This window comes from Haemaphysalis longicornis, unplaced genomic scaffold, assembly GCF_048455015.1.
Source record: "Haemaphysalis longicornis isolate Haplotype H1 unplaced genomic scaffold, Haemaphysalis longicornis Haplotype H1 scaffold_5, whole genome shotgun sequence".
Taxonomy (NCBI): domain Eukaryota; kingdom Metazoa; phylum Arthropoda; class Arachnida; order Ixodida; family Ixodidae; genus Haemaphysalis; species Haemaphysalis longicornis.
The window spans coordinates 194805412-194877500 of record NW_027526385.1 but is presented as its reverse complement, the minus strand read 5'-3'; the positions used below and the strand labels follow the sequence as shown (position 1 = coordinate 194877500).

At 48.2% G+C, this 72089-nt stretch overlaps 1 pseudogene; it reads right to left on the bottom strand.

Moving 5' to 3' along the window:
• Positions 1-24105: 24105 nt before the first annotated feature.
• Positions 24106-54255, bottom strand: LOC144140062 (uncharacterized; annotated as a pseudogene).
• Positions 54256-72089: the final 17834 nt, after the last annotated feature.

Below are 72089 nucleotides of genomic sequence, written 5' to 3'. Positions count from 1 at the left end.
CAAGCGCGAGGAGCATTGCATTGGATTGGATTGCATTTGATTTGGATTGACTTCGCTTGGCTTGGATTGGACTAGATTAAATTGGATTGTGTGGGATTGGATTGCAGTACGGATTGTATGGGATTGGATTGGAGTACGGGTGCGTAGAGAATTGGGTCTGCACATTCACCGGTCTGCGCATTCATAAGGTGTTGCGGTGCTGAGCACGACGTCGCGGGTTCGATTCCCGGCCGCGGCGGCCGCTTTTCTGATGGAGGCGAAAAGCAAAAACGCCCGTGTGTACGAGATTTAGGAGCACGTTAAAGATCCCCAGGTGGTCAAAATTAATACGGAGCCCTCCACTACGCCGCGCCTCATCGCCTGCGTTGCGTCGGCGCGTTAAACCCTACAATAAAAAAAAAATCTGCGCATTCCAAAGGAGTGACGCCATAGCCGCGGCAGACGCACTGGCGCCGGCGCGTGCCCAGCTGTGCGCCTCGGTTGCGCAGTACCCAATTCTGACGCTCCGCAGGAGCCGCTTGATAGCCGTTTCGCGTGGCTTCTGGAGAGCCGTGCTGCGCATGCGCGAGGGGCTGTGACTGGACTGTACTGAACTGGACCGGACTGGATTGGATTGGACTGGAAATCGTTTTAGCAGCAGTAAGCATGATAATCAGCCAATCCTAGACAACCAGGAAAGCTAAGAATAACCAGCTGAACCTTAGCTCACGCTACGTATATCCTGGCATAGCCGAGCTAAGCCACTGCTAATTTTTTTCTTTCACTCGTCGGTCCAGGTCATCGTTCCCTGGGTGAAGTTGACAACCGGCTCAGCCCGGAGACGGCCGCCAAAGGGCTGCGTGCGCCCTAAAAGAGGCGGGCTCCATTCAAAGGCCTCACAATGGTAAACCGGGTGGGTGTCGGTGCGGACACGTAAGGCGTACGCGTGCTCAGGTACGCGTTCGTTCAACGTTCGTCCAATGAACACTGCGCCGCACCTGAGGGGGATCTCGCAGCCTACGCTGTCGTGGCAGGGAACGAAGCAGGCAATCAATGCGAAACAATGCGAATTTCAAGGCACCTTTCGAATCCTCTACGTCCAGTCAGAACCTCCGGCTGTGCCTGGGAAAGGATCGAATGCACCATGCGGCCAAGCACAAGCCCAAAGGATGCTTAAACAATAGGCATTCCCAAACATTGAAAGGGTAGCATTCTCACACCATTGCGGATCCCTACATGTTGTGGTGACGCTGGAGGGCTACCAGCAGACGCGTACGTTTCCCGCAAAGCGGGACACTTTCCACACAGGGGATGGGAGACCGTAACAACATTCCCGAATTAGTTTGAATGAAGAATTGCTCATTCCCTCGCTCGCTCGCTCACTCACTCACTCACTCACTCACTCACTCACTCACTCACTCACTCACTCACTCACTCACTCGCTCGCTCGCTCACTCACTCACTCACTCACTCACTCACTCACTCACTCACTCACTCACTCACTCACTCACTCACTCACTCACTCACTCACTCACTCACTCACTAGGCAACACTCCGGCAGCCTCACATTTTAGAAAACAATAGACCCCTTTATTTTTGCATCTAAGGGGGCATTATGCTGGAGGAGGATAAACTTTATTGGGAGCATCGTAATGTGGTGTGGGGCCCTCATTCCAGGACTCCATTGGAGACCCCTGCCGCTACGGCCCTTTCCACCAGCCTAAGCTGGGAATCGAGACCGGAGCTGGACAGCTCCTTCTCCCACTGCTCACGGGAAGGGTGCGCGATTCTTGGAATTTTGGGGTTTGCCGAACACTCCCATACCATATGGTACAGGGTGCCCGGGGAAGCGCAAAATTTGCACAGCTGGAAGTACTGAGTGGGATGGAGCAAGTGAAGTTTTGACGGATGAGGAAACGTATTTGTTTGGAGGAGCCGGAGGCAGTGCTCCTGCTCTTTGGTTAGGGATCCATGACCGGGGGGATAGATCATTCTTTGGCACTTATAGTACCGCGTTATGTCCTGATACGTAACCAAAGGACACGCAGTCTCTAACCTAGTCCGGCGAAAAAAGCTGAGGACAATCAGCCTGACGGAGCAAGTCTTACACTATTACATAAACTCACAGTTTCACGGAGCGGCAGCTCCCCACGTGAGCAAGTGGACAGCATGCATAAGAAACTCTTACACTATACCATACACTCATGTACACTCCAGTAGGACAAACGAAATAGCAATGACATGCAGCAATGTGCGGGAGCAAGATTTTGAAAAATAGCACAAAAATTGTAACCATTGTTTACAAAAGGGGTTCCAAACAGAAGGGATTGTAAAAGCTATGAGAAGCGCATGAAAGGATTTCCGGATAAATTGGTTTACATTGCATAAAAATCATCATTGCGCCTTCATTTTAAGTAACAAACGCGTAGACGGCCTGTGCTGTTTTATCTCATCCTGACTTCTTGATTTACCGCTTTTCTCGATGAAATCAGGTTCACCATCTAGATAAAACAGCAAAGATAAGGAAGCGGGTGTAAAGCATGGGAATAACGCATACTTCTTATCGTTGTTCTGGATAATGTAAAGTTGCCAGCTTGTGTCCAATTCAAAGGAATCACTTGGAAATTTAGGATTTTCTGTTTGCTAACATGAATTGCAAGTTCACCTTTCATTTGAACAACCAGAGCGCTCGAGTTATACTAGACACTAGAAAAGAAATGTAGTGCGCGTTATGCGCCTTTTTATAAATATTCAGCGTTCTTGCACTCTGGATATCAGGATTTGGGTTTGAGCGTTCTTCCTAGGTAATTAGTATAGCCAAACTTGGAAGGACGAGACATGTATTTTAGTGAACGGACATGGGGCCGTCCGTTTCCCTTCCGCGGCGTAGGCATCTTAGTGTATGTGTAATACGCTAACCAAAACCACTCAATTACGGATAACAGCAGTCCGGTTTTTTTCTGACCGTTCGACGTCCAGCTGCGCATGTACGACACCCATCATCCCCACCCTTCCGGTTCAGGCATAAACCGGGGACCGTTGATGCGTGCGTCTTTCGATGTGAAACAGACCGGGCAAAATGTCACTCGAAAAAGCGCTTCAAGCTGCGCAGGAAACAAAAACAGCAATAGCAGCACACCAGGAGGCCTTCGAGAAGGAAACACGGAACAGTGGGGCTCTTCGAATTAGTCTCGTACTCACCGCGGACAATGTGCGTGTAGCTGGAGAATTCCACGAAGACCTGGGAATGCCTGGGAAAAATTAATACCGGACTGCTTCTCGGGGAGTACGCGTTGACTGCCGCACTGTAAATAATTCCTTCCTGCGTTTATTTATCTACAAACTGTAGACGTGGAAACCAATAAATACTCATCCTTGTTGTATATCAGGTCTCGTGATCATATCTTGTCTTAGTGCATTTGATGCATAGGCCTATGTTTGGCATTTCAGAACTCTGATGCTGACATGAGCGGAAATAAAGACGAAGACTACCGAAAGAAAGAACAAAAACAAGCCGCTGTATTCTCAGTTTGTTTCTTCATCGTTGTATTTGTTTGCGCTGTTTTCCCAATGAAAGCACGCCGACAGGCACAGTTTGACGTTTTGAGAAAGCAATAGTTTTTTTGCGACGTGGACACAAGCTCTGAACTTTCAGTGCTATACAGACTGGGAAATAAACGTGTTCATGCTGCGCAAGCCGCTTCTTACAGGACTAAAGTATTTCGAAGCATCCTTATTTGCAGAAAGAATTGGCGGAAGTGATCGAATAGAAAATGTAACTGTAAAAACTGAGTGTTAGGTGTTAAATTAGTAGTTGCTCAAGAAATGGACGCAGTGATTTTAGCGAACCAATAGATGGTGCTTGATGCCTGCAAGGAGTGTCGGGTTTGTATCTAGCTGGAAACAAAGTGCCTCTTTCGCAAGCCCACAAAAACCCGAACGTCTAACATAGCACTGTTTAATTGGAACCTCATGTCCATAACCAGTGTAAACAGCATATTCAAGGACTACTGATTAATCGAATCATGCACAAACCGGCTTTTGGCACAAACTTGGTAGCATCAACAGACTACGGGCTCCAAGGGTCATTATAAGGGTTTTCAGAAATTGTTCTCTACCGGATTTCGTCCTGACACTCTACCACAGCAATGCTGCGTGACTGTGTCAGGTGAAGCACCATACTAGATGAACTTGCGAAAGCCTCACCTGTAGATATCATAGAGTACGGATCCGAAATTTTCTGGAAACTCGACCAACAGAAACTACAAGTACTGCACCCGTACCTTTTTTTGGCCTTGGAGTCCCACAGGGATCCATCTTGAGCGCATTACCATTTAATAAAGGAGTACTGACACGAGATTTTTGTGTTCCATTTTTTTTTGCGGCTATAGGGGCCTAAAAGCCCACTAATCATAGAATGACACATTAGACTGTCGTACGCAGCATAAATAACTCCTTACTGCTCCGTTTATTAGGGTCAATTTTGATTTCAGTGAAGCAGACACCTGCAGCCGCTATGACAGGAAGGCGTATTTGACGCCACTGTTCTCCTCGCACAACAGCGGATGCCAGTATGGCCGCGCGCGCGATCTATTTTCATACATGCCGCACTTGCCCTGGTTGGCCGTCTTGTTTTTTTTTAAATACTTCAAATTTGTAGCCGCACAGCCAATATTTTGACATTTCTTTCAACTAAGTGAAATTATTAATTATCATGAAATCATCTTGTTTCTTTTATGAAGCTCGTACAACCCCCGTACGGTGGCTTGAATTGAATAACATATATATGGAAACGAGTAAATGGAGGGAGAAAGTAAATACCTGTGCCTTTATAGTTTTTTGCATCTCTGATCGCCCTGTCCTAAAGGGACACTAAAGGCTGAATGCAATTTTAACTTTGCGATCATACATTTCTTAAATATTTCGGCTTTGTTCGACGAGCAACGGTGCGTTATTTGCTGAAAAAGAAGCAAACAAGGCTGGAATTTCTCTCACCCGCTTCCCTTTCCTTTTTTCGTGACGTAGCCCTTGCGTCACAAACTAGGAGCGAAGCACCGACAGCCCATTGCGGCCCACAGCGTATACGCTGGCAACGGGTGGCTTTTGCGCCTCCAAGCGATGGCGGACAACGGCTCGTACCTCTCGCCGAGGATTCGACGTTTATGATTTCTCACCGAAGGAATGAGAAACGCTTTTAAATGCTCGAGCGGCCGGCGTACCCGCCTACTCCGGATTGCCAGACCCCATCCAGACGGCGGCCAGCGAAGCCTTTTTTGGAGCAACAAGCGTCGTTTCGAATATCAAGTGCGGCGTCCCGAGTTCCCGGCTGGCGTTGTCAGGAAGGCGCTTTCATTTCAGCTTAGCGATCACATCCATCTCATAATAAAACGTTTGAGCTGACCGTCTTCGACTGTCCGCTCCGGTACGGGCGGCGCGCTCAGAGAAACCGGAGCCAATGCCGTTCGTACCCTGTGCCCTGTAATCCCTGGAGGACTGTGTGGCATCATAGGAAAATGGGTCTGTTGGAAGCGAATTCGCTGAAAAATGAGTATCTATGCACGCACTGCAAAATACTGGAGATTGAGTATAAACAAAACCATTTTAGTTTCGAATTTATTCCTGAGCGCTTGGAAAACCAAAGCAGAGAGTTGTGTCGCATATCTGATACTGCGTGTCGTCTACTCCATCAAATAATGGTGCGTTGCCAGCTGTTCTGGGAGTCACAATCAACGTGTATCTGAAACGAAACAAAAATGCGAAATGCGCATAATTCAGCTTTGCAATACCGATAAAACATTCACAGTTAGCCCTGCACGCATGCAATAACCAAATGTATGGCAGATGAGTTTTGAATTACGGACCGAGAATACGTTCGTGAGTATTGATGGTGGCGCTGTCACAACAAAGGCAAGAAGCAAGCGCAGTTGTTTCTAATTGGTGATTATACACTTTTTCAGTTGATTAAGACAACGACGCTTGGTAGCACCACCGTTTTATCTTGGGATAGCACCACCGTGGTGGGTAGCACCAGTAGCACCGGTGGGTAGCAGCGGTGGGTAGCACCGGTGGATAGCATCAGTGGTGGGTAGCAAAGGGTGGTGGGTAGCACCACCGTTTGATCTTAGCGCGCGAACATGGCACCGTCCAGTAACGGTAGCCTTTTGTGGCTGCTGGAATGGCACCCTAGCGGTGCTTCATGTTTTTTTTTGTTTTAAAACTGCGACTGATATCGTTGGCACATAAACAGGTAAAGCATTCGACGGTTAGTCTTAAATCGTGCAATTTGTGTGGGCATTGTTTGGATTAAAGAACGGAAGAACATAAAGAACTCTTTGATTGCGTTCTCCACCCCTAATGAAGGAAATGAAATGACACATATTTTAATCTGAACGTAAACAATCGCTGTCTTACTAAACGCGCCACTTCTTGTGAATTCAGTGGAAAGTTTTTACACAGAAAATCCTTGAACAAACTAAAACTTGTTGAGTCCCAACGCCACCTTTCCCCACGCTTGAAAGCAGAAGGAGTTTCTCCAGAGCCTTCACGGCTCTCTCTCAGCCAGCACAACGACACAAATATTTTTTTTTCAAATGAGAACAAGGTCCTGCATGGTGTCTCAGCTTTCTTGCACATCGCGGTAACCTACTCTTACTTGATGATTCCGTTAGCTTCTATTTTTAGTTTCTGCTGCTTCCAGTACGGTTCTTTGTTCGTGAAGTGTAAACCAAGATCATCCGCCACAAGAGAGAAACATAACTTGTTTTTGGAAGCGGGGATGGCAGAAAGCCGATGTCCTGCGCTTACTCACTCTAGACTTGTCTTCTCAGCGTATCAGCACTGTAGGAGGTAACGTACGGTAATGCCACTACAATTAAGCAGGGGTTTGTGGGATTTTCATGCGCCGTGTTGTAAGAAATTAATGTCCGGGGATCGGTAAATGAGTGCTCGCGGAGCGGACAGGCGAGTCCTTTCCGCACTGCCAAAGCCCACGTTCACGGGGAATCACTGCAACATGATAGTTTTGGTGGGAGAAGTGCGGAATATGAGAATTCGGCGAGCAGGAAATGAGGTGTTCCGGCGCGAAATTTTATACGGCCGTTTCAAACTCGGAGAATATATGAGATGGAAAGGGTTGGTATGTTACGGCCAGCGCATTCGCCGCTTCCTCGGTCTTATGGGCGCGGAGTTTGCGGATGATACATGCCGCTGCTTCGGTTAGTCTGTCTGCTTTAATAATGGCGGCAGCGAAAACTTGTCCGTTCCTCAATTTTGGGGCGCTTAGGTAAATGGAGTGGGGAGATGGGGGAATCGGTGTAAGTTCCCAAAGGCGCGGGCTTTTCGTCGGGCTGCGTGGTGGGTAGGATACGTGTGACAGTGAAGGACATGATGAGGTGGTATTCACGGAGGGATAGGAGTATGGACGATTGAATTGGGTGGGTGTGGGGTACTGGAGCAGTGAGGTTGAATTGGCGCTGGAGGATGCAACCTTTGGGGGTTGAGGATAGACGAGCGAGTTGCCTAAGAACGTGGGCTTCGAGGAATTTGGGAATCGGAGTAAGGGGCCAGTTCAGAGGAGCGGATCGCGAAGGTGTTGGGTGGAAGGGTAAGTGCTGCTCCGTATACCCTGCACGTCAGAGTCGAGTTCCGCTTTTGCGAGCGATAGGTAAGGTAGGGAGGCATGAGGCGCGATGTCAAGAGAGGTGTAATGAGTTGTAGTCATGCTTGAACTGTGTGATGCCGCAGCGCAGACAGAACTATTAAATACAGTCATGTGCTGCTCGACATGGGAATTAAAAAACAGCATAGTTGGCTGCATAGATCCGTCATTATAGAGATAGTGGGGAGGCAGAAACATAGTATTGTCTAAGTGTGTGCCCGGCCGGATAGTGCAACACAGATAGTACACAAGATTCGTAATTACCCTATTTGCACGATTCTAACACGCTCCTAATAAAATGGCCAGGTGGTTCACCTAGGCAAAAAAGGCAATTTGAGGATTCTGCCGCGCACATGTAAAAGAAATGACACCACGAACCTAGGGGAAGACATTTCATTTCGCGCACCAACCTGTGTCTGAAAAAGTCCCTTGGGTTTCAAAATTTTTGTTATTCAACTCCTGCTTGCGTCAAAAAGCAGGGATCTTTAAAAAGTGTTTGGGATTTTAAGTGCCTTGGCCTGCCTCATTCTAGAGGCGACAGTCATATGATTATCCTGCTGCTAATTTGCGAATTCCAACTGGTAGTCTACGTTTTCCAAAACACCTTGTATAAATTTAGGCTCGGCTGCGTTTCCGTCAGTAGCGGACTCATTTCTCTGGGACGCCATTTGTTAACGCTGCTTGGTGAAATTGCAGACTTAAAAACATGTGCAACCGCTGGCCAAGGTGTGCGTCAAAATTTTCTCACGTGAAACTATTGGATTGTTTTGAACTGCATCGAAATGTATTTTGGGAGGAGTCCGGTTTTATGGCTATGCTGCAGACCGCCTTGACGGTTATATCGGTTTCGGGCCCGATAGTAGCGCGCACACGAATTTCAAAGCTACATTTTGCGAAGAAAGTTACGCGGTAGAGTCATGCATGTACGGTATTTGCCTCATATCGTTTTTAATAAAATTACTGCCGATTCCTCCACCGTATTTTCCAATCTATCGACAGCCCGCTTAAAATATTGGCCACCCACAGGACTGCTCCGTGTGTCCATCGAGGTAGTGGTTGCTAAGAAAAGCTGATGGACGACGGACTGCGCGTGCAATTTTAACAGAAAATTACATCAGAAATTTGCTGTCGCTTCTGAGTGCTCCGAATTGAGAAATATTTGTGCTTCTATCGTTACGCTTTGTGTTCATGGCCATTGACAGTCATTAGTACCCTTGAAGAGCCGGAAATTCGGGTGCCCGATCTTATGGAGCCTCACAGTTCTAGCCATAGAAACCCGCGTTAGTGGCACACATAAAACACATAAAGTTGTGCGCCTAACAACAAGTCCCCCCAGATGAGTATTGGTTTAGGCGAGTTGGTACATAGCAAAGTATCGAAGCGCAGCACAAGACGAGGGACAGAAACGCAGAAGACGACACACAAAGTGTGTCGTATTCTCTGTTTCTGTCTCTTGTCTTGTGCTGCGCTTCGATAATTACCCACAGGTGGCTTCCTGCCAATGTAATAAGGCACCCTGATTCCAGACTGGGACGACAGGTTGTCTTGTGACACTTGCAGACCTGAGTGTACTCACTGTTCCAAAGACTCACCATGCTCCACGCTCCCCTCAAACAGGGCGCGCGTTGGTGACGGCGGCAACACACCAGAGCCGCTTTATGAGTATGTTGCAGTACTCCCCACGGCCTCTGCAATGTGTACTGCCGTACCTGGGTAGTCGTTCCGCAGCCCGTTGTTCCCTGCATCAACAATATCGAGTGAACAGCCACATAGCGCACGTCTTACGCGATCTAGGCTGTGCTTCTTGCTCACAGAATTTTATCCCACAAGATATAAATTGCCCGGTTTGGGGACCGAAGAACTTCTCCTTGTGTCATTGTTTGAGGAGCTATAAATAAACGACATCCATATGGTTTGTCATGTTTCTGCATTTCACTGGAAGAGTGTGGGGACCGAAATGTGAATATAAGCCGTTTTTTCTTCGAAAAATAAATAACTTGAATCTGCAGCGCTGCCCTGTCTGTGTCTTGCCTTTACTGTCTTGTTTTTTTTTGGCTGAAAATTATCGATTAAATAGCCGCCAGAGCAGCCCAAAACAAAGTGTCACCTCTTCCTTGCCAACACAGCCACCATGACTTCACGTAATCAACTGTCACGAAGGCCAAAGGGGGAAAAACATGGTTCTAAATAATGCAGCGGGGCAGTCGAAGGGCCAGTGTTAAAGACTACTACGTTTCCGCTTTCCAGATCGTCCGCATTTGTGGAGGTTTCGCGGAAACGTCCTTTTCTTCAAATCCAGTATTTGTTGCGATAAAGGCAGAAATAGAAGAAATCTAAAAACGCGAAATAGCGTAAGACTAGTCTACTCTGAAACTTTGCAAGTGCACGTAACAAGCTTCACTAGTGTAATCGGACAAAGGATAAAGATGAAACACTGAGTAACACGCACCTTAAGGATTACATAGTCAAGTAAGAGACTAAGACAAATAGTGCACTTGATTAGAAGGAAGTCAATGGGTGTTTAAAGTAGCGTATGAAGCAGCAAAAAGACTGCGAAGAAGAAAGATGTGAATGCTAGCAAACAGTGATTTCGACCCACAAAGAGAAATAAAACTGCCGGTTCGCGGGTTCGGCCCAACACAAACCGTTCAATTGCAATACCCAAATGGCGAAAAAGTCATCTCTTCAGCTGGCTAAAAAGCACAGTTATCAGTGGTGGAAGCAAAAACGGCAAGGTCCCGCCAATGGTTACTTCCACAGACAAGAAATACTTCTTTATAGATAAGGTTGCGTGGAGAAAGATGTTAAAAAAAATCTAACGCCCTCTTCCTAGGAGAAAGATGGTTAAAAGGTGAATGAAGATTTCTTAGACAAAATGAGACAACGACAAATTCCTAAATCTCCCTTCCGAAAGTTCAATATCTGAACTGCTAAAGTGTAAAGGCGAACCCCACTTCAACTGAACCAAAGTACAAAACCAACGTCCAAGCGCACACCACCAACGTCCAAAGCTAAAGTCAAACCCTGCCTAGAGAAGATATTTCTTCTTCATCATCATCATCATCCCTACCACCTCCATCGTCATCATGATCATCAACATCAATTTTCCTGCACCGTGTCTGAACTTGTCTTTTCTGGAATGCGTCTTAGTCAGACCAAGCACGCTATCGGTGAGATGCAGAAAGCTTCGCTTTAAAAGACGCCCTGCCTCCCTCGTGTCCATCGTTATCCCCGTCATGGCTTGTTTCATTAAAGACACTGTTACGAATCGGCCAGCGCCGCCGTGCTTTCCCGCATCACTCCTCGGCTGTGCGGCGAAGCCACTGCGTGCGCCTTTCAGCCGTCAGGCTACACCATGTTCATTCAAGATTCGACAAGCCAGGCCAGACGCCTCACTTTCAATGCGCTTCAAACTCCGGCGGTTGCCAGCGGCACGTCGAGACCCGCCCAAGGACACAGAGGCCCCGCGATCGCAACGGAGTCCTCCTCTCTTCCCTCTCTCGGACTCAACGTGCGCCGAGGCTACCGACTGTCACGAACTCTGGAAAGAGCGTTGTGTGTGTCTGTGACGTTCGTGGCGTGTTGCCGCTTGTTGGCGTTTTGACCGTTACGGCTTTTGGGTATAAATAGAAGCTGCCCAAGCGCTGTAATCCATTCCTGTTTGAGCAGCGAATCCATGCTGTCACTCTGCTCGAGTCCTGTATGGTAACCTCGCCCGTCGGGGTATTGTTCTTTGGCTTCGGCTCCCCTCTCGCTATGAAGTAAACAGTTACGTTAGCCTACGGCTTCTGAACTTCTGCACGGCTGCAACAGCGGCTGGCCGCTCGCATCATACACGCTACCACTCGTACGTCGGAGGCCACGGAGCTCGGATAGGGTGCCCCCCCTCGGTGGCAACAACACCAACGGGATGGGTCTCGGTGGCCTGTCCATTTCTCAATAGTAGTCTGTTTCTCGACATTTGCATAACCACATAGGTACCATTCAGACACGATAAGTACAAAGTATTGAGAAATCCACAAGCCGACTCTAACTGCGTACTGTGTTTAACGTGACCTGATAATTGGAAAAGTTTGAATGGTGGCGGCAGGTCTTTCCCGACCGGTTATACGGTTCGCTCGATTCTGGCCCACAGCTCGCCACACATGTTAGACGAAAGTGCGTGGAGGAACTTCATCCAACCAGGAAAACTTCACCCCATGGTTCCTAAGCGCTATACTCCACTCCTTTAAATTCGTCTTAACCATTGAATAGAGATTCACTGCTTCTAAAACATTTTAGGGGCTATATATGAAGAATTAAACGAAAATAACACTGCCCTGGTGCCTCTCAATAAATACCTGCAGGAGGTTCTGCACATCTCTGGAACGCTACATCTTCTCGGCACCGTTAAAATCCGCTTCACTTACAATTCACTGCTGTGGAGACATGTCTTGAGGAACTATAGGAGCTTTATTAAGATACTACAGCCCTAGCGCATCTAATAATAGCATTTTGGATCGTCGTGATTATGAAACGCGTAAGGAGTTACAAAATCGCTGACCGGTTCCCTGGGGATGTCCACATAAACATTCGTAACAATTAAAAATTTTACTTGGCGGCCTCCTCTCCGTAACAGAACGTGCTTATAGTGTGTTGGCCGTTTGGGTGCATGTGGCCTTCTCAGAACCTCTCCCTTGGTAATAATATTACCAGAAGGAATTGCGAAATGGTCCGGCAAAAAGGGCAACAGGTGCGTAGGGGATATTTTCTTGCTACGGATAGTCCGACCGCCTACCGGCATCGCGCTGTCTAGATTTGAGCAGTTCGTAATCTTTTCGCCCGCGACGATACAGACGCCAAATGTTTCGGGAAAAGAATAATAGGGTCACCTTACATTTCGTAACAACACTGTAATGAACTCTGAACCACTATTGGACCGATCTTGTAATTGTCTTTCAAGACAAAAATTCCGGTTTTCTCCAGCGCCACGAGCGATACGTAATCCAAGAGCAGCCTGAAGCGATCCTGGAGCAGCACGGCCTAGGTCTCGCGTACTCCACGGCCAACAAGTCTGCCAGCGTTCACTGTAACTTGCGCTTCTGGACATCCAGCCTAGGCATTTTTTGTTTGAGTAAATTCTTTGCCGTGGACTCACATTTTCTGTTTCATCGCTTTCTGCTTTTTTTTTCTTTTTTGCTGTCTCTATTTTCTTTTAAGGAAGAGGGGGCAGTGCTCTGTCGGAATTGTGCCTGCGTCACTGCCTGTGGCTATTTCGCCAACCAAAAGAGGACGCAATTGCAAGGAGTCTCAGCACAGCTTAGGATGTAGAAGCAGCACTCTGAGAAAAGACTCTCCCTCCCTCCGGCCCTCCGTCACTCCCTCTCCTTTTTTTTAATTCTCCTCCTCCTCCTCCTCCTCCTTCCTTGTGTCGTTCGTATCTTCACCTTGGTGAATCAGCATCGGCTTGCCGTTGCACCTGTTTGCAATGGCGTCTGGAGTTCTGTCTTGGGCGATGTACTCACGCCTAATTAGAGGCTTAGAGTTCATACATTGTTTACCGATCTTCTAGCCCGACAGTACGTTCTTGGCATTCCTCAAGGGCGTAACGTGCCTTTTTAAATTTTGTGGCTGGCAGTTAATTGTATCTAATAGTGCGGTAGCTACAGCATCTGCCGCAACGTAGTGCTTAATGGCTCCTGCAATAGGACGGGTATAAAAATATGTGAAAACCAAATGCCCATATCCCCGATGCAGTGCTTTCAACGTAAAGTGGTGCCTGGAAAATATGAACCGCAGCTGTAAGGCTTTTCTGACTGGTTCTGGGGTTTACTTGCTTCGATCCTGGCAAGCTGATATCGCGCCACCAATTCTTCAGCCAATCAGGAAAAAAAAACTTCCCGCCTTACGTCCTGGTTTAGTTATGTTCCGGTAATACTAAAAAGCTGCAGTCAGCACGACTACCATAGAGGTTTCGTTGACATGGAGGGCATGAACGTTTGATTCGCGCATTTCATTCTTGAGGATGTTCATTTCTTGTCCTTCCAAACGGAAATAAAAAGAGTGGAGGACTTTAGGTAATTCTCTGATTATTTCTACGCCACTTTCTTTTGTAATACATGACAAAAAAGTAAAGGCTGAAACGAGGTGTAAGTGGTGAGAACTCCCTCACGTCGCTTCTTTTTATTTGAATTGTCCTGCCTTCGACACATAATATACGTCACATTATCATAAAGACATGGTTTCAGGGTCCCGTTGTTATTTTTGGTGAAATACAGGGAGTTAGAGTCGGCTGTTTTTCTTGATTTGTAATTCGTTTGGGCACTTTTCTCAGTAGCTTTTTATTTTGTTTATCTCCTGTAAGGCTGGTGGAAAGAATAAAATGGTTGATTTTCTTAGTGAATATATAATTTTTTTGAGTTTCCTGCGTTATAGTACATTTGGTATTTCAGATTTCTTGGACGAAATTTTTTGTTCCCTTGCAACTCTTCTCATCAGTTGTATTACCTGCATCAATACTGCATATTTGGTTACACAAGACATTCTCCTTTTCAAATTTCGGATGTTCAAAATGCCAAGCTGCACCTGGGCTATGGGCCCAGTGCAGGGCATAATGGAGGACTCTGGGTTAATTTCTACACCTAGGGTTCTTAAACGTGCGTTAAATATCGACACACAGGTGTTCTCGCTTTTCCCCTCCATCAGAAACTACCACACAGGAAGGTAGCAATATCGCATCCCGCGGATTAACAGCACTCATTCATTCATTTCATTTTATTTCCTTAAAGACCCCCTAACGGGGATATTGCATAAGGGGTGGTGTGAACACAGGAAATGGAAATTTGTAGCCACAAAAAAAATTGTTGTGGCACAGCATTACGCCTTAGCCGATGACCCGCGGTAGCAGGGGTTCACCCGATAGGTGCTTGGGGTTGCACGGGACAGACAAATTAAGGATGAATAGTTTCGCTTTATATTTCTCATCTCTATCTGGATCGTATAACTCGTGTATTGTTCGCTGTTTGCGCATATTATTTCTGCTGAACCATCGTTGGTAAAAAAAGCCTTACGAAATGTCTAATTTTGCGCTTGAAACAGACAGCAGCTATGCATATGAGCAGCAGGAGGAGGAGGAGTCGAAGAAGGAGGAAAGAAACTATTTTTATATTAGCTCTGGAGTCACGGCAAGGGTAATAATATTCTTCTTCTCAGTCCAGAAGTCCCTGGGTGGTTGCTGCCTGGCCGGCCCTTTCAACCAGCCGAAGCAACAGACACCCCCACCACTGGCCAGCCTGACCTTATCTTGATTAAAGGGTTTTACAAAACTTTGCCCTCGCGAAGGCGCAAATGCGAATGCTTCACGGGAGATTCCTAATGATGGCAGCCTCTCTAGCAAAGTAACGCTAAAGGAAACTACCAACAACAACAACCGGTCTTTCTATAGGTGATACCGCTACGAGCTTGCCATAGAAAAATTGTGCTTCTTACCTGCGGCGGTGGTGCATCCTGCAGCAGCGCGTCTTTTCTCTCCAGGGTCGCTGAAGCAGCCCTCTCTCCAGCCAGTGTATCTGGCTCTCCGGGTTGCGCACCGGGCCCTTCAGCCGCTCCCCCGCCCTGAGCTGCGCCACTGCCCAGGGACACCGCTGCTCCTGGGTGAACAGGAGCCAGAGCAGGAGCGGGAGGAAGGCCTTGTCGGACGTCACCGCCCATAGGCACGAGAGTTGCGGTATCGCACCGCTTGCTTGTGCTTGTGAACTGGACCGCTGTGGTGAACCATCCGGTGGGGACAGGTGCTTAAGGCTAAAGCGGTGCGCTGTACTAAAAATGTCTGAGAGGGGAGGCCTCTCGAGAGCGTTTGGCTTTCGATTAAACTCTTCTCGTTCAGCTGCCGAGACTGCAAGAATCGCTGGCATTCAATAATTGGACAAGCAAGGTTCGGAACGCCAGCGCGCGGTCTGGGTGATGATGATGATGAGGCTGGTGTCATCATTGGGATGGGAACGTATCCAAATGCCAGACTGGACATTTGCAACGCCTGCAGTTGTCCGGCGTTGCTATTTGTGATACGGGGTTTTCTAGGCGTCATTCTGTTAAAAAGTACAAGCCGGCAATTCGCCCACAATTAAACGGTTTGCTTTGAACACACCCCGGTATTTTTCAGAGCCTGCTATTCTGCCTCCGCTGGGTCCACCTAAATTCGCCTGATGTGACACTGACAGCATGGCTACGGTTGCCAAACGTTCACAGCTGTTGGTGAATTCAGTGGATTTTGAGGACTAACGCCTTACATCTCTGCATCAAGATACCAGGTTGTGAGGTTCACAAAACTGGCTGTCCAAAAAAATTGGCTCCCATTTACCCTGTGAAGGTGGCTGGAAAGCGAAGCTCTAAACGACACCCACAACAATTGCCCAAGCGATGTCACTAGAATTCACATACGTGGCTCTACAAAGAGGGAAACCAGAGATTGTGCCAGCCGTTACCTTGAATTCGCGGAGGCGGAATTTTGAACGCAGCAGCGTCGGTCACGGCCGGGCTAGAGCGGCGGACGCCGTCGGTGTAGCCCGGCCGTGCGGCGGAGGAAAGAATAGGGAGAGGAGCGTCTTCCGAAGGGTGAGGGAACCTAGCCATTCTAACTAGCTCAGGGCTACAAGACCCAGTGACACAAGCGCATACACCGAAACAATGTGGCATGTGAACTTAGTGATTCCGATTTATATCGATTTAAAGTAGTTAGCTTAGTAAGTTTAAGAATTGCGAGAAAGTGAGGGAACTTTTATAATCACTATTTATCAGATCCAGTTATTCGGTTCGCATTTTGTAATACCTGTTCAAACATAACCGAATTGGTATCCACTAATTTAGGAAACGGAGTCCCATTCGTAGCAAGCAGTGTGCAAAAGGTAGCACTTCTTTAGCGGCCAGATGCCTGTATGCGATCTCTACATTTTGTTTTTCCGCCCTGCAAACAAATCCTTAACGTATGTTTGCGGTACGCTCACTAAACTCCGTCGGGCCGGGTTACCCTGCGGGTGCTATCGAAAAGTTAATCAAGCCGTGCGAAGAAAGCGCGCAATGGAAGCGAAGCAGTGCCAAAACAGGCCCCAAACCATGGAGGAAGAAAAAAGTTAGGAGACGGCGCTACCGGAGAAACGTGAAGCCTATACATAAAAAGTAAAATCGAAGTCGGCCCAGGCGTCAGTGCACCACGTGACCCCACCGCGCCCGCGCCGTGAGCTCTTCAATTTCGTCTGCTCGAAACTACTCTGCTGCCCGTTGTCGCGAAGCCTGCTATATGTTGGCTTTTTTCCCACGGCTTTTGTCTCTCACACATGCGCGGCACTCCTGCCCGCACGCGGGCAGGAGATCACCGAACAGACAAATGCAGGAAGGACGGGGAAAAGCTACCGCCAACCAAACACGAGAGGTGCGCCGGAGTTGGAAACCGCCGCCGCCGCCGGCCCGTTGTGCCGGCCCAACCGACCATGGAGGTCACGTGCTGGGCCGACTTCGTCGGCTTGAGAAAGAGAAACGGCGGAGGGAGCGGCTTCAACAAAGCTGGGCATGCGAAGGCTAGCTGCGTGACGTCATGCCGTCTCCTAACTTTTCTTCATCCATGCCCCAAACAACTGTCGCTAAAGCAGACGACAAAGCCGTCCCGCCAACCCGCCCGCCTGTGCGAGCGGTCACCTGCGTGCGGGGAATGCTGGGTAATAGCACCCTATCGCCGCGCCATCTACACTGTGCTCCTTGAGTGAAATGCGCCCTGCCCATCCCCAGCCGCGTTGGGAGTTTCTTGTCCCGCACGCCACAAAATAACCATTGGCAAGAAGATGCAGAAAGATCTGCTTTAAAAAGTGATAGGGAGACAGAGACAACTTCATTTCGCGATAATGTTAGAGTGGTTCCTCAGTCCAGGAGCCCGTGTGCTGTCCAGGCTGCCGTAGCCCTGGTCACAAGCAGGAGCTGATCCTCAGGTCGACAGCTAGACCGGAGTAACTCCCACTGCTCAAGGGAAAGGGACGGGTTCAGGGACGCGATGTTGGGTGAGCCGGAGAGCGTGAGAAGAGGATCGCATGCATGGAAGCACAAAAGGCGGAAGGATAGTCGGGACACGGTTATGTTCCAAGTAAGGCAGGCCGCTTCCGCACGCATTATACGATCTGAGCTGAGAAGTAAAGGTTCCGCCGGTAGCAAAGAGGGTGGCCTCGGCCTTGGCTAGCGGGCGGAAAAAGCGGCGGAGGGTGCTGACACGGGGCTGGTCTAGTGCTGACGGTTGCGACCGTAAATTCCAACAGAAAGTTCAACTCAAGGAAAATGGTTGCGAACTAAGTCTACGCTAATGCGGCGTACACCCTTCACGTTATACACAAACGGACAGCCCCTGCAGAGTCCGAGCTCCACCGCTACTGACCCTGTGGGTGCTTTGGCGTACCAAATTTATATTTCATCTCATCTTTACCTGGACTGCCTCAGACAGTAGCCATGCACAGCTTTTAGCAACTGGCACGGTACCTACATCCGAATCCGAATACCTACATCGTATAGGGGGAGATCCACCAACACTGCAAATGATTAGCCATCAGGCGGTTAAGAGTGCTCTCATCAGACAGGTGTTGACGTCTGTCCCATTCATGTATACCCTCTCCACATTCCCGAATCAACTTCGTGGAACGGGTGAAATACGGAGTGAACTGTGAACTCCGCATGGACAGCTAACTCTTTTTTTTAACAGAGAAGTTTCTGCGAACGGTGAAGATTTGCCTAACTGCTCTTTACCCTACCTTTCCACTTCCTACATTTTAACCCCCCCCCCCCCCCCCCGTGGCATCCGGCATCCTTACCTCATAAAAAGGCAATTCTCTCTTTCTGTCTCACTCTCTATCTCTCAGATCAACAGGATGCCCTACTGTGTTTTGCCTTCACATTATGACAATGTCCTGAGTGTCACACCTAATTTTATTGTAACCTTGTTGTTACGCTCCCATCCCGCTCCCATCCCGACAATCACTACATGGCTGCCCCCCCCCCCCCCCCCCCCCCCCCCCCCCCCTGTAACGTACGGCATGCTCATGCAGTGGCGATTGTGACCTCGTAAAGCACACTCCCAACCAGCATCACCACGCGTTATTCCCGTCTACAATTACAGCTGAAGGAACTGCAGTATGCCTTGCGGCTACCACCGGTCCGAATAGATTTATTACAGATACTCTGCGAGCCCCCTGCAGAATTTTGCGATGGGATTCCTGCATTACGGGTACTCAAAGCATTCAAACCACACGCCCCCCATCCTTTGCCTCATATGGACCCCAGGCCACCCGCCTCTTGCGGGAGATGAAGTGGATAACGCTCGAAAACACTGCCTATTACTCACGGCATTTACGTCAAGGACGAACCAGCGGCCTAGTGTCACTCCCCTATTGTTCAATTCTGGTTTCGGGACATCTTCCTCCAGTATCACAACATTCGCCATACCCGGCCTCAACCCCACCTTCGACTTAAATGGGAGGGAACAGGCATCTAGAACACATGCTACAATGCACGCTTCCTCCACTCTCCGTCCCTTAACTTATGCCCCCTCGACAGCCAATGCTCTGGCAATCTTACGACATCGTGTGTACTTGCCAACACACTTCATCTCTCGCACGCAACCCCACGTTTTTCCTGTGCAGGGCTGACAAGACCACCAGATGTGACCACGCTGTCCAATTCTTTTTGGTGACCCTTGGAAGAATTGGAACCATAGCCCGAAGTTAAGTGTAGTGACACCAAGTTACCCAGCCAGTGATTGGTCAACCACCATCGTTTTCTCAAATAGATGTTCATTCCATTTATTTGTTTTCTTTTTATAAATGAATTCTACGCGCAGTTTTCTCAAATAAGGTACGTAAAAAGGGATATTTCTATAGGAGTTAGCTTGATTTAGCTAAATGAGAGGCACAGACCGTCCGTTGCATAACAACACAAGTACCAGGATTATACTTGTGGGGGGAGGGCATATTGAGAGAGTCGGGTGGTTCCAGGATACCGCGCTTATTAGCCCGATGAATCCCAAAGTTCTTAGGAGACAGCATGCCCGATGATGGTAGTTATTCACAGATGATAGTGACGATGGGCGGCTGGCAATGAGTTATCGGGGAGCGTAGCCGCTGGTGACCGGAATGGATGATGATGATGCCGAACGGGAATATCCCGAAAGCCCATCCGTGATGCTCCCAATATTGCCTTCCCTTATCGAGATGGACATGGTAAACAAGAATAACGGCCAAAAAGCTTAAAAATAACATCGAAGAATTCTAAAACTGGAAAAATAAATTACGTAAAAGTATTGATCACCACTAACATCTACGTGGAATGATGAAGGCACTTAACGAAGGTGAAATCAGGGTGAATAAAAGAGCCATATTTCTGCCGAAGAAAACAAATCGTGAGCTGGCAGGAACCCTCAATGAAACCGCCGACATATTAGCTTATACAGCTTTGGCTTTACCGATTGTAGAGGTACTTCTCCTGTTTTCTTCCGTCTTGTTGGCACGCGATCGCCAATACCTGTCGAGTAAAGATGCCTCCGATCATAGTCTGAACACTTCTCCCGAACTTGAACATCTCACGTACCGCTGGAAGAAAAGTTTCTGTCAAACTCGCTTGTGCGAAGTATCGCTGACTTCTTTTCGCTGTGGTGTGCCGCCACTTAATCGTTATCCAAATGTGGCAAATCTGATAACCTCCCCCTTGTGCCACTTTTACCAAGAAATTGAATGGAAGAACATTTCTTTTTTGCCGGCGATTTTCTAATCATCGAAGAGGGCTGCTGGAGATTCCCCTGCTGCAACTTGGACTGCCTTTGACTGTACTTGTGCTTTTGTCATTTGGGGGACTAGGCTTGGCCCGTGCCATAGGGAGGTATGCGACGCCATCCACTCCTTCATTTTGAAGACAGCTCGTCTGCAGTATTAAAAACATTCCGATTAGGCTGACTTTTACCTATTTTTCCTACTCTTCTCTCTGTTGTTGTTTTTTTCCTCTCTCTGGAACTTAGACCAAATTTTTCCTTCAGCTCCATTATTTTCCCTCGAATGATTGATCACAATGGAAACATAACTCTTTTTGGCCAATCCCCCTAAGTGGGTATGCGTCATTTTCGGGCCACCACCACCACCCTTACTACACAGCTTTTATAGCCCGCAGTGCGCTCAGAGGCTGTGCTGTGGTTCGCACGGAAGGTATATTTTAAGTGCAATGCACTTCTTAAGCGACCCTGAACCTGCGTCCACCGGCGATGTCCGCGCACGTGGAGATGGGCGCGCGCAGCCTGGCCGTTGACATGGCACATACCCACGTGGGGGATTGGCCAGGAATCTCCTCGTCTTCCTTGGCAACGGGGGGAGATGGGCGCGCGCTGCCTGGCCGCTGACATGGCACATACCCACGTGGGGGATTGGCCAAGAATCGGGCGTGAGAAGGGCTAATGCACCTGCTTAAAGGAGTACTGGCACGAAATTTCAAAGCTGAGATCCGCTCTAGCAATCAGGTACAACGACAACACAAATAGGTGTCTGTGAATAAATGCATCTTTCTTTCTTTGTAGTTGTGTGTGTGTGTGTGATCTCTCTTTCGCGAACATTACCGAACCGCGCAAATTCAACTCGTGCATTCGCACTTTCACATTCTTCCCCTCGGGGAAATGCAGGGAGTTTTTTGCTTAGACTTTTTTTTTAAGGTTCAAGCTCTAAAAGGGCAATTTTTCCGTTTCTGCCAGCGGTTGAGGCACCCTATGCTGCCCATCTTTCACAGTGAATCTTCATCTATTACTGCGAAGCGCCTGCTTCAGCAGTTCTACTCTCGGGGTTTTGAAGCAACCAGGGAGTATATAGGGTGCAGACTAGTTTACACGCGGCCCTGTTATAAGTCTAATTCGACGTGCCAATAGGCCGAGGCCATTTAGTTTCATACTAATATACACCATAGAGAAATCTGTTGCTGCGATCGCGTGTCATCATGGGCGCCACAATTGCACCTCAGCCACAGCAGTGAACCAGTAGACGCATACATAGATAAGGATTTAGTACACGCGAAACAATTTTTACAGAACTAACACGCAACTGTAAACTCAGCTACAAATGTCCCTAACGTTACACTCATTCCCTTAGGCCCGATACCGGTACCCATCGCTTGCCTTCTAGTGGAGGCAGTAGTGATGGGGATGTAGGTCGTGTCGGGGGACTCGGGAGTAGCGTGCTTAGTTCTAGCTGTAGCTGCCCGGGGCCAAAAGTGCGTAGCCCCGCTTGCGTGAAAGAACCACCATGGGTGCGAAGCTCGAGAGCTCCACCCTAGCAGTTCACAAGGATCCCGTTCTCTGGTCTATGCTGACATTTCGAATCGCCGTCGGTGCGTTGGCGCGCTCTGAATTCTGGAACACCGCGTAATTCTTGTTCTACCGTTTCCGCCGTGGTAAGTACCCACTAACGCCGAGATGGACTCTTTTGGGTGGTGGTAGCGTATCGGTGGTGGGGCCAAAAGAATGGCTCGTACCCACGAGGTAGAATGACCACAATGTGAGGCACCTGCCAGAAGAAACTATGCTCTGCATTTAGGAAGGATATAGAGAGAAATCTCATGAAGTAGGTGGTAGGTGTCTAGGGAGAAAGCAGGAATGTGAGACGAAATTAATAAAAATTAGTTGGTTGCGGCAGGATAATAAGGTATCAAAAGAAATTAAAAAGCTAGATAATCGATAAAAATGAAAAGGGAAGAAAATAGGCTTAGACAGTCGTGGTGAAAAGTATATAACAACGACATGGCCTTCCTTGCTTTTCCGTAGACCATGGCCACGGTTTTAACTCCCGCAGAAGGCTTTTCTACACTCTTGACTTGGCCAATGAAATACAGACCTCTTATTGGCTTCCCAATCCAACCGAGCATCGTCCCTAGATACTGCTTTTGACCAAACGTTCTGCACGAAAGCGTAATGTATTTGCTGTATTGCCCAGCTGTATTTGCATTGGAATCTTTTAAATAGCTCTGTGTACATAAAAAAATGTTTATTTAAAAAACAAGCTAAAATGTTTTCTTTGAAATTTCTTGTCGTATGCAGGTGTTCGAAGAATACCTTGTGGCATATATTTTTGTATTTTTTCTTTAACTTAAATGCCAGTTTGTGGCCAATGACAGTGCCCAGGTGTAGAATGGGTAGCAACAACAGTGTGGTGATTCATTCCTGGCGCATAGATGCAGATGTGCAGGCCATGCTATATTCTCTCACCTACTGGCTATTTAAGCTCGGGCCTTAATACCTTTATTTTTCTATTTTCTTGGTCACAAGTTATATAAAAAACGTATGCCAAGTACCGACAACATGCTTCTGCGGCCCTTCAGACAGTTTCATGTTTCGCCACATTTGGCTACATAGCAATGCTGTAAGGCCCCATTATCAAGGAACCAAGGAAAAAAACGGCAGCACTCCACTCCGTGGGTGAAGGCGAGGGTGCGGAGTACGGGGACTCGGAAATGACAGCCAAGTTGCGCCCCGAGTGACATCCGACTTGCGCCCCGACCGTCATTCGATTTGAGCCGTGAGTTGCACCTTGATTATTCCCTCAATGAAACTGCAACTGACTGCTCAAATTGAATTTCGCTTGATTCTCGCTTGATCGTGGTGTGCGTACGGATGGACGCGGACGCATATTGGGAGGTCCTAAGGTACTCCGCACCATTATAGGCGATGGAGTAAGCGGCTTGACTCTCGGGTACTCGCGGTCGTAGCCCAACTGGTAATACGACTGACACTAACTCTGTCTGGTCGACCAGACACAGGCTGGAATCCTGCTGGTGCCTGTGTGATTTCTTGCGATTGTAAATGCCCATGGACGTGTACGGAGATTGTGTGGTCCTAATTTACTCCGCACCTAAAATCACTTAGCTTACGTTAAACTATGTCAGCGTTTTTAATGTTAAATTTTGATAAAAGAATTGCTATATTGTATGTAACAGCCCTACATTTTCTTGCCAATCTTCCCTGGTGGTGTTCTCAACAGAAACGTATTTTTATTTCAAGAAACATTTAAAGAAACTGTGGAGAGAAACAATCACCTGCGGTATAAAAAATGCTGCCTACAAGAATGGGGTTCATGGGTCACAGTGATACCTTTTCTTCTAATGCCTTTGGTTGCCCATTGACTGAGATATAGGGGTTTTTCCCTCTGAGAATGTGATGGGCCTAAGTTTATTCATTCATGAGTGCAATGTTGCCGCAGTATTACCTGTTCTCCTGGCGCTTTTTGTGGCCAACTCCGTATAACATATCGTTGCCTTTTTTCTGAGCATGTAACATGCATTACTGAATTTAGTCATTCACGAGTTTAATGCTACAAAAAGAACAATATAACTCAAAATTTTTAACCCTATATTTTGTACCAGTTTCGTAACAGAATGAATTAATCAAACAGAAGTGCTACAAAGTGCATGAACGTTGCGGCAGAGAATATGGCAAGCTACTGAGCATCACTGTTGCTGAACAAGAAGCGCATACCACTAAACCGTATCTTGGAAAGGTTGTACACACCAACAATAATGGTAATTATGGAGTCGATATACGGCAAGATATCTAGGTCGAAGTAGCTCTGCAGAATTTTAAAGGCCTTCATTCTTTGGGTTGCGCATTGAACATACACCCTGGCTGTGGCGATTGAATGGTTTGCTACCGCATCTACACCGCTTAGTTGTGGTTTTTTGAGAGATGGAGGCCTAATCAGTTTCACGTGCTTCTCAGCGCATAGTTCTTGAATCAGAAAACCTTGATATACCATTACTGTGTCCTTGTGTGGCTCTCACAGGTCAAGCTTTCCAGTGTGTTTGACAATATACGAGTCACCCGCTTTTCCGCCTCAGGCAGGGCTCACAGAACTTATGAGGACCCCAGTGGTCTCCCCTACCAGCACTTTGCCGTATATGTCTTCTTGTAGTGGCTGTATGTCAGAAATGTAGACTTGAAGTCCTTGACCTTTTCAATGTTTATCTCAGTACAGCCGAGCACAACTCGAGTTTCAGCATGGTCCTTGAAATACAAGGTCATGTTGGCTGTGATTGCCTCTTTTGTTGGCGAGAACACGGCATGTTTAAGGATGCCGGAAAGTACCACAATGGATTCTTTTAAGATCTTCGATGCGGTTGTTCTGTGCCCACCAAAGAGTACACCGAGTTGACAGAACAATATGTTGTGGTACAGCTTCATAAAGCAAAGAAGCAAGTGTAAACACTTCTTGTAGTTTTTGCTAGCAGCATGTCGGTGTACAACTCTGTAATGTTGTAGAGCAATTCAAAGCAACTTATTCCCAAAATTATGGTGAGCTCTCTTTGGTTTCGAATTTCGCTAATGCTGGTGGTCTGATTTTTGCCAGTGGGAAGCAGGTCTAGGGTGTTGACCTGGAGTGCTGCATCCTTGACAGAGGTTTGACTTTCTGGTGGACCTAAAGAAAATACAAAAATTAGTCCCACCAAATTGCATGACAGAACGCACAATAAAAGCAGCTTACCGTGCGTTGAAGCTTGTTCGTCCTACCTACCGTTGAAGACATCACTCAAAGAAAGACTGTGGAAATCATCCGTCGTAAAGGCTGTTTGGGGGAAAGCAGGAATGTTATGCATATTTTAGTGAGAGGCAATAACACAAAACTATTATGAAATGCTCAAGATGTACTTTTAAGAAGCTCATACAATTGATGTGGGTTATGATAAGGCGCATTCAATATGAATGAGCTTGAAGGTACCTGTTACCCGTTTCCTGCTTGCAGTCTCTCTCAGTATTAATATTGCGACGATCTCAAACTCCGAATGACTAATGTAAAATGTACCATCACCTCCTAAAGAAAGGCGAGGAAAGCACGAAAGCGACGAATTTTTCGCTCACAAAAGAATCGCATCTACGAACGATCTAAATGTATATCAATGTGTGATTTATGAGATGAAGGTATATTATTGCACTCCTTCATGATGCGTGCATGTATTGTCTTATCCAGAACCGTTCCGTTCTCGCGATTTTCCACTGAATTTTTTCACACAATAGAAGCCCGGTGTCACGCATTTAGAGTCCTCTTAGCGGGTAACTGTAATGTAATTTGTGTCGGGATACTTTTGATAATGCAAGAGTTACAGCCGTTTTCTGTAATCGTACTCCCTCCATAGATGGCTATGCTTCACTGCAGAGCAGGCAAGGTGGGAAAGCCAGTTTACAAAGGCCAAGCTTACATTGATACCCTGTAAGTCGGCTTCACCGCAAAGCCAGAAGGCATCGTGTGGAAGACATTTTTTCAGGAGCAATTTAAGCCACGTTATATCAAAATATAAAGGTCGTGGAACCTTTTTTGTATTTTTTATGGGTGCATTTCGGGCGCCATAAGTCCCACTTGAAAGGTTTTCGCATTAAAAGCACGTAGAGCTAGCTCTGCTCCGTGGCTGTCAGCACGCCGGATGTATTTTCCTGGGAGGAGGTGGAGGCTGCAGGCTCTGCGGTTTTTTTGGTTGCACACAATTAATGGTCTGTGAGTAGACTGAGCATGCTAATTTATTCCTATCCGTAAATAGCTGTGTGTAGGTAAGTCATTTTCCAAATCATCAGTGGCAAATAGAAGTACTTTAAACATGTTGTTTTACAAGCACCACTAAAAAGTGAATACCTCTTTACATGGGCGTCGGCAGGGGGGGGGGGTCAAAAGGGGCACTTGATCCCCCTCCCCCAAACAGCACAATTAGCCTTTCCCTATCCCTGTCCTCCCACAGTAAAATGCGTTTGCCCCCTCAAGACAACATACTTCCAACGCCCATGCATCCTTGGAATACCCTCATTCACATAAACTAGCACATAAATGACCAGTTCACCAGCTCCATTCATTTTTCCATTATGTTGACTCATGAAACCCATAAATACATAGTTGGGAGTAAATTGCAAGCTGTGTATGAAGTAATAAACAATGTTTTGATCGAAGCCTCGGGCATGCCTTATAATAGATGACGTGCTACGAGCATGCATGGCGAATACCTGCTAGGCGGTTCGCAGGCCGGCACGGCTTTGGCCTGTCCCACGTGTGAACCGACCGATTTCGCGACGGCACAGCGCCTGCCCGCAGGCGTCTGAACCGGTAATATGGATGGCGAGCGCTCAGTATACAAGTTTAATGTTACTGACCTTGTTGGTGCCGCTGCACGACGTCCGAAACCATCATCTCCACTTACCTAGAGGCTAGGCGTAAGCTGGGTAGTAAAAGTCCTCGTCAGCAAAATGCTTGCTGCACACAGCAGAGTACGGCGCAGCTGGCTTCCCCATCCGTAACCGGATCTTCGACACTTTCTTGAGTTTTACATCGTTCGGATAACTGCGAAAGCTGACGCCTTTCTCCTTGCAAGTCGAAACGAACTGCGGGACTGAACTGTAGTTCACCATTGTTACTTTCACGGGCACGACAAAAATCTTCACTACTTCCGCTCAGCCGAATCTGTGACTGCACCGAACTAAAACACCAAAAATACTGTAAGCGGCACGTTTAACGCATGCTGACGTCGACGATGCAATGATACGGGAGTAGTGTCAGTGCATTCGCCCAGAGCGGAGCAGACCGAAAGCGCGGGTATCCTTAAGCTGACGTCAAATTTGCGCCGTTCGCAGCACCGCCAGTGTTCCCTTCACCGCCAATAGGCTTCACCTTACCAACAACAAAAAGATGCGTTCACTTAAACTACGAGACTACGCCATTGGTAACCGTTATGTCAGAATATTTGTGATGTCTGCTTTGGAACTGTCCGAACTGCTGCGAAACATATCTGTTCTGTGTCCCAATGTCAATTACTTTCTTCTTTATAAGGCTCCTGCGCTGCCCAGGGGGCGCTGCGAAACCGATTTCGGGCTGTAATTACGCGTAGTACAAAGCTGCGGGGGTCCCATATGATCCTGTGATGACAGAAGCAAAATGAGCTCGATACTCCGGATTGTTTCGCTACACGGTCTCCAGCCCACCCCCGACGCGTCCGATCTAGTCCTGCGATCAACGTGGCATTCGGAAAAAAAGCTTTGTAGTGCTAAATACGTTTATAGCGTCGACGAAAGTGTTGGGATGGTGACCGTGCTCTGCCACTCGCAGATTCGCCGATCGATGGTCGTATGAAGGGAAATTTGAAGTGAAAGCTCCTTGTTTATACTAATACGCTTAGTGACAAGGACTTTTCAACAACAGCCGATCAAACAAGAAGAGTAACGCAATCGGCGATGATCGCGCGTAGAAGCCGACGAGTCTCGCGGAACACAGGCTCGCCGGCTCCGGTGAGCCGTACCTTTGCTTACCTGCACACTTATGCGTGCATTTTCAATAAACACTGCTGGTTTGCGTCATTGTTACGAATACATATTGCAGCACTAGCTTCCCGTTTTTTCCATGGCTCAGTCACAAAATGCAGCGAGCGTCAGAAGCGTGAAATATGTGATTCTGAAAGTAGTGGCAGTAAAACAAAGTGGTGGGGCAACTGAGTAGCCGTTGCGTTTTATTGATGCTGTCACTCTATTCAATTGCGCTCTTGCATCATATATTTCAAGTTCGCTCTTAATAGACTAAAGTAAGGATCGGCAACGTTTCGAGGTGTAGTGCCGAGTTGCATGAAGTCGACACGGTGGAGGGCTGGATGGCAAATCGGGTGGGAGAGGGGGGTGGCTTTGAAGGAAAAAGAAAAAAAAAACATCTGTGAATTGCCAATAATATTTCACAATAATCTGGCTAAGTGTGAAGATGGGGGGCAATGCACCGGGAAGTGATGAATTCTGATGTGTTATTGTCTCGCCATCCAATCCCTTTTATAGACGAAGCTGGCGTGTCGGCGTTCATATTAGCGACGACCCCTGCACGATAACCACCACAGTCAGTGACGAACTTATGTAAATATTTGGGCTGTGCACCGTGTATGCGACCGGGTTATGTTACACATCTATGCAGGCAATTGACTTGCGATTCGGTGCTTGATTCGCATCCTTTTATTGCGCTCAATTTCTTTATTTGATGGTTATTGCCTCACCTACTCGCTAATATGCGCGTACCCTGTCATTCGAAGACCGTGTGGCGTAAAATGTTAAGCAAAAATCATTTATTTTGCAACGCCAGGCCAGCAGCGTCCGCTGAATCGGCCGCGCTCCTCGCGTCCGCTGGCGTGCTCCCGCTGAAGCGACCATTTACAGTTACCTCAGGCTCATCAACGTTGTGTTAATGCTAGTTGTGAACTTTCCTTTGTCGTCCTCACGCAAAAAGAACTAACGATAATTATCGTCAAGAAGTTAGACCACCCGACCTGGCGATACTGCCCCCCGCCGGGGCGACTTAATTTAATCATATTGTGGTGCGTTTAAGTGACTGCAACGCACCACAATGTGATTAAATTAAGTACAACCAACTTTCGCCCTGACTTGTAATTGAAAACACATGGAGGGCGGTGAAGGTCGTCTGCTTTTGTACTACCCAGAGGCGTCGGCCCCTAGGGGCGCTGCATGTCGCCAAAACTCCAGCGCAGAAGCCCTACGTAGCGTCCATATTTGACTATCCTAAGGTTAAGCAGGTCGAAACCGTTTAAGCTTTTTATCAGCAATGATAATTGACATAAAACTCAATTTTTCCAACACGCCATAGTGTAGGAGAAGGCATGGAAATAGAACGACTGTTCTAAAACATACCCTGAACGTTGCCAAGAAATGGAGGATCAAAACGCCTAGTTAGGAACTTATTTAACGCGAAGCCTCTATCGTGGCATACGAGGGTTGAAATGTAAACTCGTGTGAGCCATTTTTTAAAAGCGATATTGTACTTACCGTAGTTGCCGGTTTTCAGAATGTTGAGATGTGACAAGTGCGTCGAGAATTACGAGACGTAACCGGAAACGTTCAATGTCGCATCATCCCCCTGCCGGAGGCACCACCAGCTTTAAGCCTAGAGAACACCCCCGCTCTCACTACCATCGCTTCGCCGGCCGACACCTCGGGCGCTCTACGGGATAACCAGCGCTATCTAGTGTAACTTAACCAGGCGACAGTGTCGCCCTGGGGGAACTTTTTGGCCCCATGGGCACGATGCGGGAGGGCAGCCTTACTTGGTGTAAGGTGAAACCTAGCGGCGCATCCGGCCAGAAAGCAGCCGCACCAGCAGGAGGTGGGTGGTGGTGATTTATTAACAAGGCAAGAGAAGAGAGCTGGGAATATTGTTGATCTCAGTCGGGGAATTCACCCTCATGCAACCCAGTCCAGAGAAAAGAAGGTGGGTTTCAAAGGATAGGAAGAGAGAAAGAGGAAGGAAGAGAGTGGGGCACAGTCTACGTAGCGTTTGTTTCGTCCAAGGCGCGACGGCTACAAGCGCTGCACTAGTCCTGTCGCAACTAGGAAGTTGAGGAGGTGCTGGAAGACCCCCCGTCGTAAAGCGTCCGATCCCGTGGGGAACAGGAGGTCTTCCAGTTTGTGGCTTGGTACACCGAGTCGCTGGAATGCGGTCCGGAGTTCCTCCCTCGCGGTGTCATGCTGGCGGCAAGAGCACAGTAAGTGCTCGAGCGTCTCGGGCTCTGGGCAGTCGGCGCAGGTGGGGGACGCCCGGCGGCCCTGGTGGTGCAGGCGGGCTCCCACATTGCAGCAATTAAGCCGCAGGCGAAGCAGGAGCGACCGGGCGTCTCTACTGATGCGGCCGGGCAGGAGCCGTGGGGCCTGACCACTGACCACTCGAGCATCTGGATCTTGACCCTCCAGCACCGGTAACAGCGCCGTGCCCCCTCCCCGTAAAGAATCGCGAGTCAGATCCCTTCATTGCTCCGTCCTTCGCTCTCGCCGATAATCACGTCTAACGGGCCGCGGCAAGGATTCGGTATTTACTTTCTTATGTGTAGTATATTCCCTTAATAACTGCGGGAGAATAGTTAAACAAGTTCGTATCTAGCCAATATACTAGAGGTTCAGCATTTATGCACGCATAGCGCGAACTCGCAACTAGGGCAAACAATTTTAATTTCGAATTTATTCTCGAGAAGGCTCAAAAGAAAAAAAGTTGGAGAGTTCCGCAGCATTTTCAAGACTGCAGGTGCACTCGTGAAGGCACCAGCTGAGTCCTGCACATCGACGTTGGATGCTCCCGTATCCACGTGTATCTGAAACGAAACGAAACACCGCAATTGGTCATAACGATGTGCCCTAAGGAAATACTGACGCTCAGCAATGCTGACCTGAATGCTCACCGCGGCGACGATGTTAAAACACCACTCGAAACAGTATTACAAAACGAATGGGCATCAATTGAACTTTGAAGACAATTTCACTAGCTTTCTGCCCAGGTAGCTGTCTCGGGAAGCGCGAGGCAAAACAGAACTGGCGGTACTAAGAAAAAATAAGCATTCTTCTCAATTACCTGTATAAAACCTATAAGCACTGCGGTTTCACCCTATAGACAAACATGTGGCTGTCCACTGAAGGGGACTTTGGGATATGGTTGGAATGGTTTACGAACTGCTGCGTCGTACCGTATGATAGTTATGATAATACCCGTAGAAATAAACCTTTCAACAGTTATGAGGTAGTTTTAGCAGTCCTAAGATGTATAACTCGTTCAGGGATAGTTGCGGTGAGCTTTCTGAAGCCGCGTTAAAGAAATGTTTCGCTAGGGCATGATATACGTGTATTATATTTGTTCAGCATTCAATAACCCGTTTAAGCCCCTTGCTATATCGTTAAACGTGGTTGTTTAGCACTTCCAGGTTTACTTGTAGCGTATGGCGTGTTTCGAAAAGCAGCTTCTGTGGAGTATTTCATTTGTCTGACTTCGCTGCAGCCATACACATGGGGCAGCTGGCCCGCCGCGGTGGCTCAGTGGCTAAGGCGTTGTGCTGGTGAGCTCAACGACGTGGGTTTGATGCCTGGCCGCAGCGGCCGCTTTTCTAATGGAGGCGAAAAGCAAAAACCCCTGTGTGCACGAGATTTCGGCGCATGTTAAAGATCCCCAGATGGTCAAAATTAATCCGGAGGCCTCCACTGCGGTGCGCCTCATGACCTGCCTTGCGACGGTGCGTTAAACCCTACAATAAAACCAGTTGTGTGCAGAAAATCGCTGATAAAAGAAATCGGAGCACATGCCGAGTGCTCCGCGTCGGAAAATGTATACAGCAGCGACCACGGAATGTTCTGGACGCTCCATGTATATGTGGTTGCGTGGGCGCAGAGCTTCATTCCACATCGCTATGGATTACGACGCATCAGACTGTAGTCGCGGGCTGGTGCGCTCGAGAAAAATCGCCTGCGCATTAGAGGCTAGAGCAGGTCGAATTGCCGCTCGTCGTAACAGGCGTCGACCGGAAGCAGCTACGGACGAAGCCGTGGGCCCGATGACAGCAACTTGAACAAATAGCTCTAGAGCAGATGAAATGAAGGTGTAACCAGGCCTTCACATTCTTGAAATGTTCTATGCATCTAATGTGATTTTTGTGGCACCCCCTTCTATGTCCCTAGCCGGAATAAAAAAGCAGTTGGTTTAATTAAAATGATAGTTACAGACTAATTCCGTTGTCATAGTCCCCTTCAGAAGGCCTTGCATTGACATCCGGAGGAACTGTAGATTGTTTACAACTTCACTGTAAAATTACTAATTATGATAAGTACCTACCTCGGCGCTAATAACTCTGTGTAAATCTAGGTTGTATTAGCGGCCAACAGATCTGAGGTTTTTAAGACATACGCCATCATTTGGGAGAAACAGAGCATGCATGGCTTGGTTGCCTCTTCGGGGATGTATTTTTTGCGTGGATGCCGATGACTGTCGAGAGAATATGGGATGGCGTTATATAGCGTCTCTGTAAGGGCAAACTGCCCAAGTTTCACGACTGTCGACGGAGGCCAAAAGCGTGCAATGGCATGCGTTTGAGGAAGGACACAGCGGCACAAAAATCTTGCAAGGGCAGCCTTCGTCCCTGCTTATTACTGATATTTAGGAGGGCTAGTAACTTGGCGATATTTGAACATCGTCTTTGCTTGTCGATACAGGTGAGGTTGCGTCTACTTGACCGTTCTTTTAAAGCGGACCTCCTCATTGCCCGATAATACGTTTGGAGAGCGTTTTGGCTATTGAAGGAATTTAGCTGTTTAAAGTGCAATCCATTTTTTTTACTTCTGTGGGAGTTTGATGCAGTTATTTTTTTCGATTTTTCGCCGCAGAGAAATAAAAGCAAAGAAGTGATGCCATCACCAGTTGTGAGAGGGCGACATGTTTCTTGAAAATTCAAGAAAACCCTTCTACTATTCGACACTTACTTTCGCATCAAAATTTTCACCACTATTCAGCTCCACCAGATTGCGTTTAAAGTTCTCCATTGCGCTAGCAAGAGCTTGATGTGGGCCAGTTGGTTCGACATGACGACAGGGTTTAAAGGCGCAAGAAAAACGCGGACACTCGAAGAAAAAACAAGGAAGACAAACGAAAAGTCGGAAAAGTTGGAAGAGTTGGAAAAAGGCGCTTCGTTTGTCTTGCTTGTTTTCTCTTCTAGTCGCCGTTTTTTTTTGCGCCTTTAAACCCTGTCTTTTCTATTGGTTGAGTGCTAGTCGAGCTGTTGCCCCATATGAATGTCGACGCTGCGTCCAGTAGTGTTGCTCGCATGATGGCTCCGCCATAAGGCTTTAATGAAATTAATAAAATTGTACTTCCTCTCTCTCTCTCTCTCTTGCCGAGAGCTTTCCTGTTGTGCTTAACGTTGTTAGTTTTCTGTGCCTAGGAAGTGAGCAAAAATTTCAAAGGCGAGGCGCTCTGTAAAGTTGGCTAGTCTTAATAACAGTATGTCTAACCCAGTTAACCCTGGTTGACCCATGAACTGCCCAATTAAATCTTCATCTGCGTCGCTTATATCAACCACGGAGCTCTTGAGCACATGAAACTTCGTGACCGTTCCCGCAAAATAAGGGAAATCAGATTTATTTTTTAATCCCGAAGAAATGATGATGCATTTGAGGCTGAAACCCTGGTAATAAATCTCCATTGTAATTATTTCATTTTACATTCGGGTTTCGTGAAGTTTCGCTTTATCAAGTATATTGACGAGTGTCTAGAAGGAAGAGGAAATCATTAGAAGAACGCACCAGAAACCCCATCCAACTAGTCCGTTAGATTACTCCGAGAGATTAGTTCAACGAACGCTGGGCTAGTACAATGTAGTAGCACGGAAAAGCCCAATGAGATTACGCAGCAGGAAAGTCCATAATGTCTTGGTGGCTAGCAGTGGGTTGCAAGTTACATTTTAAAATTTATCCTGCCATAAAGTTACTTTTCTACCAATGGAATAGTTATGAATACTCTGTATGTAACTGAAGAAAAAGAATAAAAAGAAATAACAAATTGCCTGTATGTTCCTAAGTTAATTTGCAATGTGCATTTGTCGAGCGGTCTGCCACAGGATTTGGCGCCTTTTAGTCCCTCTGCGCATATGAACTTGCACTCTGGAGCAGTCGTGGGTTTGTGGCTCACCACATTGCTATCATTTGATGAACACATGGAGACAATAAGGAGTTTTAGCTACTGAAGACGTCCAGCCTACGATTGATTCAGGTTTGTCAATTCAATATCGTCGCATGCGGGATATCCTGATGCGACAAAATTGCATTCTGGGCTGCATGCGTTCGTCAATCGCGCACATTGTGGTGAAGCAGAATCATAGGTAAACATTTGAGTATAACAAGGATAGCTTTTAATGATTACGATATTTTCGCAGCGCCGCTAATCTTTCAAAAATAAACGGTCGATAATGCCACCATATTTTACCTACATAGTACTGAAGGCAGTTCAAAATATTTGCAACACGAGTGACCTTTTCGTGTGCTCATCGAGGTAGTCGTCGCAAAGAAAAGCTATGGGACAGTAGACGCGGCATCTAATTCTTAAGAAAAATTACGCAAGAACTTTGCTGTCACTTCTCAGGGCCACACAAACGGTACTTTTATTTTTGTACTATTGCTTACGGTCACGAGCAGCCACTTGGTCCTCAGCGTACAAGATCCGTGTCGAGGTTCAAGTTTAACCGCCTTCTGCAGCAGCAGAGTTCTAACCGTCATAAGCTGAGCTACCGACGCACGTAGAAAAACTTGAAGTTAAGGACCTGTGGGGGCGTCTCTAGAGATATCTTCTTTCCACTTGCCTGCCTTGAATTGACAGCAGTGCAAGAGCTTTCCCCTACAACAAAACATCAGCAACTGATAATATGTGCTATTCGACAAACTCACCAATGATACTCCTACCCTCTCCGCAGAGGCGGCAGGGTAAGGCCTTGATAGGCATGAATAGGGTGAAGACTATGTCACTGTACGCTTCACTGGCCGGGCCCTTTTCCTGGATGTGCTGGGGTACCTGGGCAGCTCCTTGGGCCCTGCATAAATACCATGGAGTGTATCATAAACTTGAACATTATATCTGGTATCTGGGTTCTTCAGAGTGTAGTATTGGGCTAGTTGGTGATTCATCTTAACAATACAGCGCAACAGAAAACAAAGACTTAAACTGAGGCACACAGGACGAGCACTGACTTCCAACTGAACTTTTATTACAGAAACAAGCCATATTTATAAACACGCGCATGCACACACCCACGATGAAACATTGGACACGATAGGTAATCTTAATCAAATGTGCCGGAAACATGGCGTTCAAAACAAACCACAATATGATTAACAGCCCGTCCTGTGTGCCTCAGCTTAAGTCTTTGTTTGCTGTTGCGCTGTATTGTTAAGCTGGGTTCTTCGTTTGATAAAAGCATCTAAGCAGGCCTTGCACCGTTTGGAAGGCTTGTTTTATGAACTACAAGTGTTCATATCCACGGGGTAATGTTTGATGAGCTATGAATTACCGGAGACGACTAACTGGTCCTCTTTCATGCGTCTCAGTAAAGATTCTAACAGCCGCCAGCCCCGTTCAAAAAACGCGCCACCTCTACCTCGCACCTCCCTTTTCAAACATTGCGAAAACCTGGCAAGCATGGTCCACATGATATGGACGTGCCCACAGATATCCGACGGCACACACACCATAGACACATGGGAGGCTGTGATGTTCAGCTCAGACCTAGAAGCCCAACGGAAAATCATCAGTCAAGCTCAGGCAGCCGCCAGGTCCCAAGGGATACTGGCCGACTCCTAGCAAGGGTTTTAAAAAACCGATTGATTGACACTAAATAAACGTTTTTCATCATCATCATCATCCTCATCCCCACACACACCCACCCACCCCACCCAGGCATCACTGCCGTTACTAAGCGAATGGCAACATATTCCTAAGCAATGTAAATAAATAAATATGGCATTGACCAGAAAGCGGTCATTTCATTCTGAAAGCGACCTTTGCCGCAAAAAATTTTGTCTTGCTCTCCTAATCCAGGTGTCGAACCGGAAGTGAACTGAACCGAAAATTGGAAACGAAAAGGAAAATACGGCGCAACTGATCTGCAGAACCCGAACCTAATTTTTTGAGCCCGCTGAACCAGTACCGGAACCGAACCGAAGAATGACATAACGGGTAGCGGTTCATGGCGAAGCGGTTCGACTATCCTCTGTTGATAATGCGTGTCAACACCGTTGGGGGTTTTTCTCTCAACACTATCAATGCTCTATTTGTCGTTACAAGAGGGCAGGTGTACGCACCGTTGTCAGAATGGCATGGCATTTCCGGTAGTGCGAGCAGAGTGAAAGGCTGAGCAAACGAAATTTCACGCTCGGCAGCTACATGCAGGCGATGCTACATGCACATTCAGCTGTTTTCACTGTGCAAAATATGTTTAAGCAAAGAATTTCAGGCCGACATATTTGTAGGGTTAGTGTCACAAACTGCAGGCCAGGCCCTCCATTTTTTATATTCGGGCGGCCGACATGACGGCCTTCCGGACGGAGTCGGCCGTTTTGCGACGTGCTGTGGAATCCGGGGTCCCCCTCCGGCTCGGTGCTCACGTTCTATGTTTCGCCCTGCCAGCTCCGAGGACAATGCGAGCTGCGGCATTCCAGCGTGCAGGTGCGGAGGGTGACGTCACGATCGCTAGCTCGGACGCACGCGTACGATCGTGGCGAGTTACCGAGGGCCCCGAGAGGGGGGTAACTGAGGAAGAATGGGGAAGACTTCGGAGTGGGTCTACGGGACGGCCGGCGGAGGTTATTTAGGCGGACGTAAGCAGTCGCTTGGGGCAGTCGGCTGGAGATTTGTGAACGTGTGAACGTGAACGTGAACGTGTGAACGGAAGTACATCGGTAGGTTCGCGACGGATCGGTCCACGCCTCGGCTCAGCGCTCAAGTTCTCCCGCCGCCGCAAGACCCATGGCCGACCAGCTTCTGCACCTCGGAGCTCCGAAACACGTAAGCGGCTGCCCGGCGAGGTCGGCTCCACCTCGTCGTGACTTTCCGTCGGTGAACCGGCGTGTCCTCCTTGCCTCGTTGAGACTTTCTTTTACAACGCCCCTCCCGCCGTATTTTGTTTGTTGCCTCGGATTAAGATATCCGCATCTTTCCGGGGTTTTTTTTCTAGCGTTACTTGTAGCTAACGAGCTGAGAGTTGGTTTTCTGGTGTCTTGTTTGTAGTAGTGTTGTTGGTGAGGGTAATGATTTTGAGGACATTTCGAGTGTCGTGTACAGCTTGCAGAGCTGTTAGATGTTTCTTATAGTGAGTGCTGTGTCGGGGGTTAATGATGTTTGTCCCATAGAGTGTTTCGCGTGTTGCTAGTATTTTTTTTTGTGTAGTTGCGTTACTGAGGTGTAACAAGTGTTTGCCTCTAGAGTGTTTCGCTTGTCGCGTACTACTGCCTGAGTTATGTTTTTCGAGGTCGAAGGTTAAGGCGTAGGCCACGGTGGATCGAGTGCCTCCGTAGTGGCCACCTTGTGTATTTGGTTGTCCTTCGTTGTGTTACTATCTAGTTAGCGCGCGCGTGCGCTTAGTGTACGGTCGATTAGTGCCTGCGGGCACAAGGCCGATGGCAGTGTGAAGGCTTCTTTTTCTTGTGTCGGGCGTTGGCCTGTAATCTTTTGTTCGTGTAGTAAACCTATTTATTAAAAACGCAGTCGAGCATCTCCGTTGTGATTTCATTCACCCCAGCAATCTCGGTACACGTGAAAACTCACGGGCCGGCCACCCTGCTAAAATATAAATAACTGTTGTCTCGCGCCCTTCTTTGGTATTTGAAAGCGGGCGCAATTATCCGGGGGGTAGTTTGTGACAGAGAAAACTTGAATTTGCAGTGGCTGAAGAAGAATATGCAGCGGTTGCGTCGCTCGATGTTCAGCACGCACTGGGGGTTCTGGCGTCGGCGGTGCTGATCTTTCGCTTTGGCAGCTCGTTTAGCTGCAGCGGCTGACGAAGCGCACGACTGATTGCGTCACTCGCCGTTCAGCGCTCACTCCTGATGGCTTCAGTGCGCTTGGGAAGCACTCACTCGTGGGTTTTGTCGACGGCAGCTATGGATAGTGTCAGCGTCGGCGGCGCGAAGTGCGTTTCCGGAAGGGACCGCGAACTCCGTCTTGGGAAGCGAGCGCACATCGCCGTCGCGCGCAGGCTCCCCTCCCCCCACTCCACTTGTTTTTACCAAGCTTCGTGAGGTCGAGCGTCTGGTATGAGACCAGCATACTGCGCCCCCCTCCCCCCCCCCCTCCGGACGCATTCGGAGAAGCGTCTCGCACCGCCATGGCGAACCTCCTACCCTCCCAATTTCTGTACAGTCTGCTCCCCTGCTTTCTTCCACTCTTCAGGCTTGCGATCGTTCGTCGATGACACCGACGGCGACGCCCCTCAGCCCTCGCACGGGCGCCCAAAGGCGGCGCCTAAAAATGCGCAGAAATATTGAGAATTGTCTGCTGATCCGAAAGTCCTTCTACTTGACTTGTTTTTGTTACATACAGGACAAAAAAGTTCAGGTTGAATCCAGGCATTAGCGCCGGCTACTCTCTCACGTCACGTGCATTTTAGAAATGTTTTTTCCCACGAACGCATAATTTACATTTAATTATCATAACAAATGCGTTGAGCTTGTGATTGTGCATTTTTGGGCAAAAACGGGGCGTTAGAGTTTTTTTTTTATTTTTATGCGCTTGCGCATGCATTTTCTTGGAAATTTTATTTTTAATTTTCTGCATTCAGGGTGGTGTGGTTTCATTTTTTATTTCCTTAGTTCAATATAATATATTTTCAGTTCTTGTGTTTTAGTAATTTTAGTTTTTGAGGACTGCTTTACCGTAGTTTCTCTACCCATTAAAAATTATATCTACAAGCGTGTTATCTTCACGAATTTTAGGTTTTTGTGCAAATGAAGTGGCTACACTAAATTTCTCTTTTCTTTTCCAAATTCAGTGGGTTCAACGCGCCGAGGCTCCACCTGGACTATGAGGCCTGTGGAGGCTGTAGTGGACGGCTCCGGATTAATTTCGACCACCTTGGGATGTTTAACGTGCGCTGAAATCTCGACACACGGACGTTTACCGTTTTCGCCTTTATCGGAAAAGCTACGATTGCAGCCAGTTTTAAACTGCCGACCCTCGGATTAACAGCACAAAGCCTATGCCACTGAGCGGTCGCTGAACGTGTTCACGCGATAGCTGCTCGGGCCTACACGTCAAAGAACATGTAAGCATTAAAAGTTTCGCTTTATATTTCTCTTCTCTATCGGGATCATGCAACTCATTTATCGCCGCAGTTTCCACAGAAAATCCCGCTGCACCATCGCAGGTAAGAAGAGCAGTCTGAGAGAGTATATAAATTTTCCGGTTGAAAGAAGCATCAGCTCTGTAGTTGAGCAGCTATTTCTCATTTTCTTGCAACAGACACCCCCACCACTCGCCTGCGTCACCTTGTCTCAATTTGACCGTTTCGACAAAACGTATCCGTCGCTAAGGCTCAAATGCGAATGCTTCACGGATTACTCACAATGGCAGCCTGTCTAGCGAAGTAACGATAAAGGGGACTACGAACAAGTCTAAGCCGCGTAAGGGTGACCCAGCTACCATCCTACCCTAGAAAAAATTGATGGCGTGTCTGCTCACTTCGTTGTAAATGTCGACGAAAGACCATAGTCATCTGGCGCCCCTGCCATGTTTACACTCCCTTCTCTTTCCCGCTCACCTCTCATGGTGATCCGCTCCCGTCCCGCTCCTCCTTCGATGAACAAGCAAGAAGTTTACTAAAGTCAATTTATATTTACCGCGTTTCTCTGTTCCACGCCGGTGATATATGATGAAGATGATTGCTGTTAGTTTCCCCTTTGTAGCGAGTAGATGTCATATTACCAAGAAGGACTAATCTGTTTTATACTCTGGGTTTAATACTAGCGCTGCTTTGGGCAGGCACAAAAAGCCTACTAGAGACAAAATACTATTTTTTTCTTGTTAAAGGTGGTAACTCTCCTAGTCAATGTTCCCCTCTCTGCTTTTCGTTCACGAGCATTCTAATCTTCTTTTCGTCGCTTCGACAGCCTCGGAGTTAACGCCCTCTGTGCTACCATTAAATCCTAGGACTTCTTGAAGCCGAATATTTCCACCATGTAGATTTGGATGGATACCTGCCATGATGCCAGCGCTGCCGTACGTGGAGATGCGCGTGAATCCAGGGAGCTAAACCTACGGGCGTTCCAAGCGGAACGCACGTGCGTTCGAAACCGATCAAGCGGAAAATTTCTTTACTGTTGCCGTTTGAGTTTTTAAAATGCCGCTAGTGAAACCTAGGGGAAACGATTTAGTACTTTCTGATTGTATTTTTTCTTAAATAGCATCAGGGTATTTTTAATAAACGAACACTGCGAATATCAGCAATGCATTCATTTATTGCCTCAGATAAGCGCAATATCTTGTGTTGGCTCAACAACGTTGAGAGGTGTGAAAATTGCCACCTGACCTAGACGTTTACATTTGGTTGTGGGTATACAAACCTATTGTTCAGCATCAACCTTAACTTTGGCCAGGCGGCTGTATCGAGGGGCAGAAAGACAGACAGACAGACAGACAGACAGACAGACAGACAGACAGACAGACCAAAGTTTCCGCGTTCATGTAGCTTTGTCTTTAAGTCTTTGTCTTTAAGTCTTTAAGAATGCGCTTCTTACCTGTAGCGGCGGTGCATCCTGCAACAGCGTGGCCTCGTTCCCCAGGGTCTCTGCTTCAGCATCTGCTCGAGCCTGTGTATCTGGCTCTCCGGGCTGTGCACCGGGTGGTTCAGCTGCTCCTCCGTCCTGAGCTCGGACACTGGACCGGACCACCGCTGCTCCTGAGTGAACAGGAGCCAGAGCAGGAGGGGGCAGGGGACTTTGTCGGACGTCCCCGCTCACAGCTACGAGGGCTGCCGTATCGCACCGCTTGCTTGTGGTTGCAGCTGGATCTCTAGTGTACGATCCGGTGGGGACAGGAGCTGGAGGCTATTGCGGCGCGGTGCACTAACGAGGACTGAGAGGGGTGGCCTCTCGCGTAGCGGCGTATAAGTTCGGACGGAGCTGTGCTCGGTACGCTGCCGGGACAAAAAGAATGGCTGGCATTCAATAATTGGACAAGCAAGGTTCGGAACGCCAAAGCACGCTCAGGTTGGTGATGATGAGGGGGGGGGGGGTGTCAGCGTTTGAAACGGAACATACCCACGTGTGAGAATGGCCGTTGCAAACACGGCAGAATGGCACAGTATTTTCTTGCGACAGTCATTTTTAAAGAACAAGCCGGCAGGTTCTGTACTAATGCGTGTTTTGCTTTGAACACAGCCCGTTATTTTCCTGGTCCCGCCGTTCTGCCTCCGCGGCCTCCACCTAAAGTCGCTCGATGTGACACTGATATCCTGGACACGATCCCAACAATGTTAGCTTTAGCAGTTGGTGAATTAATTTGGCTTTCAGGACGAACGCCTTAAACTTCTACTTCAAGCACGCGGAATGTTACGTTCGGAAAAGCGGTTGTCCAAAAAACATGAAGTTCCGTGGCCCGGAGAGGACGAGAGGAGCATCGCATGCATGGAAAGGGAAGCTGAAGGGGGGAGGAGGAGGGAAGGAGGATGGTTGTGTCGCAATTAGAATAGGCCGCTTTCGCACGAACAATACAATCCTTGTTAAGAGGAGAACGTACCGGCGGTGGCAAACAGGATGCCCACGACCTTGGCTCATGGGCGGTACAAGTGGCGGAGTCTGTTATCCAGTGGGACTGGTGAAGTGGTGATGGGTGCGGCCTTAGGTTTCAGCAGAAATTACAAGAGCACATCAAAAGAAGGTGCTATAGGCTTTCGCCTCCACATTCTTAGAACGTTCTGAGCATGACCATTAATTTTATTGTAAGCATGTTCTTGCCCGAGTTAAACATCACCGAAAGTTCCATTCCCAGCAAGACAACTACTGCTTGGATACCACCGGTTACCGAACGCTAAGTTCACGGTCTTAAGCTCGTAAGGAACAGACCTCACCGCCATCACCACGCTATTCAAACCTTATATACCACAGGTCCAAATACATTTATTACAGATACTCAGCAAGATAGCCACATTATTCTGCGGGATCACACCTCACTTCCCGCCCTACGGATACTCACATCACTTAACCCCCCATTCTCTGCAACAATTGAACCCCAGCCCACTGGTCCCTCGAAGGAAATAAGGTGGCTCACGACACTTGATGCACCGTTCCACAAAGGGCATTTCGCTCAAAGACAGAACCCCCCACCCCAGTGTCATTCACCTCTTGATGTTGCATCGTCTTGACAAAGTATTTTGCACCCCTGTGATAACATTCGCAATCCCGGCCTCAACCCCACCATCTCTAATCCAGGAGGACATAATCATGTGGTGATGTTTCAGAACACATACTACAACGCACGTATCCTCCAAACTGCTTCACTTAACATAACCTCCTCACCTGTCACTTCTGCCCCCGTGTTAGTACTATCTAACACAAGGTGTCGTCTTGCCAACTCCTCTCATCTTCCGCCACCTACCAAAACCCATTTCCTGTGGAGTGTTGACAAGCTGGCGAGCTCTGACCACGCTGACCAAGTCTTTGAGGTCACGTGTGACAGTACTGCAGCCAAGGCCCAACGGTAACTGACGTGACACCAAGTCGCCCAGGGAGTTACGGCTTAACCACCATTGTTTTCTCAGATAAATCTTCATTCCCTGTCTCTCTCTAGTTGTATCAAATCAATGCTACGTGCAGTTTTCTTAAAAAGGGCGGGTAAATAAGGCTGGTTTCATACGTTTAGGTCGCTTTAGGCGCAGCCCGTCACTACTGCCTACTTCAGATGCACTATTGTGCATCTAAAGTAGCGACAACCGTAAATCTGTCACCGCTCTCTGGAAATGAAGTAGACGCTGTACATAGGCTTTTCTCGAGACTGGGGTCTGAAGCCGAAATCATAGTTCGCTTCTAGCGGCAATCGCTTCGAGATGCGTTTGCGAGAGCTGAAATCTTCCATTTCTATCACAGAGAACATGAAAAAACAAAACCGTTTCATGCACGCGAGAATGAGGAGAGGTAAATGGCTATCGCTTTTCCTCGCACATCAACAACAATATCCCTGTCAAAAGGGCTGTATGCGATCCCGTAATTGTCGTGCGCAACGAAATACACCTTGAATAGCTCAATGCTGCCTAGCGCGCTTGCACCGCTGTAGTTCCTCTCTCTTTTTTAATTCCCCCCCCTGGCTTTTGTTAGAAATAATCAAGCAGATTTGTAGGAACTTGATTGCTGTGTCGTGTTTAATAATCAGCAACATTGTTACTGCGCTCACTTCAATCTTAGGTCAGGCAAAAATAAATATAATGATCTTGAATACTTCTTGCTGTTCTCAATTGCACTTTCCTGTTATGATCTTCTCTGAAATGTGGTTTACTTCTGAAGCTGACGTTTTTAAAATGTTTGGATATTAGTTTTACAATCTTAACCGAAATTCTGGACGAGGAGGTGGCGTGTCGATGTTGCTTTCCAGACTTATGAAATGTGAACTGCTCTCCATTTTTCGTTGTATAACACCCCATTATTAAATGTTTGGACTGCACTGTGGCACGCAAGTGTTTGGTGTTTTTTTGCCATCCGCCTTGGAGCATAATTTCAAAGTTTGTTTCCTTTCCGGGTTCGTTCTTAGAATTTATTAATGAACGGCGGATATGGCATAATCATGGGTGGTGACTATATTATTACTTTCCTCCTCCTCACCCTTACCTCAGCACACAGGCGGGTCGCATATGACGTCGACGGAAGACCAACACATTCTACAACACCCCGATACTCCACTACATATCTCTCTTCACTTACCCCTACAACTGCCCCTCTTGCTCCGTCCCAAATACTACCTACCACCTGGCCTGGAATGCCCCTAAGCGCCAATCCCCCTCCCTTTCCCATCCCCTTAGCAGTGGGAGCGCGAGCTGGCCAGCTCACAGTGCGAGGACCAAGAACGCCTCATCGCTTGCGCCCAAGCAGCTGCTTCAGCTCGCGGCTATCTGGACTAAGAAAGCCCCCACTTTTATGCTCAATAAACGTTTTCCAATCAAAAGCCTCGTCTATAGCAGAGTTAACGCACGATTTGAAACCTTGGTGAATATTCACACCTGTCGCAACACTATAAGGTCCGCTACACGACTCAACGCTACTTCAGATGCTCTCTTAGACATCTTCATTACAAACAATGGGGAAACTTATATAAGATCTGGGGTTATTAAGTTTCCTCTCAGTGACCAACCACCTTCTTGTGTTTCTGTCTGTGAGACGCCATGCTATTGCTGACGAAATTCCGGACGTAACCCGCTCTTTCCGGGATGTCTATTCCCGTACTCTAAATAGATTTCGAGAGTGCATAGCTCGAACGAATTGAAACAATGTCTTTAAAGGGAGCAGCTCTGGTGCTGCACACGACTAGTTTCTGGTAAAATGGCCCCATGCTTATATTGCTAGTTTTCCAAGAGGGGCCGCGAGATGCAGAAGCCCCCCGCATCGGCTCCGAGTTTCGCCCCAATTTACTCTGGGTAATCGCTATCCACGCCATCGAGAGGGGTACCACGGTAACCGCGAAGTCAAGTGGATCACCTGGACAACGCCATCTCCGTAATCGAACCACCAGAAGGTTAGTTCGGAGTACCCAAAGTCAACACCACGCCGTCGGCTTTGCTAGGCCTGATCAGGCCTAGCACCCTCGCTTACCCAATCGCCGCCTCCGCAGCTGCGCTCGTGCAGCGGCAGCTGTGGCGCGTGCACCGCCATCGCGTGATGCGCAGTCACCGTGGAAGAGGAAGAAATGGACCCCGCCGAATTCGAAAGACAGGCTCTCTCGTTCCGCTTTCTTTTTCTATTTCTCTCTTCAATCTACTTACTAAACTCTTTCTTCGACTGTACTATTCTGCCTTATCTGGTTCTTTTTATTGAAAAATAATCTTTTTGGCCAACCCCCTTAGTGGGTATGCGCCACTTCATGGGCCACCACCACCACCACCAGGCTGGGTAACCATCAGACACCGGCAGCATGTCCTATGAGCGGCTGCTCATGCAACGGAGCAGCGAGTCCGCCCCAACTAGACTCCAAGAAGCAATCCAGCCGGAAGCGTGCGGCTCAGCGGACACCGCCGGTGACACCACTCCCGGCAACAGATATCAAAACTGTCCTACATCCCCGAGGAGGTCTGGCGCTTGCGTCACTACCCCAGGACGCTCGTTGACGATATACACGTCCAAGTTCTCGTTGCACCGAATCATGAAAACAAAGTTCGATTGCAGCGAACAGCTAACTACCTCGCCATTAGGACCCCATCGGCGCAAGTATGACCTCCTTGACAGTCCGCGGGAAGCAATACGAGGTCTCTGACCACGTAGCAGTTCCGCCAAACAACGTAGTTGGGGTCATATTTAATATCCCATAAGGCGACACGCCTGAGCAAGTGTTCGACAGAATAAGTAGCTACAATCGGGGCCTCCGCATTCTGGACGCTAAGGTACTGAACTCATCAAACACGGCCAAGATCATGTTTGATGGTCAGAAAGTCCCCTTTTGGATTCAGTATCGGTCTTCGTTCTAACGATTCAAGCTGTTTCGCCGCAAGACAGAAGCGTGCCATGTCTGCTGGTCCACGGGACACGGACAAGATGTGTGCCCCAATTCTCAAGTCACCTCCCGCTCGCTGCCCCCGTTGCGGCGATGCTAACCCCACCGAACCCAGTGGCGGTCCCAAGGGGGGGGGGGGCGAAGGGGGTGGTCGCCCCCCCCCAAAGAGGTCCTCAGTTTTTTATTTTTAGTTTTTTTAAGCATTCCATTTGCGCTAAGTTAAATCCCAGCGGGTTGCACAGCATACGCGCACACGACTCCATGGTTATCACCACTTCAGCAGAATTGGCGCAAGGAGGGGAGCGATTCTTTATTCGCCTCGCCCCCCCCCCCCCAAAAAAAAAAAGAATCGCCCCCCCCAAAACCGATCTCTGGGACCGCTACTGACCGAACCCCATGACTGTTCCCCAGGATGTATCGTCTGTGAAGGCTCCCACATCACCAAATCGGCTGACTGCCCACGTCGATCTCAACCACGACGGCGGGCACCTACATACGCCGAAATCGTCACAACGGGTGCTCTATCCTAATCTGCCCAAGGACAACCAATAGACAAGAGTTCACACCACTGCTGCAAACCGGGTCCTCCGGACACCAAGGGATCAAGGCACCAGCCGGCCAACCACAAGGACTTCATGCCAAGCATAAGCACTCGCCTCCACGTGGACAGGACGCCACCATGGACCACTGCTCGTCCATCAATCCCTCTCCCCTCCCCTTAGTCCCTCACTGGATATCCTTCGGCAACTCAGTGCTATCCGGGCTGAAATCTGCCTCTTCCTCCAAGAGAATGCGGTTTTGCGGCAGGCAAATCAAGCTCTCAAATCGCTATTATCCCCTAGGAAAGAAATCCCCACTTCTACCATCCCTCCTCCCCCTAAGCGCAAGGCGGTCTCAGACGACTTGGCGTCCTCTGAATCTTCCCTTACACCAGACCAACAAGTCTGAAACCAGATTACCGAGGTTGAGGTCTCCCGTAAGCAGGCGCATACGTAGCAAGAAGCCGAATGCTCGAATGTACCCCAAGTCCTGCAAGTAGGCATATCCAATGTCCATGCTAACGTAGAGGCCTTACGCTTAGAATTGCGCAACAGCGTTCGAGAGCAAATGGACAAAATAATACCCTTTGCAATCCTAATCAGGCCCCCGTCTTTAATTATGATATCCCCAGGTAATAAGAAAGACCCGCGGCCGATTCGGGTCTGCCAGTGGAATAGCCGGAGGTATTGGCAAAAGCGAGCAGCACTGCACCTTCTAACCAGGCAACGGAAAACCCACCTACGGTAATCGCGTTTCACGAGATAGCCTCATTAGTTAAGCTCCCTGGCTATAAGGCATTTCAGGGTAATGGCAACCTTACAACAGCAGTTCTAGTTCGTCGTAATATTCCTGCTGAACGCAGGCAGTTTTGCTGGAACCACACGACCCTGCACCTTGCCTGCAGCGTTCGCGTGCAGCGGGCGCATCAAGCGGAGGAGACAGCCATCGCGCTGGCTCTCACCGACGACAAGTGCACGACGATCCTGAGCGACTCCCGCACAGCGATTCGGAACTACAGCAAGAACAGTGTGTGTGCTAATGCAGTGCGCGTTGTGAAGTGCGGTGTCAGACAGTGCGACGAGAGACTGCGGACTCATCTCCGCTGGTTCCCGGCGCACCAAGGCTACAGTTGCGGGAGCTCCCCCAACCGCAACGAGACGGCGGACGCCGCCGCGCGAGGACTCACTCGCCGCGTGGTGGCAGCACCGTCCCTCGTCTCTGCGGAGGAGCAAGCTGCTGCGAACGACGCCAGCGACAGCGAAGACAACAGCTGCGACGATGAAGACGCCGAGCCCGTAACGAGCTACGCGGATGTATTGGACTGGTATCGGAGCGAACGCCGCTCTATGCCGGGCCCGCACCCGCTGCTCTCGCGGGAACAGGCGGTGCTCTATAGGCAGTTGCAAACGAACTCGGTGCTCACGCCGGCGCTCGCGCGCTACATGTGCCCCGACGTCTACGACAGCGAAAAGAGCAGTGTTTGTAAGAGTGCTACTGCTACGCCGACTCACGTGTTGTGGAATTGTGAACTAAATCCAGAAGAGGCGGCTGCCTACCCAGGCAGGCTGCCGAAGGACATTGCTAGAGCCGTGTTAGCACAGGACTCAGTGCAACAGCTACAGGCGGTCCAGCGGATCGAGGCAGCTCTCGCTCGCCAAACGCGCAGGGATGCATCCGACGCGATCCAGGGGCTGAAGCCTCGCGGAGAGCGTTGGATTCCCCGACGTAAGCGACGGGACACGACTTGATGACTGCCCCCACATAGTCAGGTAGCAAGAGGGCCCTGCGTGGCACCCTGCTACCTCCGCCGGAGATTTCAATAAAGTTCACTTCTCTCTCTCTCTCTCTCTCTCTCTCTCTCTCTCTCTCTCTCTCTCTCTCTCTCTCTCTCTCTCTCTCTCTCTCTCTCTCTCAGATACAGTTCACGCTTTGATTTTTGTAAATAGGGTACCTTCGCATCCTTGTCACAGAGTTCATTTAGGCTTAACCTTACCAATTAGAAAAAGGTGCGTCTACTTAATATACGGCCCTACGGCATGGGTACGCAAAATATCAGAATACTTGTGATGTTTGCTTTAGAACCGTCCGAACTGCTGCGACGCATATCTATTTTGTGCCCCAAGGTAAGCTAGTAACCCTTATTTCTATAGCATATATACTTGGCCAGCATGGCGTTATGTACCTCGGAGCTGTTTTATTAGTTTTTCTTAAGAGCAATGGCGACTATTTTATTTATTTATTTTATTTCAAATTGTGCCTTAACAGGAGCGGGCAGAACAAAAAAAAAAAGAATGCGAGAAAATACACATATGCACAGATAGGATCAACATCCACAAAGCCATCACTACACTCTGCGGAAACAAAATAACGAAAAGAAGGGATTGCGCCATCAACAAAGCTACCGTCGGTATCTTTAAACCAAAACAGTAGGCAGTTCTGCAAAAAAGGCAACCCATGTGGTACCAAGCGAGACCTATACTGATAGCATAATTAATAATATACAAGACACGAATGGAAAGAGCAGGAATGATCCGAATTATACATTGAGGGCACAGTAATACTAACGATACCGATGCACACCGCAAAAACGAAGCAGATGTAGAATGTAAGGCATAAAAAGATTATTAGAACATGCCATAGTATAAGATAAGGGATGAAAATAGCACTACTCTAAAACATCCCGTGAACGTCAACCAAAATTTGAGGACCCAACGCCTATGTAGAAACCGATGTAACGCGAATCTCCGATCGCGGGATACGGGGGTTGAAATATAAACTTGGGCGTCGATTTTTTTTGCCACAGCAAAAAAACGCGACACCTTATTGTACTGACCGTGGCAGTTATTGGAGTTATTTTACTTACCCTGGCAGCCAGTTTTATGAATTATGAGATTTGGCAAGCACGTAGAGAATTGCGAGACGTAATTAACAAGAGACGTTAATTGCCTCAATCCCCACGTCGGAGACGCCATCAGCTCGAAGCATAGAGAACGTCTACCCGCATGAGCGGGCTCATCCAGGCGAACCCTTCCTTCCCCTCCAGTCACTTCTCTGACCAACACCACGGGAGCTGGGCTGGAAACCCAGCGTTATATAGTGTAACTTAACCAGGCGGTGGCCCCACCCGGGAGGACCTTTTTTGCTCTGTGAGCCCGATGCGGGAGGCCTGCCTTATCTAGTTTAAGATAAAACTTAGCCACGCCCCCGGCCAGACAGCAGCAACAGCAGCAATCGCACCCCCCCCCCCCTCCCGTCCCACTAAAAATCGCGAGTGATATCGCTCTTAACTGCTCCTTCGTACGTTCGCGTGGATAATCACATCTCTGAAGCTGCGGGGAAGATTCCCTGACCACTTCTTTATGTGCAGTATATTCCCTGAGTAACAGCGCTAAAATAGTGCAACTGGTTCAATAGTTTAACTTTCTTCTCGAGTTTATTATCGAGAAGGTGGAAAAAATAAATCTTGGATAGTTCCGCCACATTTTCGATAGTGCGGGTGTACTCGATCGAGGCACCAGCTGCGTTTGCACATCGACGTATGATGCTCCCATATCCACGTGTACCTGAAACGAAACAAAACACCACAGTTGATTGTAGCGGTTGTTCACAAACGAAACCTTCACGCTCAGCACGGCTAACGCAGTGGACACTGCGGCGATGATATTAAAACACCACGGAAAATGGTTCTACAGTACGAAGGTCTTTCAATTGGACTTGGAGAACACTCTGCCTAGCGTTATGCCCGGCAGAAGTCTCGATTACAGCAAAACAAAACACAGATGTTTCTAATTAGATATTTACATTCTCCTCATTTAGCAAAATAAAACTATAATTGCTGCAGTTTTGTCCTATAGGCATCGGACAAGCACGCGACACCCTACGCGCCCTTCGGCAGATATGCACAGTCACACGGGCAAAGTTAATTCTCGAACGAGACGTTCATATAGGTGAAACGTTTCAATCCACTAAATATAAATCATCTCATATATTTATCAACATCATTCAGCAAAAAAAAAAGGGCCCATCTCCCCGCGAGGGGGACTCGAGTAAATGCGTCGCATAGGGGGTGGGTGTATTGCGTTAACGTTTAGTGTGTGGGGAGTTGGTGGCAGTGAATGCGTTGCATCAGCAGCTTCTTGACGTAGTTTGAACGAGTCGGTCGCGGGTTCGATTCCCGGCCGCGGCGGCTGCTTTTCTGATGGAGGCGAAAAGCAAAAACGCCCGTGTGTACGAGATTTCGGCGCACGATAAAGATCCCCAGGTGGTCAAAATTAATTCGGAGCCCTCCACTACGGCGCGCCTCATCGCCTCCGTTGCGTCGGCGCGTTAAACCCTAGAATCAATCAATCAATCAATCAATCAATCAATCAATCAATCAATCAATCAATCAATCAATCAATCAATCAATCAATCAATCAATCAATCATCAAGTTTGAATGAGTCAAGGATATAAGGCGCGTTCGTAGCCTTTCATTCTGTGTCGGTTTTGTGGCGCAGTGGGAAGAGCACCATGTACCTCACGTTCCGCCCACAGGTAGTGAATGCGTTGTATCAGCAGCTTGACGTAGTTGAATGAGTCAAGGATATAAGGCGCGTTCGTAGCTTTCCATTCTGTGTCGGCTTTGTGCCGCAGTGGGTAGAGCACCATGTACCTTGCGTTCCGCCCGCAGGGTCGTGGGATCGAAACCAGGGCGCCGGTAAGTATTATTTTTTTATATAGTGTAGGGAGGGGTGCGGAACTGTTGTTGAGAGCGAGGAGGGTAGCGTGATGCGGGAGAGGAGGAGTGGGGAGAGGGCGCACCTGGAACGGCTGTTGCGGACGCCGAGGCACGCCAACGCCGGGTGACATCATGAGTTAAAGAAATGCTCTGCATTTAAAAACATTAGACAACTCATACAAACAATATGCAAAACTTCTACTTGCAGTTATTTTTAATGAGAACAGGGTGTGTGCTCAAATTTTGCGGATGAAAAAATACGCCGTGCAAACAACGTCTTAACCACAATATGCGAGAAAGGCTCACTCCCTAGTCTTGTGCTCGTGGCTTGTGCGCCAAGTATCGTCAGTCCTAACAGATGGCGCTCCTGAAGTGTAAACGCGGCGACATAGCCTTCAGCAGACCTCCACTGTTTCGACCGCGAAGTGGGCGAATGAGAGGCAGATGTCATCTTTCGATGACATCTGCTGTGATGCGAGCACATGTGCGGCCATTTTCTTTGCTTGATTCCGAGAGTTAGACCACCAGCCCCCCTCGCACCTTTCTGAACACTCCCCGCCCCACCCCACCGTGTGGGCGCAAGAGCGAAATGCTTTGAAGAAGAATCATGATGTCAGCTTGGTTCGTAAAATAACGCACTAAGTAACTCCAATCCGGTGTTTGGACGACCCCGCTGTCCACTTACCCTAGAAAAATTGCGCTTCTTACCTGCGCGGGCGGTTCATCTTGCTTGCAGCACTCGGGCATCGCTATCGAGGGTCTCTTCAGCGACACGCTGTCGAGCCTCCGTATCTGGCTGTTCTGGCTGGGCACGGGATCTTCAGACGCTACGCGACGGTCAGCTCTGCCTGTGGGCCGGGCCGCCGCTGCTCCTGGGTGAACAGGAGCCAGAGCAGAGAGAGGGAGGGGTCCCAGAGGGACATCGCCGCCACTCGCCAGGGAGATGCTGTAGTGAAGCAACGGCTTGTACTCCAGCGCTGCACCTCGGTGGTGGCTGCTGCTTTCGACGATGCCATCCGGTGGGGACAGGGTTAGAGGGCGTTGTGGCGCGGTATTCTAAACAAAGTGAGAGGGGAGGCCTCTCAGGTATGCGGGGAAATAATTCGGTGAAGCTTTGCTTCGTTCCACAGCCTAGACTGCGCTAATCCCTGGCATTTAGTGGTTGGACAGGCAATGTTCGGAACGGCAGCGCGTGCCAGTGATGGGGATGATGATGGTGGTGCCAACGTTGGGAATGGAACGTACCCTCAGTTGAGACTTGTCACAATGTTCCCGTCGCGGCAGTCTGCTCTAAATTCAACGCGCCGCAAAAAGTGTGCCCCAAGATGCATATTGTGGTTGAGTTTAAGGACGTCCCGGTGTTATCTTGACAAAAAGCTTGAAGGGGGGATGGATAGTGGTATCCAACTAGGTCTCCGGCAAACTTCACTGATTTTTCAGCAATCGACCTGAAATCTTCGCGGGTATGTATTTTAGGTGTCTAATACCCGTGTGAAAAATTTTATGAACAAATATGCAATAGTTCTTACAACAGGAATCCCCAGCTTTTTACCTTTTTTTGTCAGCTTAAGGAACCTTTTCTGAAATGTTTTTACTGGCACGGGGCCGAAACATTTTCCGCATGTGCTACATGTCTCAGGCTTTCATCTGAACCAAATTAATAATGGTGGCCATAACTGTTGATTTAAAAAAAAAAACATGTGCAATGCACAAACAGAAATTTTATTCATTTTTGAGAGAGAAAAAAAGAGTGAACGAAAAAAAGATATTTTGGTGAGAACATGCTTATTCTGGTTCAGAATGTATATATTGAGAGAGAAAAAAAGAGTGAACGAAAAAAAGATAATTTGGTGAGTACATGCTTATTCTGGTTCAGAATGTGTATATATCAGTGATAAAATCTCACAAAAATGGTTTAGGGAACTCAAATATTTGAATAGACATTGTTCCTTTACTCAGTTTAAATTGTGTTTTGAGAAACCGCACTTCAAAGTTCTCGTTCATTTTATTCAAATTGTCGCTTCATGAGCGGATTCTGAGAAAAGCGAGACAATGCTACTAGCACATTGGACTCCACGCTTAACAGATCGCTCAAATACAGTCGCACACGGATATATCGAACTCCATGGGGATCGCGAAAAAATTCGATATATCGATAATTCGATAAATAAAATACGCCTATCTGAAGATTATCTGACAAATCCGCACATCACTGAGAGTTTGCTGAAGTCGTGGAAAACGGTAGTTTACCGTTTTAACCCTCAAATCATGGAAACTCCGAACCGCAGGATAATGACCACCGCACTTTATTTATAATTGAAATGCCTTTGAGCTTCGCTTGTTTTTTCTTCTGCGTCGTAAAGGTTGCCAAATTGTCTTCAAGATTACAAACACGCACAAATGAGAAAATCAACGCTGTACACTGTTCCACAACAGAGGCGAATAACGCTGACGAAACCTCGGCTGCAGTAGGCGGTTGGGAACGTTGTCAGGCACTGAGTGCCGTTATCTTCAGTATCCTAACCGAACACCTCCCCCATCTGGAGGCGTCAACGAAGTCCCTTTGCACCCGACACGCTCCGGAATAGCCAGGGCGGGTTGTGCTGCATTCGCCTTTACGTCAACGTTGATGCGTGCATCGCCCTCAAAACTACTGCGAGGAATTCCGAGCGCCTTTTCAACCAACATCTTTTCAGCAGCCTGCGCCCGACGAATTCCCGCCTTCGTTGCTCCGAAATGAATGCCTTGGACAAACCAAACATACAACGCCGCATCGGTGCCCCTGCACGAGCCCCCAAAAAGCTCAATCACAGAAAAAGAGTGCCTCCGGTCAATTTCGTTTGCTCCTTTATGTCCTTTCGCCCCAACCACTATCCGCGTTCTAGCTATCATGGAGCTGCCCCTCGTGCTAGCGTGAAAACAGCTGTTGAAGGCCATCGAAGCGACATAATGCCGCGGACGCCGCCTCTGTCTCACTAAGCCAGGCAGCTCCTGCGATGAGTCAACATTATCATCAACTCCACCCCATCAGAGGAAGTAAACTTTCAGGGGCACTTTCGGCGCGGAATTCGATATATGGAATTTGCCCGTGATCAGGAGTTCGATACACGCGCACAACAGCCCTATACTTTTGCATGGGATTTTCAAGGGGATGTTTGCACTGTTCGATATAGACAATAATTCGATATATCCGTGTTCGATATATCCGTGTTCAACTGTATGTTCAAAAAGGAAACAATTACGCTCGCGCAAACCGAATAATAGGCGACCAACCTTACGCAAACAACCGTTTCTAAATGCATGTTCAATGCTCTTTCAACTAACGCAGCGCCATCGTGGCATACAATAAACTACAGAAAAATTGAAGTCCGATGCGTTATATTTGTAAGAAATTATAAAAATAAACGTTGTCCCGTGTTTTTAAACAAAAAATAACAATATAAATGCCACTGTGCCCCACACGAAACTTGCAGTCACTAGGCGGCGGCCACATGGGGGCGCGTTTGGCGCAATTTTTAAATGACTTCTGGTGCGGACCTGAGGATGCCACTTCGTGGGGACGTTCTTGAGAAGTGTTACACTCTTAGGCAAAACGGACTAAAACAGGGATTAAAATACAGCTGTTAGTCTTCGCGGGCAACAGTTCATCTTCAATGGGAGTACCTGTAGCAGAGTTTATGCCGCGTGCACAAATTCGGACTAATTGTTCGTCCCCGCCGCTCTATAAGGAGTAATGGGAAGACGAAACGCATGCAGTTAGTCTCTTTGCTGCGTCGTTAATCCCCTAATGGCGTCGCCGTTGCCATTTCACGCATATGTCTGTGGACAGTTTCAGATTTCCAAAACACAAGTCATTGCAGTCAGTGGGTCCTTTACATGGTGCCACTGGAAAAAATCTCGATGTTAATTATAAGAAAAGCGCCTAGGGTTAATAGAGCGGCGGGTAATGGCAAGGAGCGGCAATGCGTGATCGACAGACGCTTCTCGGCGAGGTTACGTTGATACGCTGTGTTGTATCCGATTCGGGCGAGGTAATAACGACAAATGAAAGATTTCAAGCCCGTCAACAATAAAACAAATATTAGTGACAATAGCAAACGTTGATCCCCAAGCGTAATGAATATGTATGTTTCACAGACGAGAAAAAACGCATTAGTTGCTGATGACAACTGCAAATTAAAGTTGTTCGCTACAGGTAAGCGTCTTGAAGTTATCTTTTACACTCGGTACATAATTGCCTTGTGCACCAAAGCTATGACAATGCTGCAACTGCTGTAAAACCCAGTTGCATCTCCTAGTCCCGATCGTCTAGCGACGCTAACTTGAAGAATTCAGGCTAAGCAACACCAAATTTGATTTCGCCGATGCAGAAAAATATGGTCTCTTTCCCTATTGTGACACTCACACAGACGAACGCTTTCACACACGATACCTAGAGCACTTAACCCATGTATCGAACACTAAGAATACACTTAGTTTGCGCTAATTTGTGAGGAAACAAGTCAGTCGTCCGATCACCCAGCCATCTATTTCAACAGGCGACGAGTTGATTGCTCTTTACGAGAAGAAACTGATTGTAAGGCTATAATCGAAATGAGCAATGGTCCCTCAAGTTAGCAAAGCGCTAAGCGCAAAGCGCAAATAGCGGTCACGGTCGCTTGCGCGGATATAAATTCCAGGACCAGTTGCAATGAAACCATCACCTGACACAGCCCTACACGCTCTACACTTGAAAAATATCTGCCCGTCAATCCGGCCGGTGGTGTGGTGTAGTCATTCCACTTCCGGCCACCGTAGCGTGCGGACGCGGAATCATGAGCTCCCTTGGAGCGGCGTTTGCGGCTCAGTCTGGCCGCGGTAACAGGATTGAAGTGAACGGCGATGACGAGTACCAAGTTATTTTGCCCCAACTGCCGACAGGACGTATCGTGTTGAATACGGTGTTTCTTCACGGGGACGTGAAAGCCAGACCGTTCCGCGTCGAGGACTTCATAGACATGTTCGCACGTGCTGGTATGCTCTCCGACGTGATAGCGTTGGGGGCGTACCAGATCAACCACGTGTGGGCGGTGACCTTCAAAAGTGCCGAGGCTACAAAGAAGATGCTGGCGGCCGGCGAGCAGGAAGTGAAGGGACGCCGGTGCCTCGTCGTGGATCCGCAGGACCAGCAGGTGAGGCTTAAGCTTCACTGGCTGCTGCACGGCGTTGAAGACGAGGACGTGCGTACCGCCCTTGCTTCTTATGGCAAGGTCATTGAAGTCAGCAAGGAAAGATGGCGCGTGCATGGAGTGCAGGACAAGGGGTCCACGACGCGGGCGGTAACGCTCAAGCTCAAGGCCGGGTTGACGGTGGAAGATTTGCCGCATCAAATCAGGGTCGCAGGCGAGTTGGCCCTTTTGGTGGCGCCAGGCAGGCCGATGCAATGTTTGCGCTGCCAAGGAACTGGTCACGTTCGCCGTGACTTCAAGGTGCCGCGCTGCTCGAAATGCCGTCGGTTCGGCCATGCAGACGCGGATTGCGTCCGCACTTACGCCAACGTGACGGGGCCTGCGGGTAGAGAATAGTTTTCAGAGCACTTGATGGACGTGGCCGAGGCGGAAGCAGCAGCACAAGGCACGGGAAACCTGGAAAAGGTGGAGGCGACCCCTGCAAGTCCGTCCCAAGACACGGAGCCAAAGAACCAGGAGGAGGCGGCAGCGTGTGTTACTGCGATTCCAGTGGACGGTTTAGAAAACCAACAGCCCACTGAAGTCGAGCCCGAATCAAGTGAGGATGAGACGATGGAGGCGGGCGGGCAAGCAAACGCTGGGAACAACGGCAAGCGCGGCCTTGACAAGACGGACGAGGGAGAGGAAGATGGAGCCATGGCCACCAGCGAAGAGCCGCCGCTGAAAACCAGAGCCTTCTACGCTGAAAACTAACCCGGGGCGACGTTCTTCCTCTGTGAAACCGCGTCCCAGCGTCGTGAAGAGACGCGGACGCCCAGGAACGCGCAATTTTTTTAACCTCCTTGGTAGCAACCGGCACCAGCAACGCCGTCGACGCAGCAGCCACCCCCTGTCTCCACGGCGGAGGAGGGCAGCGTCTAGCGAAACGCGGACGCGAAAGGGCGAGCACCATGCCGGCGGTCTCTAATATTTACAGGGAGGCGAAATGGAAGGGTCCCTGAATGTAGCAACATTAAACGTCCGGGGTCTGGCTTCAAAGAGAAAACAAAGCCAGGTATATCGCCTTTTAATCGATCAGGACATCGATGTGCTAGCAGTTCAGGAGACGAAGGTGGACTGAGAGGAAGAGACCGAGGGCATGGTGCGCCGTTTCACGTCGAGTTACGACGCTTCTGTAAGTCACGCTGTGGGGACGTCGGCGGGTTGTGTGTTGCTCGTAAAGAAGTTGCCGGGCCTGGAAATGCAAGCGGTCACAGCATGTCTTTCTGTCCGCCTTGTTGTGTGCGATTGCCAGTGCAACTCTGTCGAGTACAGAATTATTTGTGTGTACGCGCCAAATGCATTGGAGGCCAGGTTAGATTTTTTTGATAGCCTCAAGCAACACTTAAACACCGAAAGGCGGCTTATGTTATTGGGGGATTTTAACTTTGTACTGTCGAGCCGTGATAAAGCAAGCGAAACCACCTACAGAGACGCTAGCACTAGTCTGCTAGCTGAGATAGTAAACGAATTCGGCTTGATTGATGTCGGGAATTGCCTTGAGGGTACGAGAGACGTGAGATTCACACATTTTCAGGGGTGCAGCCACGCGCGGCTAGATAGGTTTTATTTTTCGCTAAATTTAATCCAACAATGTCATGGCTATGATGTACAGCCGATTTCTTTCTCGGACCACTGTTTGGTTAAATGCAGACTGGGTAGGAAAAAACAGAACACCCCTTTCTCGTGGGATCTGTGGAAGCTGAATGAAAAGCTGTTACATGATGAAATGTTCATGGGTTTTGTAGTAGAAAAAATTACGGAAATAGCTGAAGGCGACAACGGTAAAATCGGGGAGAAGTGGGAGATGTATAATCAAGACGTTAAAGTAAAAGCCATAGAAAGGTCTAGCTGTATAAAATATGAGGAAAAAAGAAAAGAAAACCTTTTGCGAGCGAACCTACAAAAGTTGACTGCATTGGAGAACAAAAATCCAGGAATGTTCAAAGGCGACATAGGGCAGATTAAGCACAAACTCGAAGTCTTTGACCAAGACCGCTATCGCGGAGCGCTAGTACGGGCGAGGGCGGAACATTGGACTTTCGGGGAGGCACCCACAAAACGGGCGTTAGGAATAGAAAAGACGCAAGCCCGGCGGAAAATGATTAAAGAAATAGAAACCGACGGTTATGTAACTTCAGAAAAAGAGGAAGTGGAGCGCGCATTTTTCGATTACTATAAGGCACTGTTCACGTGCAGAGAAACCGACATAGAAAAATACAAGCGAGATTTTATCGGTGCGTTGCCACGCTTGGATGACGAAACAAAGGAATGGCTCGAACAACCCTTCTCGGCCGAGGAAGTTAAGTGTGCCATCGAAAACCTGAATCCGGGCAAGTCACCGGGTCCTGACGGGCTTAGTGCGGCGTTCTATAAACATCTGAAATCTTTGATATCTCCTGTTCTTGCCGACATGTACAATCAAGGCTACGAAATTGAAGCGCTTCCTCCATCTTTTTCCACCTCCCATACAATACTAATTCCGAAAACAGACGACAGGCAAAAATTACGGAATGTTAAAGCATACCGACCAATCTCGCTGACAAACGTTGATTACAAAATTTTTATGAAGGTTCTGGGGAAAAGGTTACAAATGGTAATCCAGAAAATTGTAGGTCCACATCAGACGTGTGGCATCAGGGGTCGTAACATATTTACGAATATCCACAAGGCGAGGAGCGTACTGGAATGTTGCGATGCAATGGGCTCGGGCATGGCGATTCTCCAGCTCGACCTGAAGAAAGCCTTTGACTGCGTCTCCCACAAGATCCTGTTTTATGTTTTAGAGCACATAAACCTTGGTTTTGTCATTGTACGGGGAGTGGCGATGGCGTACCGGAACTGCACTACACGGTTGATAGTGAATAAGGAATTGGGAGCGGTCATCGAGGTGCAGCGTTCGGTGCGCCAGGGTTGCCCCCTAAGTCCTTTATTGTTTTGTTTATACATAGAAGCGCTGTGCCTCAGCATCATTCATAATGCTAAAATAAGCGGATTTAAATTACAGGAGACAGAGGTCAAACTTCTCGCCTATGCTGACGACATTGCCGTTTGCTCGAACAAAGAAAGCGTGATGTTCGCCGTGGAAAGTGAAGCATTTTGGGGAGGTCACGGGGAGTCTGGTAAATTGAGGAAAATGCCTGGGGTTTTGGCACGGTGAATGGATGTCAACGCCAGCGATCTTTGCTAATGTAGCTTGGGTAACCACCCCAGTAAAGTACTTGGGAACCCCTCTGGAATACTATCGCGACAGTGAGCTCTACTGGCGGGGGCAGGTACAATCACTGAAAGAGAAAGCGGAAAAAATGAAAGCAACTGGGCTGTCAGTGTTCGCGAGAGCCACGACTTGTAATCTTTTCTTCGTGGCAAAGCTTTGGTTCGTTATGCAAGTGCTGCATTGTTCGCGTTTGAATGTCCAGAAGCTCCATCGCGTATTTGCTGTTTTTGTGTGGGGGTCCACGTGGGAAAGGAGCAGTAGGACGAATTTGTTTCGGCGAATCCGTGAAGGCGGATTAGGACTGACTCATCTGTTTGTACGGCAACTCGTAAATCGATTATTATTTCTACGCGATGTACAGGACCCTTTTCTACGAACTGTAATCCAAGTTCTGTTAATGCGTGCTTTGCCAGAATTTGTGGTTTCTTCAAGTTGCATGCCAGGTGGTGTCCATGGATATTTTAAAGAAATTGTTTGATCATTCCGATTTTTATCAACGCGTTTTTCGATGCAATATCTGGCCAGTGTAACTAGGAAAAAATTATATAAAGATGTATGTGACGTAGTCTTCCCAGTGCCACTGTATAGAGCTCTGTACAGCAATGGTCCAGGACAAGATGTGTTAAAAAGAGTCAAGCGAATGGAAGTGTCACCTGGGGCAAAGACGTTCTTTTTTAAATTGCACACGGGTACACTTTCAGTCGCTACTTGGATGAATGAAAGGGGGCTCTCGGTTCCATGGGGAACCGACTGCCCCATTTGCAAACAACCCGAAACTGTGGAGCATGTTTTTCTTCATTGTTGGGCCGCAGTGTTCCTTTGGGATGTCCTCCAACGGTCACTCCAGAAAGATTTTCCATTTAGTCCACACGGTATTCGTTTTTTGCGCATTGATAGATAGGATGGTGTACCATTTGACAGTGTCATGTTGTTAGGTCTGCACAGCATTTGGCGTTCTCGCATGGCTTGGCTGCATTGCGATGTCGACGCGCAACCAACGAGACAGTATTTTAGGGAAAGTGTGTCACAGTTTGTTGAAGTTCAGGGAACGAAGAACTCTCCGCCAGAGTGGTTGTCTAAAATTGAACCCCTGACTACGCTTAGGGAATTTTAAATGACAACACTGGCCCTGGGGGGCATGGCGGCATTACTGTGATTTTTTTCTTTGTCAGTGTACCTGGTACCTGGTGTTGCTGTCCGAGATGGGCAATAAAGAAAAAAAAAGGTGGTGTGGTGTAGTAGTAGCGCGTCGGGTTGCTTGCGTTCAATTGCGGGCTTCGATGGTTCGATCCCTGCTGGTGGACGACTATTTTTTTTTCTGCGACTCTCGGCAGTTCGTCCTTGGGGAGTATCGGAACGGACCAACCGGGTGGCGGACTAACCGTTCGTCCCCTCACATTTAGTCCCCAAAGGGACTAATGATTGTGGCAAAGGCCGTTAGTCCCCCAAAGGACGAACTTTTAGTCCTTTTTTTGCGATACACTGTAAACGCAAACTAGCCGGAAATGGAGTTTTAATCAAGTAATGTGCCCTGAAAAGTACTTATAGCAAAAAATGTACTCCCTAGGCATGGTCTAAACAAGTGGACGAACCTCCATGGTAGTACCGTTGCCCATACGTGTAGCAAAAGGGAGGATTTAGAACCACATAACACCATTTGTGAGATGGCGTTCGGTTCCTTGTATACAACCACGTCCACAATAAACTCCCCATCTGGGGTAATCATTTCAAGCGGGCGGTCGCCATGTTAGTCTTGTGTTGTTTCCGTGTGTCAGCACTTCAACCGTGGACTAATGCTAATTAGAACGGGAAAGCAGGACGCGACGGTTGCATGCAGCTACAAAACCGATACCGTACGTATACCCGTATAGATGCTTCAGCCAGCGCGATCACAAGCAGACAGCGCGGCCGCGTTGTTTCAATCTGTTTATTTTGGCGGTAGGTGTTGTCAAACTCTGCTGCTAAGACAGTTCTCGCCGTTGCAAACAATTGCAATGCTCATCTGCTTCGCTTGCTTGCGCATATATAGACGATTGAAATTTTCGTGCCAGCGCGCCAACGCACCCGACTGCAGCGACTCAACTTGCCCTGGCGGCACGACTTGCTGCCCGGATGTAAACAACATCAACGCAGCGCGGCCGGTGACTCGGTGCGGCCGGAGCTTCAAGCCTCGCCTTGGGCCATCGTTTTTTCTTATTTGAGAAGGACTAGTAGTGCCATTTGGTGGTAAGATTTTTATGTGCCCCTGTCAAACGAGGAACGGCCGCTAACAGCATTTGGATACGGCGACAGCTGTGGACAGTTCGCTGGTAAGTGGTCTGTCATCAGTCGATGCGTTTGTCAAACGTTTCGATAGGGTTAACTGCGAAGTACCCGTGCCGCACACAGCACGTACACGCGCGGGCAAAGAAAAAAGCGCACACTCGTTTTATTGTACTTGTTTGTGGCTTTTGAGGTATGCATTCGCATTCTTTTGTAGGCCGGTTTGTAACAGGGCATTCGAGATGAAATCGTTTGTCGCGCGCGGCGTCGTTTCAAAGCAACGTGACGGTTACTCAGCCGAATCGCCTCCGACAGCGGTGCATCGTCGGGCCCGGTCGGTGAATATTGTGGGACTCTGTCTCTCATATGCATCGAACTGCTCGTGTTCTTTTTAGTTAACTTCTCTACTTTGTAATATCTGTTTGTTAACGCTCCTGATGGCTTGCCTGTCCAAATATAAGTCTTTGTGTTGTTTTCGTTCAAGGCTCTGACTCATTCTTAGCGCTCTGGTCGGCGAAAGCCGCAGATTAGACGGCCACCCCCTTCGAGAACTGTGCCCTGTAGATTCGGTGGGGTTGTTTGCTCGTTTGAGTCGACTCTTCACATCTAACAGCGCACCCTATTAAGGAAACGGTGACATGCGTAAAAGATGCTATGAGCCTATTGAACGATTAAATGCATATAGTGTGGACCACGACGGCGACGTGGTTCGAAACCGAAATGTTTTTATTCCCTTTCGGATGATAATGAGGGGTCTGTATACAATCGGGGCCCGTCAGTCGCCAGCTAAGGCCACGTAATTAAAAACACAAATTCATGCCCTTATGGAAGAGAACCGAGTTTGCCGTAGCATGACACAAGTCTGCCGGGTATAAAAAAGGATATCATTTTTTAGAAGAACAATGCACACACTCTTTTGTTGGTAATAACTTTGTCATAATCAATAGTAAGACCAACACAAAAATTACTCGATTCATCTGACACTCGATTTTGACACGGAGCTTCAAGCTCCAAAAAGTTCACTGTGGTTTTGCGTGACGGAAACTTCTACAATCACGGTAAATTAACTAAGGCAGGTGTGTGTGGCATGCAGCGTTGGTAAGTTTGCGAGAATAGCATTTCCATTTCAGATGTTTTTTTTTTTGTTGCCATGCAATCACAAGTAATTTGGTGCCATGAACGAGGTTTACGTTAGCTAACAAGGCTGTAGTAACGGTTGCGGCTACAAATGACCTTATGCACCAATCATGGTTGTCAGCTCGGTGACACAGAATGTTAAGGTGTCAGAATACGGATGACTGAGTCGCCTAGTTTATCACTACTGTAAAAAAAGAAAGTGTTTTCTGACCAAGTGAAGGACTTTCCTGTATGACTAGCTATGTTATGACAGATGACCATACATGATGAGACAAGCCGTAACAAATTAGCTTTGGATGCAACACCCGGAGGGAAATAGGTGGAGGTATCTGCAAGTATAACTGAAACAGTGGGTGCCTGTCCAGCATGAATTCATTATTTGCTGACACGATTTTCTTCTGCAGATCCTGATACATGATCGAGTTGAATGACTTCATAGATCTTAAGGCAGGATATGCTGCGCTGTACAAGGCAAGGCTGCATTCGGAAACCAAGTTCGCCCCTCCAGCAGAAGTGAGTATTGCCACGGCTTGCAACAGCCGTCCAGCTCGCAAAAGCTGCACTTTTTCTATGAAAGTGAGCCACCATGGTAGGGGAGAGGCAGTGTAAGGGTGTGCGTCTTTAACTATGTGCCCACTCACTTGAATAGATGCAAGCTGGCATCTTAAAGCAAGAAACAGCAGTTAACAAAATCATGCAATACCAAAGTGTTTTTCAGTCAAAAACAAAAACTAATCTATCAACCTACAGAGACTTGCTTTTTATCTTCACTGTCATTTAAAGTTGTGCTCGAGTATATTGTGCGGAAGTAATGTCTTTTTTATTGCTGCAAAAGCCACGACGGTTAATATACTGGCACTTGGATTTATGAAGCCTTTGCATTCCTAATTTAGGTACTGGAATTCGCAGGGAACCTGGCCTTACAATTTTATTACTGTACCGAATTATTAAGTTCATTTAACCAATGCGTCTGTTTTGAATTTTACTTGTGGGGCATTTTTTTTCTTTTTTGCTTTTTCAGGCAGATGTTCCTCTGACTCCCTGCCTGCATTCCGTCAACGGGGAATTTAGCCTCCACATCGATGGCCAGCGTGTCTTGACTGCATCACCTTTACTGAGAGGACTGGGTAGTCTGTTTGCATCGTTCTGGGTTTTCAACATTCAATATCCCAAGAAGGCACACAGAGCTCTAACGTTTGTGGAACATGCCTTTTTGGACCTTGTCTGCACCAAACCACGTGCGAAGGATTTAAAACTAATTAACTTTTATCGCATCAATGTCGCTGACTAATATTTGTTTTCAATCCTGTAATCATTGGATAGTAGTCAAAAAGAATTCCGTATTATATTTCCGAATTTTTCGTTTTTCTTTTTTACTGAAAAGGGGATATTTGATGGGCCGTTCCGTATGCTGATAATACAGCTATCTTTCAGTGAAGCAATAATATTAACAAACTAATTTAACTTGAAACAATTATCTAAATAATATTGGCAACTGGTCCGAAATGAATCAACTAAAAATTATTCCAAAAACACGAATTTCATGGCTTTTTGTTCTCACTCTAAAGAAGCTGTCGCGATACCACCCATTCTGTTCTATATCATTGCAATTAACCCGTCAGACTCGGTCACTTTTCTTGGCGCATTTGTGTCTTTATCAAAACGCACTGGTATTTTCCGCAGCATATTTTTCGTTCTTTATATTACTCAGTTATCCATAGCCATCTCACTGCAGTCTGTCTCCTACATCATTTTTCTCTTGTGCCTTTACCACCTACAAAATGCTTGTTACCTTTCAATATCAAATCGTTGCACAGCTCTCGCTCATTTCACCACAAATTGAAAAATTGTTTTGTTGTTGTAAACCACTGCAACAATTTTTCCTTCACTTTGTGTACTTAGTACAGATGCGTACTGATAAGTTCTGATAAATACTGAGGCATTCTCGATCCTCTAGTATTATATAATGATTTCACTTACCATGCGGTTGTGTTTGTGCCTATATTTCCAGTTCTTGTATTATTATTGTTTCTACAATTTGTTCAACTAGCACACAGCTCTCGCTCATTTCACCACCTACTAAATTTTTTGTTGTTGTTGTAAACCACCGCAATCATTTTTTTTTTCACTGTGTACTGAGCGCTGATACGTACTGATAAGTTCTGATAAGTACTGACGCGTTCTCGATCCGCTAGTATTCTATAATGATTTCACTTACCATGCGGTTGTGTTTGTGCCTATCTTTGTTTTTCGCGTATTTCCAGTTCTTGTAGGAATATTGTTTCTACGGTTTGTTCAACTAGCATCGTATCGCTGTCTTCAATTCCTAACTGGAGTGCTATTTAGCAATGTACCATTTGTGATTTCCAATATGAGGTCGCCATAAGTAATTATCTCGGAACTTCCATGTGTACACCATGTACCATGTAAGCTTGCCTGCGAAAGTTCGTTTGAAATAAACCTGAAATCGAGAAAAACCGTGTGAAATCAGTACTCCCGCAGGGAACTAGAAATTCTCACTTGTGGCCTTGAAAACCTCCTTTCGCAAGGCCTACAAAACTCCCCAAGCTTTCGTCAAACTCCATTCAAAAGAAGTAAATGCTTCCCTTGAACCTCCTAAAAACTCCCCTAAACTAACATAAGTACTTCCAAAGGGAGCCATATTAGGCTCCTATTCAACCGCCTAAAAATTCCATAAACATCACCTAAAAACGCCCTTCAGGAAGTAAAGAATACTCCATTTTCACCTCCTTAAATTCTCCCGAACATTTCTTAACACTCCCTAAATACCTCCTTTCTATAACCTAAAAACGCCCTGTTTTGAGGAGGTAAACAAAACCTCCCTGTTCCATGTAGTAAAAAAACTCCTACAAGGAGGATCACTAGAGGACAGGCTAAAAAGAACCTCTAGGGAGTATATGGGAGGAAAAAAAGTTTAGAGTGTAGAATGCCCGTTGGCATAAAAATAACTTATTTACAAATATACATGGGCACCCGTCTCTCGAAGGAAGTCAAGAAGGTAGCGGTGGTGGGGTCCCCAGAGCCACCGCTGAAGGTCGGGGGGTCTTCCAGGATGGAGGCCTGTACCTCTCAGGTGTCGCTTTCTGGCTGAGGCCAGTGAAGGACACGCCCATGTGAGATGGTCCGCATCAGCTAGCGCGGCCGGAGCTGTGCAGAAGGGGCAGGTGTCGTCGAACGGGGCATGGTAGCGTGGTGGCCACGCCCGGGTCACAGCAGGTGAAAGCGCCACTCCAACGCGAAGTCTGCGCAGCAAAACCTGTTCCCACCGAGCAAGTCTGTTGGGGAGGTCCGTTCCACACGGGGGGATGAGGGCACGTGTGGCGCGACGCAGATCGTCCTTCCGTTGGAGAAAGTTTTCTATCGGACCGGTTGTTAACATTGGCAGCGGGCGAGGAATATACGTCGGGTGACAAGCCATATCCACTGCAATGTGAGTGGGGAGCGTATTCCGCCTAACCCACACCAGCCTGAGAGGGCAGGGGTACGTGTCTAGTAGTGTGTGGATGTCCCTTGAAATGGTACAATTGTTCGATACTTGGCGTAAATTCCGTATCGCCGCGGTCGAGTCCGTATAAAGATGTAGGATGGAACCCACGGGGGCGCGCTGTAGGGCCGGCGTTAGTGCCTGTAGGCCATCCCGGATGGCTGTGAGCTCCGCCAGTAGAGAGGGCAGGGTGCAGATGGCTTGGTAGAGGCAACTTTGAGAGGCGTCAGGATAAACGGGACACTGTATCGCCGTAGATAAAACGCCATCCTGGACACCAGCGTCCACGAAGGCCTCTATCGCCTCGTACTGGGTCGCAGCCGTCAGTAGTGGCCCTGTCGCACATGCTTTTCCGGTAGTTCGAGTGTACAGTCTAGTCAGTGGTCGGTTGTCGGTCACCTGGTGATACCGCCATGGCGGCCTGGTTACAGGGCGATCTGGTGAAGCAGGTAGGGAACAGCCCATATAGCTAGCCAAGGCCGCTGCTTCCGCAACAAAAGTACGTTTGTGTATGCGGGCTGAGCGACGTTGTTCGACGAGTTCGTCAAGCGTGTTCAGCTGAGCCTCAGCTTGGAGCGATGGTATCGGGGTCATTGCAGGAAGGCAGGTGATGGTGCGCATAGCGGCTCTGTTGATAGCCTCAAGTCGGGCCCACTCCGTCTGAGTCATGTACTGGAATTGGGCCTGATAAACCAGTCGAGGCTGCAGTACTAACCTCACCAGGAGGCGAGCCATCTTAGAGCAGGAACCACCAGACTTCTGTGAGATGCGTCGAATCAGGTGAAGCATCTGTCCTGCTTTTTGTCGGGCAGATCGAAGCCACACGGCAGCCGACCAAGACGCAGAGATTTCCAAACCTAGCACGCGAAGAGATGCGGCGGTGCGTACGGTTTGGCCAGAAAGTTGCAGTATGAGGGGAGAAATCGCTAGTTTGCGACGGCCCCAAGCACTGGCCACAGACAGAACGGCTGTTTTGTCCGCTGAAAGTGTCAGTCCAGCGTATTGACACCATGTCTGCGTGTCTCTCAAGGCCTGTTGAAGGCACACGTTTTGGCGATGCAGGTCTGGGTGGACAGTCCATACCGTTATGTCGTCCGCGTAGACGAGAAAATGCAGGTCCGGTATGGAGCCCAGATGCCAGGCAAGCGGCAACATCATAATATTAAAGAGGAGGGGTGAAATAACTGACCCCTGAGGTACTCCGCGAACTGGTGTGAAGTGGCCGTAGCTTGTCCCGCCGATTCGTACAGAGAAGGATCTTCCAGTAAGAAAGGTCTCGATGAAAGCGCACACCTTGTCTGGTAGACAAAGACTTCGGAGAGTTTCCAGGATTGCCCCGTGGCTGACGTTGTAGGCCTTGTGAATGTACATAGCAAGGACTGTCCGCACTTTGTGTGAACGACCTCCCAGTAGCACCATTGACGACAAATGGCCCAGCCCGTCCTCTGTACCCAGACGAAGTCTAACCCCGATCTGGGCTGGGTGGTACCATTGGAAGGTGTCCAACCACCATTGAAGGCCGGCTGCCAGCATGCGCACCAGAAGCTTGCAAAGCCTGGACGTCAAGGCGTTCGGGCGCAAGTTGGGAAGATGGTCGGGTGACTTCCCTGGCTTCGGTATAGGCACAATGTCTGCGTGAAGCTACGACTCTGGTATTTGGGCAGAGAGCCAAACCTCGTTGGTGTAGTTGAGGAGATGGCTAAGCGCTGGCTCATCGAGGTTCTTGTACACCTCATATGTAATGTCGTCCGGTCCCGGAGTCGTCCGAAGTTCTGCGTGGTCAATCGCAGCTAGGAACTCAGCCATTGTAAAAGCAGATTGAATTCCATGAGCCGCGTCGTCAGAGGGCGGTGAACCAACCCGATGTGACATAGGAAACGGGCACGGGCTACTGGCTGGAAGGATGTCATAGGCAGGGTACAAGGCGCGTGCAACATCGGTGGCGAATTGGTCGGGAGTCTTGCCCGATGCCAGACATACACTGGCTGCCGCATCCGGAGTGCGGCCTCCACTTTCCATCGCCCGAAAGGTCCGCCAGATGGATGATGAAGTCGCCGATGGGCCGAGTGATTTCCACCAGCTCAGCCATCGCTGCCTTGACAGACGTTTCTCATGACGCCTGGCAGCCGCAGTCAGGCGTTGCAAGCGTATTCGAGCCTCCACAGAGGAGGAATCTCGTGAGGCAGCCACTTGAGCTTGCTTCCGTTGAGCCCATAGCTGCAAGAGTCGGAGGTCAGGTTTTGGCCGGGACTCCTCTACCCACGTTTTCTGAGAGGCGTGATTCAGAGTATGCCTAATAACAGCGATTGGATCTGGGCTGAGCGCCGTGAGGTTTGTGTTGGTTTTACCCCGAAAGTCATCCCAATCCACAACTGTGCAGCTACGCCGAAGGCAACGCGTCGAGCTCGGGGTAATGCCAATCGTAATGGGATGATGGTCACTGCCAGAGCAGTCTGCTTCTCGCTGCCATGATACCGTATCATTCCCAAGCCACCATGTTAAGTCAGGTGAGTACGGCGGTATCCGAGGATGAATACATCGTCGCGTAGGGCACGAAATGTCATTAAGAAGCGTAAAGTTAGCCTCACTGAAGTGTTCTAGTAGCACACGCCCGCGTTCACTTGAGGTGGGGTACCCCTAGTCACAATGAGGAGCATTGAAGTCCCAAGCCACAAGTATGGGACAGGCTGCGTTCGAACGGGGCAGAGAGGATAGCCAGCCCAATCGTAGCCGAGGTGCACGTCCGCTGTGTGGGCGCACATAACACGACACAAGAATCACAGCGCACCGGGGCAGTTGCACCTTAACCGCCACCAGTTCTTGCCGTGCCGTGCACCACGTATGTAAGGGGATCGGAGTTTGTGGCAAAGACGTAAGTACATAAATGGCGGCTTTGCCTGGCGGAGAGCTGGTGGGGCCACAGCGACGATCAGGTATGGATGGATTAGCGTAAGCGGTGAAATTGGGAAGACGAGGCAGGCAATTGGTCTCTTGTAAGAGGAAAGCCCAAGCACTAAGTTTGCCCAGGCGAAGACGTTTCCGAAGCTCTCCAATTTTCGTTGTGAGCCCGCGACAGTTCCACTGCACTAAGTATGGTGGTTCAGGCATAATGGAGTTGGGCTGCTATCACCGACACCAATTGCTGTAGCTGCTGCACCACAAAGTGTAGGAGGTCTTGGTGGTTAAGGGCAGAGGAGACTGGCTTTGCCGTGGTCAGGCTGGAGGGCGAGAAACGGGTCTGATTTGAATGACCTTGTTGTGGAGGCTGCTGGCGTTGCGGGCGACGAATTAGCCGAGCACGGCGCTGGGTGAGCTTCGTGACCTCAGCTTGCAGGAGGGCCAACTAATGGTCTACCTCAACCTGCTCGTCCATATCCAGAGATTCCTTTTCACTTTGACTTTGCTTATTCCGCTGGCGGCGGGAGCGGTGGAGCACGTCGCGGTACGTCGGTCGGCACAACGTTGTAGTGAGAGATTGGGCGCTCTCCGGAGGATCCACATTGTCTTCCTCCATTGTGTCCTGCTCCTCATCTTCCAAGCAACCAAACCGGTTAAACGTAGGAATTCCGCTGGGACCAGACTGGCGCCGCCACGCCTTTCGCTTAGCACAAATAGCTTTGCATTTAGTGGGACATTTTTTATCCGTGATCGTATGGTCATCTGTACGGCACAGACTACACCGAAACACGGTCTGCGGCGATGCAGCCGAGTGCGCAGCTGGTGGCTCTGATGCATCGGTAGCCGGTGGTTCTGGTGCAGAGAATGGGCACGACTTGCTCATGTGTCACTGACGAAAGCACCGATAACAGTGGACCAGTCCTTTTTGCCTAAGAGTGTAGAATATTTTAGGACTGTAACAAAATTCAATTTTAATCGGCTTTGCCGTCCATCCCATCTTAATAGGGAGCCCATACTTCGGCTTCCGTGGCACAGATGCTAAGTAGCCGGTTTTTGTCGGTGTGGCATTGATATTGAGTTCCAGGAATGAAAAAAATTTGCTCTATTTTCTTGCGTATTTAATGTAAATGGGTTTTAGCAAATCAATTCTCCACGTTATTTGCAAGACTCTCCATGGCTAGGATCCAGATCGTGTTGGGAAGCAGAGCGATGTAGACAAGGATCGAACGCGAGCGTAGCGCCACGTTGCACCACCGACTCAAATCCCCGGAAATTGTAAAACTCCCCTACGACTTCAGCGTATCAAAAAAATCAGAAAACTTTGAAGAAGTCCCACGGTATTTATATTTTAATATGACTTCTTATATTTTCCCTGGAAAGAATGTCCTCACAGCAATGAAGTTGGGTAAGAGGTGAATCCGACTTTAAGGGGCTCCTTGTAACCTTCGCATTCCTTAGAGGGCTTTCCCACATTTGATGTCACACAGTGAAGCACCCACATTTTTGGAGTAAGTAATATTAATAAATCGGTCTGTAATTCATGTTTTTTTTCGAACTATCTCGAAATTATTATATGAAAATTAGTCGCTAAGTTGACTCTAACATAACGCCGAGTTTTGTGTACTTTTCAGGAATACATAATTCATCCGGCAATCCTTCCCACGCGCACGCGTGACCCGTACCTTTCACATGAATGTCATTGTAGCGGGCGCACGGTCCTGTGCCTATCAGCAGTGAACGTGTTTGGCTTTTTTCCTAGAAAGCCTTTTTTTCTGTGCACGTACGAACCCACCACGGGCTGTCAAAAGAGAAAAATAGGCATATAGCCGCACTCCAAGCAGCGAGCTGAGGTGCGCCCTTTTGTCTATTTTGCGGAAAGCGCCTGCCAAGAATGGCGGACTGGCAGCCCGCGCATGCGCAGATCGCTGCTGGAAAGAGGTCAGCCCGATCGAGGGAGACGGCATTTGCTGCGCCGTAAGAAGTTGCTCGTGTATCCGTTTTTCTTCAGGTCAGCAATAACGGCTTTTTCTTTTACGAGAATTATATTCAGAGGTGGTGATAGAAATGAACTGTGTAACTACAGACCAATATCAATCCTTACCGTGTTTTCAAAACGCCTGGAAAAACTAATTAGGGAAAGAATGTCCGCTTTTTGTGAGAAACACTTTATAATAACTAATTCACAGTTTGGATTTTGAAAACATCTTTCATCCGAATCTGCACTTCTAACACAAAAGGGAATAATTCTGCATGTAATTGAGAATAATCTGGTAGCATCACGAGTATTTGTAGATTTTTTCGAAGGCGTTCGATCGAATTAAACATGCCATATTACTAAAGAAACTCAAGCTGTATGGGTTTAGAGGTGAATATCTCACTTTGGTAGGAAGCTACCTTAAATTTTTATGCCAGGCTGTGGTGATAGACAACGAAATATCTGAATACAAGGCAGTTAAATAAGGAGAACCAAAGACGAGGGTCGTACATTATCACGTGTCTTTCTCGTTCCCAGCAAGAGTTTCCACGTTTACTGCGAACGCTGGAGTTTTTCTAGTTCCCATCAAGTGTTGCCGCAATGACGGCACACGCTGTGCTTGCCTTGACAAACATTCGCCGTGGACGCTTGGCGGCTGCTTCGAGGCACGCACACACAAGCGCTGGGCATTTTCTTGGCGGTCGCCGCAATCTTAACCAATCCCCCTAAGTGGGTATGCTTGGCGTGAGAACATTGGGCGGGGGACGCTGGGGGGTCCTTGCGAGGCACACAGACATGAGCACTAAGCATTTTCTTGGTATTGTTAACTGCTCTACGGTCACCGCGAGGCCCACGCTCACGGGGGGCGCACACTCTACAATTTTTTGGTATTCTTAACTGACACAAAAAATTACAATTTGCTAAACAGCTTCGCTGCTAAAACAAAAAAAAAAAATATGCGTCTTAT